This window comes from Prosopis cineraria, unplaced genomic scaffold (genome assembly GCF_029017545.1).
Source record: "Prosopis cineraria cultivar Desert tree isolate PC_DT_omini unplaced genomic scaffold, ASM2901754v1 PC10, whole genome shotgun sequence".
Taxonomy (NCBI): domain Eukaryota; kingdom Viridiplantae; phylum Streptophyta; class Magnoliopsida; order Fabales; family Fabaceae; genus Prosopis; species Prosopis cineraria.
In genome coordinates this window covers 1,354,389-1,419,802 of record NW_026555341.1, presented here as the reverse complement: position 1 = coordinate 1,419,802, position 65,414 = coordinate 1,354,389, and the positions used below count along the sequence as shown (strand labels likewise).

General features: G+C 32.7%; 4 protein-coding genes, 1 non-coding gene and 2 pseudogenes across 9 annotated transcripts in view; 5 read left to right on the top strand and 2 right to left on the bottom strand.

The window, feature by feature from the left end:
* Window positions 1-13,547: 13,547 nt before the first annotated feature.
* On the top strand, window positions 13,548-21,930 carry LOC129322775 (D-2-hydroxyglutarate dehydrogenase, mitochondrial). 3 transcript variants are annotated; one of them, XM_054969150.1, is made up of 16 exons: window positions 13,548-13,828; window positions 13,936-14,279; window positions 14,503-14,604; window positions 14,763-14,810; window positions 15,168-15,238; window positions 17,257-17,375; window positions 17,582-17,677; window positions 17,764-17,873; window positions 19,219-19,299; window positions 19,673-19,776; window positions 20,159-20,267; window positions 20,465-20,570; window positions 20,849-20,934; window positions 21,034-21,147; window positions 21,240-21,317; window positions 21,394-21,930. In XM_054969150.1, exons 1-16 carry the CDS (start codon window positions 13,732-13,734, stop codon window positions 21,496-21,498), a joined length of 1,770 nt encoding a protein of 589 aa, XP_054825125.1. In that variant the 5' UTR covers window positions 13,548-13,731; the 3' UTR covers window positions 21,499-21,930. The 3 variants fall into 3 exon arrangements, with proteins under 3 accessions (XP_054825125.1, XP_054825123.1, XP_054825124.1); XM_054969148.1 differs by having other exon boundaries at window positions 13,550-13,828; window positions 21,022-21,147; XM_054969149.1 differs by having other exon boundaries at window positions 13,552-13,828; window positions 19,676-19,776; window positions 21,022-21,147.
* A 5,288-nt stretch (window positions 21,931-27,218) lies between these two features.
* On the top strand, window positions 27,219-30,305 carry LOC129322397 (probable ubiquitin-conjugating enzyme E2 16; annotated as a pseudogene).
* A 391-nt stretch (window positions 30,306-30,696) lies between these two features.
* Window positions 30,697-34,423, bottom strand: LOC129322396 (aldehyde dehydrogenase family 3 member F1). The gene is made up of 10 exons (XM_054968728.1): window positions 34,097-34,423; window positions 33,829-33,897; window positions 32,770-32,866; window positions 32,423-32,629; window positions 32,186-32,310; window positions 31,991-32,095; window positions 31,735-31,907; window positions 31,559-31,649; window positions 31,322-31,471; window positions 30,697-31,228 (listed from the first exon to the last, which is right to left on the bottom strand). The coding sequence occupies exons 1-10, from the start codon at window positions 34,292-34,294 to the stop codon at window positions 30,986-30,988; spliced, it is 1,458 nt and encodes a 485-aa protein (XP_054824703.1). The 5' UTR covers window positions 34,295-34,423; the 3' UTR covers window positions 30,697-30,985.
* Window positions 34,424-44,119: 9,696 nt separating this feature from the next.
* On the top strand, window positions 44,120-46,081 carry LOC129284528 (agamous-like MADS-box protein TM6; annotated as a pseudogene).
* A 9,776-nt stretch (window positions 46,082-55,857) lies between these two features.
* Window positions 55,858-60,952, top strand: LOC129322972 (uncharacterized). 3 transcript variants are annotated; one of them, XM_054969453.1, is made up of 8 exons: window positions 55,865-56,298; window positions 56,544-58,064; window positions 58,181-58,354; window positions 58,445-58,499; window positions 59,008-59,156; window positions 59,728-59,814; window positions 60,265-60,393; window positions 60,493-60,952. In XM_054969453.1, exons 1-8 carry the CDS (start codon window positions 56,221-56,223, stop codon window positions 60,649-60,651), a joined length of 2,352 nt encoding a protein of 783 aa, XP_054825428.1. In that variant the 5' UTR covers window positions 55,865-56,220; the 3' UTR covers window positions 60,652-60,952. The 3 variants fall into 3 exon arrangements, with proteins under 3 accessions (XP_054825430.1, XP_054825429.1, XP_054825428.1); XM_054969455.1 differs by lacking the exons at window positions 60,265-60,393; window positions 60,493-60,952 and adding an exon at window positions 59,968-60,220 and having other exon boundaries at window positions 55,858-56,298; XM_054969454.1 differs by lacking the exons at window positions 60,265-60,393; window positions 60,493-60,952 and adding an exon at window positions 59,945-60,220 and having other exon boundaries at window positions 55,858-56,298.
* Window positions 60,953-61,409: 457 nt separating this feature from the next.
* Window positions 61,410-61,480, bottom strand: TRNAG-GCC (transfer RNA glycine (anticodon GCC)). Its single transcript has one exon. It is a non-coding gene; the product is annotated as a tRNA-Gly (tRNA).
* A 3,721-nt stretch (window positions 61,481-65,201) lies between these two features.
* Window positions 65,202-65,414, top strand: part of LOC129321457 (GATA transcription factor 5-like) — a 2,118-nt gene continuing 1,905 nt past the window's right edge. Inside the window, exon 1 of the mRNA XM_054967224.1 lies at window positions 65,202-65,379. Coding sequence (XP_054823199.1) covers window positions 65,263-65,379 — 117 coding nt within the window. The 5' untranslated portion in view covers window positions 65,202-65,262. The remainder of the gene's footprint in view (window positions 65,380-65,414) is intronic.

Genomic DNA, 65,414 nt, shown 5'->3' with positions numbered 1-65,414 from the left:
ACCCAAAGTATCTAAGTTTTCTTGTTAAAAAGAAATATTAATTATGGTGAGAGCCATAATCTCCAATGCACCTGATGTTCGCCGGGAATGGAACCTCTCCTCTTCTTTCCCATCCTCTTCTCTAATTATGGCCTTTAATTTCATCTGCAGCTGAAAGTAATCCCCACTTAATGAAGCAACACTGTTTGAGAAGATGATCAATGATAACCCAAGCCACCCCTTCTTTGGCATCCCCAATCCATCATCTCCTTACCCTTGCCCTCTTCATCAAGTTTGGGGCAATTGACGCCCTCATTGACTACTTACGAGGAGTACAATGGTGCCCAGAGTCCAACCCTTTCGACGCTCAAGCCCAAGTATGGTTTTTCTTATATGTTGTTCACGACTTCCAGACCAAGGCTAAGTTTCATGACTTCCAGTCTTCCACACTAAATGGTATTCTCTCTCTATTTTGCCTTTCTTTCTTTGAGATCATTTTAAGTTGCCAAAAAAACTAGCAAGAGCCAAAGTAATTAGGTGCTTTTTGTTTTCTAAGGACGTGTCTTTTTTTAGATTGTCATGAATTCATAGGCCTTTGTACCTTGAAATTGTTTTGATGACAGGGGAGGCCATATTTAGAAGGTTTTGGTCTTATAGATCTATGTAACTTTATCTAATATAAATTGCAGCTCTCTTTGTGAATGATCGTATTTTGCAATGGATGAGATTTTGATATAAAGTCATTCACAAAAGTCCTCTCCAATTAAAAAAAAATTGATATTCTAAAACAAGATTCCTTAATCTCCAGACATATTGTGATTTTATATTACAAAATAATTAAGAAATGGACAAATATGATGGTCCTATAAAGTCTATTAGGCTACAAATTTAGTTTCTGACAAATAATTATTAAGAGTAATCTAAGGTCCTTTATGTTCATAAATCCAAGTCTTTAGAAAGTTTCAAATGTTGGAGCCTTGCGTATGAGTTTTTTCAAAGAGGCAAATATGATAGATTTCTCATTTCATAGATTAAAGCATTTTATTGTCACTGTAATGTTATCCATATTAATAGCTAAATCACTCTCATCATCTAGTAGAACATAAAAATCATTAATAGCTTAAAGCTTTGAAATCATTTTACTATTTGTAAAATATATTTTGCCACCTAAGATGATGCCTTTTGCCACTAGATATTGATCTCAATCAAATATCTTTGTATTATATTATATCCACTAATTTAAAGTGACAATGTGTGATGTTGTAGCATTTTATGTTTAAATTCCTTCTGTGTATTCTATAAATAGGGAATTAAAGAAACACAAGCATCATGTGACAAATTTGAACATCAAAGCAATGAGCTAGTATGACAAAAAAGGACAACAATCCACAAATACACATGCATATGAACAAAGGGGAGAATAAAGCAAGAAGCTAGCTTGATCAAAAAAGAAGTATCTTATTGCTTGCTCTTGAAGGAAGAAGAATTGAAATATAGATGAAACAGAGACTTCACAACTCAGGATTTGTGTTGATATTTGAACATGTATCTATAACACATTGTAACATAGTTAATATGCAGACAATGTGATGCAATTATATTGTAATATAAGTTTATTTAAATAGAACTGTATAAATCTGGTTAATATATTTTTATGCGATGATATGATTTACCTTTTGTAAACACTTAACTAAATTCTAATACTTCAAGTGATTTCACATCATAGTCCAATGGAGCCTACAAGCACAAAAAATAATGTTACAGCTACATGAAATTTGCTTAGAATGAACTCTTCAAGAACTTGAAAACTAATATTCTCATCATCATCAATGTTGTGAATGGAATTTGACTTTGTTTAGATATATTTGAAATTTGTAGGCCATGTTGTAGTGGCACAAGTGTATTTAACATTAAGAGACCATGTTGTACTGGCACTAGAGTATTTGACATAGGGAGACCATATTACAGTGATGTTAGAGTATTTAGTATAAGGGGGCTACATTGTATGGTATCAATGTATTTGACACAGGGGGGTCATATTGTATTGGGAGGCCATATTGTATTGGCACTAATGTATTTGACGCAGGGGCACCATATTATACTAGTATTAGTGCATTTAACATATGGAAACTATGTTGCATCGATGTAGGTGTATTTGATATTGGAGTATTATCATGTTGCCCCTGAGTTGATGATCTAACTACCTTTTATTATATGTGTGGTTTCCTACAACAATATTCATAAAATCTCATAGAAATGATACCATATAAAAAAAATAAAAATAAACTAAAAAAATTATACCTTTGAACATCGTGAGGTCTTATTAGTAGATTTTTTTTTGAAGTTTTAACTTTTTTCTTTTCTAACAAGAGTTGTGAATCCAACTTTGACTGATCTTTTTACATTCTCTCTTCTTAAACCCAATGCCTTCACCTTTATTCTTACTATTATTATCATCAACACCACCTACACTGTCAACACTATTTGATGAGTGTTAATAACACATTCAAACACTTTCTTATTGAGTTCCAGCACAACTTGATGAACCATAAAGAATGTCTCAAGACATTTCAATACATTGCCAGCTAATTTTACAAGCATTGGGTGTAATTGTCTATGTCAATTTAAGCACTCTAGTTTAGGATCAACTTTGGTTTCCTTTCCCTTGTTATCATACACTATGCCACACTTTGCTTTTCTTGTCCACCTCTTTAAAATATATTTCTGTCGTAGTAGCTTAACATCTTAGTCGTACAATATCCTTAGTGTATGACAACATAATATTCCCCACCTTTCAAACTTCTTACAACTACATGCAATGGTAGCTTCTTTGTCTTCTCTTGATAGTCACTCTCCTTTTTATCAACCCTTATGATTATATAATCAAATACAATAGCATTTTCATATTCATCTTTATTTCTTTTTTTTCTCCTTTATACATATAGCATCACGTAATTCATACTCTTATTGGAACAAGTCAAAAATTGGAGTATAAACTTGAGAAAGCCATTGAAGCATAAATGAACTCTTCAAAATCAACCTTGGTAATTTTTAGCGTAAGTTAAAATCACTTTTCAATTCATTATATAGCTTATCCACAATAACCTACTAAAAGACTTTAAAAAATTTTTGATATCTAGTTTAGGATAATGTTACTTTTTATAAATGAATTGATACTTTCACTAAGTTGTGTATTTCTCATGCCAAGAGTCTTTGAATCCTTCATATAATATGAAGCCTATATTTCTTTCAACTTGTAAATGAATACTAACTATGGATTATCTACCACATTGTTTTTTGATAATAATGCTTTCCAAGATTCCTCAAAACACTGTTTCTTCCTTACAATGATACATGTGCTAATTAAACTTATTTAAAAAATATGAGTCATCTTTCATCAAGTTCCTAAGATGTTTCACCCAATTCCTATTAATATGGAATGTGCACAAGCCATGCTTTACACATGGCATTACCTCTTCTAAAGGTCATGCCATTGCAACATCTTGGTTAGTAAATACAATCAATGGCATTTCCTTATGTTCTTGCATAAAAGTTTCAAAAAGCCATTTAAAGGATTCAATTGTCTCATCATATAATAAAGCAACACCAAATATCACCACTTTTCTATAATGGTTGAAACTTGAAAAAATGGCAAGTAGTTTATTGTCACAATTTATTGAGTATGTTGTATCAAATGAAATGACACCCCTAAAACAAGCAAAATTTATCAACATACATGCATCAGCTTCAAATTATTGCTTGATCTCTGTCAAGTAGAATAATTATTTACAGAATAGTGTAACACCCTAAAATTTTACTTTGATTTTTTGTAATTATATAATTCGACAATGAAACTTCTTCATTAAATACATATAATGGTAAAAAAGAATTTACCTTAGTAATAAAGAATAAAACTTACTTTTCAAAAGACTTTAGATAGTATTTCAAAACACTACCCTAGTAGAAAAGAGTTATCATGATAATTAAGAATTAAAATTATTTTTATAAAGTTTACTATTATAGAAAGAGCTTTTCTTATAGTAAAATATTGCTCAAAATGGACTAATATGATAGAAAAGAATCTATCATCATAGAAAGGGTTTAAACGTAACAAAATAAGCCTACTATAATAATTTAAGAAAAATACAATATACATAAGAAGAAATAATTAATACATTAAGTTAATCAATTTATACCTAATGAGATCCCATTGAAAATTAATAGTTTAAAATTAATAAATTGATAAAAAAGTATTTAAAAGTGAAACATGGTCCCAAGAGGCTAATTTGTTTAAAAATAACTTAGAAATGGGTAAGAAGGGTTAAAGGGACCATTTTAAAAGTGAAAAACTTCACAAGGGTAATTTTAAAAAGAGATATGCACCGCATGCCACAGTGCACAATGCTATATCAGCAATTTGATGATATGAATAGTGGTAGCGAACTTCAAATGAGTATGACTTTCTTTACAAATATCCAAATTGAATTATTCAATTGTTTACACGAGACTTGTTAAAAGATCTAAATAATAGTTTTAGCTTAGTACAAAAATTCCTCCAAATGAGGGATTTTATCCACTAAATCTCCTTTAGGGCCAAAACATACTTTTATATTTTACAAACTCAAAAGCAAAGCTAATGACTAATGTGTAGAACATTTGATTAACTTAAACCCATTATAAACAACCATTAACATTAACAACTTAACACATTCACACATAACTTCTATAATTAGGTTACAACCACCCAACACTGTATTTATAGAATGTTATATATATTGTCACAAGTAAAATCTTTCTTTAAAACATGTTGTAAATCATTTAATCATCACAAAATATGGCCATATATGATACAAAACCACTTTATGACAATCAAATAGAAGGTTAATTAAAAGTATGAGAGTTACATGATTATTTACAAAAACAAATACCCTATGGGTTGGCAATTATACATAAACTAATCAAAAAAGCCGATTGGTATCTACTTATACTAAGCTACACTTCTTGTGCTTCTTTGGTTAAACTATTTTCTATAAAAATGTTAACTACAAGGAGTGAGACAAAAAGGTCTCAATAATTAAAACTAATATGCAACGATGCATGCGATGCAGCTGACTGTGCAATTGTTAAGTTAGGCATACAACAATAATTTCCAAACAACAATTATCTAAACAAAATCCAAACAGATTGTATTTATCATGACAACACCGTATATCCCTTATAACAATGTACTTAGAATCAAATCACCCGATCAAAGTTGGGTTGGTCCAAACTAATAGCTATTCATTGGGTCCAATAAAGGCTTACGGCTTGGTAGAATATAATTTTGAACAAGATCCCCAATAACATAATATTTTTCAAACAAATGCTGACATATCAGGCATATTTCCAAATAAACTTGGACAAAAACACAATTGAACAATATCATACTTTTAAACAAATTTATTTCAAATATAGCGCGCGCGCACAATTCATCCTACTTGACATCGAAGTTTCAAATAATAAAATATGCTTCCTCAACATGATTTATTTCCAAACGGACCTAACCATATAAAAACATACATAGCAAGTCACAATGCATACACAATCACATATTAGCAGTGGTTACCTTTATTTTTCACTATTGAAGCTCCTAGAACAAGTGCACTTTTACCATCAACGATATTTATACCACAATCTACATATATCATGATACTAATTATAGTTAAAAAATTGTCAATCAACATTAATCACACCCCAATCTTAGGGTTAAGTTCATTAACTTAATTAAACCATAGCTATGCTAACCATTTAAACCTTCAATGTAATGTTCTCCTTATTACCTTAGCACTTAGCCAAAATATCCATGATAAAACCGGATTAAGCCATACGATTACCAAATTATGGTTGTAGACTTTAATCAGTTATTAAAAGAATACTTACTTCACAATCAAACAATAACTTCATTTAAAAATATAAACCTTCAAAAGTTGGGATCCTAAGTTTAATAATGTGAACTTTAAAATCAAATATAAATAATTTAAAATAGAGTGGAAATATATATGAAAGTGTGGAAATTATATCAGATAAGGTGGCAAATCAATTTAAGGTCAAAAGAGCCAAAACAACATTTATGGCATATTATGTTGTAACATAATGCAAATACGCTGTGGCATAAAGCACAACAAAGTGCACTTCAGTGAAGTTTGGAATTTTGCCGCAACATAACATTTTATGTTGCAACGTAAAATGTAGAACTCATGGTAAATTTTTTGGCCAAACTTTTAAAGCTTTCCAAATCCCTGTCCGATATCCGATTGAGGTGATATAGATGTCCATAGAAAGGTCTTTCAAAACTCTAGTTAATGGTACTAGTTTTATTTTAAAACTTTGACCTAAGAACAAATTAGACACCTAAATATAAACTAGCATGTTTTCCCTTAAACCATAACCTAGGTATCCAAAATTCACTTTAAGTTCCAAAAGCACAACCCAACACCTAGACCACACTCAATAAACTTAGGACAACCTTTGTAATACCACAGCAACTAGATATCACATATTTTACAAATTCAACCCTTAACCTCTTGATTTCAAAAACAGCAGGGGAGGCATTTTAATTTTAAAACTCAATATAATCCAATACAAACATGCATATAGTCAAATTTATACTTACACTTATATTTTGACCTTGCTTAAATATCTCAAGTAAAAAGATACTCCATGCATTAGGGCTTGAAATCACATTTCAATACTCAATATTTAATGTTGCAAGTATAACAAAATATAGACATCCTAATTGGCAATGTCAATTAATTACACATATGCATATAAAATTATGAGAGGCTTATAATAGTAAACTGAGTTCTTAAGCCTTCGATGCTTTCTCTTTGTCCTACTCGGAGCTAGTGCCTGTAAAATGTTAAATAAAATGGTGAGTATAATCACTCAGTAACTAAGGTTAATCTAGCCTATACAGATGCATGTCAACCAATTATAAAGATGCAATGAAAATTACGCTACTTTCATGAGTTTAATTGCTTTTTAAAATGTTACCACTACCATAATACTAGCAACTATATTGCTAATCACAAATACATATCAAAATTTACATCATTTATAAGCATAAAAAACACATATGGGATCATAATACTACCAATCATGTGCCCTTATCAAATTATGTCAAACTATAATAACAACAATTATGTAGCTAGAATATTATATGCATGATCAATGCCCCCTTCTAATACCTTCAATATGAAACTGATGGCTATTTAGTGGTTTACGTCTATGAACTCAAACTACCCAAGCCTTCTACTCATAAGGAATTACCTGACTAAGACTATCACACTCACTTATGAGATATGATTTTTTTAAATACTAACAATCATGGGATGTCATACCTTTAAGATAGCTTCTTAATAAATCGATGGTGACTAATTAGATTTAAGTCCCTCAAAAAATAAGCAGAACAATCATTTAATAACCATGGGACAATGGTCACTTTTTGATTTCAACGGCTGGTAGCCAAGTTGACTTTCAATTCTAATGGTAAGCTGTTAAGATTACATGAATTTACAACATTTACTTCTCTTTTTACATGCGAATTCTCATCTCATATAATTATACTATGCACAAATATTCAACATGCAATATACATATTCATACTCACTAATAGCATGCAACTTTTATTGACATCAATCTCAACGTATCATGCTTATCAATATCACGAACACAATCATACTTAACATAAATCTCAATTTATAATTTTCCTTTTTTCACAAGTACCCTTATGCACTTTAATATCTACTTACAACAACAATTATATATAACATATATTTTTCACAAATGTTATTCACATCAATTTCATCATATCATATAGTTTTACAATATATCATGATTTTTTAAATAAGTCTTTTTGCATATAGTCAATTAATCAAGCAAATGTACAAGCTAAATTTTTCTCGATTATCTCAAACTATAATTGTGCAAAAGTCTTTTGATTCAATCTAACTTGGTCCAACCCAAAGCAAACCTAGTCCAGTTCAGTCCAGATAAAAATTAGTCTTTCAATACTAAAAAGATTAAAAAGACTAGACTTTATTTTGGGTTGGATTAGATAAGAGATTGAGCATTCGAACTACTTGATCTGATCTCGTCTCGTCTTTTAAATTTAATATAATTATAACTAATTTATTATTATAATAATAAGTTAAGTTTATAGAAAAAAATTATTTGTGTGTTGGTATATGAGAGTTAGAAAGATGGCCTTTAGGCTTGTGGGAATTATTAACTAAGAGTGTGGTTATTTTTTATATTTATATTGTGTTAATTTATTTGAGACTTGCCTATGTTTACTTGACAGTATCTTTTTTCTTTGTTAGTTACATGATCTTTCATTACTATTTTGTTTGGGTATTAGAATGTATGATCTTTCATTTGAATACTTGCCTTCAATGAAAATGAATTACTCAACTTCGATAGTATTTCATATGTCCCTAGAGTCCTTGTCCCAACAGTAAGGCTTTGACCCTCTTTCATGTAATTAAATTTCAATGCTAGGTATGATGGGCATATGTTTTATTTAAGCTTAAAGAAATTTTGCCAAAGACAATGTGTTGCTTCACCTTTTTCCTTAACTTTTGGAAACATTGCTTCTTTGATAGAATCAAGTAGGTGGAAATAGAATAGAAATGTAAGAAATTATTTAATCCCTTGCATGAATACACATATCAAAGGAAGGAGATATGAAGCATTTTCCTTAACCACCTCTTGGCTCTAAGAGCAGTTAGAAGGAAAATGAAAAACAAGATGATTTCAATTCTTTTATATTGATGAAAGATGACTTGTATTATTTTTAATAATCTAATCCCATTTCTTGATGACTACTTTGATCCTTTCTATTCTATTTTGCTTGATTAGTTATCTTGATATGTGTTCAAAATTCTCAATTACTTTATTAGAAGCCAATACCTTATCTGATTTTGATTGCAATTCTTTTTAAATGTGAAATATAAATCCTACACCTAGTTGAGACATTTCCATTCATCATGATGGTCATGTTTCATTTTCCTATTTGAATATTGTTATTGAAATGTTGATTGTATTGATTGTTTTGAAGTGGAATAGTGAACAATAAATTTATTCTTAATTTCATGGTTAATTTATTTTTTTTATCATTGTAAAGTCATGAATATTGAAAATGAGACACTAGACCAAACCAGGATCAGTCTCCCAATCCTACTGAATCAATCTGATCTTATTTAGTTTTGGGTTATGTAAGGACTAGACCAAACCAGACTACATGTTGCTTAAATAATCCTTTCTATGAAAATGACTAAACTTCGGGTTAGGCCAAAGTCTTATTTGATTCGTTCTTTATGTAGCCCCACCTCAAACTTTTAAGAGGTTAAATGTTTACCCCTTATTACCACTTACTTTCAAGCTAAATTCAAGTTCTCTAGTGCTTCATAAAGTTAGTCTACAATTGACATTAATACTCATCACTAATAATAATTAAAATCACCACTTCCAACATCTAATTTCATATTTTAATAATCAAATTTCTCAACTACAAAATTAACCTCACATTCAATGAGTTTCTTAACTCCTATTAACTTTATTTAGCTCTCAACAATTTAAATAATTACTAATATATCATCTAACAACCTAAAAATAATCATTAATGTCACAAATTACTCACTTTCAACTCTCAAATTTCAACACTTCATTCACCAAAACTCTCAACTCTTGAGTTTAATCATCATATTAGGTTTATTAACTCCTATTATCTCTAACTAACTTCATTAATCCCATCTACCACCAACAGTGCCTTCCAACAATTCCAACCGTTATCACTAATGACACTTTAATGCACAAATTCATCCATAATTAAAAATCCACTCTCATGAATACATAAAACCACTATTTCTAAGCTTAGATAACTTAAACAATTTCTATTAACTCCGTTTAAGTTAATGGATTCAAACTCAAAGCTTTTAAGGTCTGAAAATCATCCTTCAACTACAAACTTTAACTTAAAAATAGTGTAGAGAGGAAGAAGAATGGTAAAGGAGACTTACTTTAGTGATTAAAAGCTTTAGATCTCCCTAAAACACCAACAAAATCATGTCCTAATGGAGAGAATCACAAGCCCCTTTATTCTCCTCTTTTTCCTTTCTCTTTTCGCACATGTAAGTTTCCTCTTAAATTTGATTTTTGATATTACGCTGTAGCGTAAAGCATAATAGGCCAAATTCTAATTTTTTTCTCTTTAATTTAAGCCCAAATGGCTTAATTCATTTTTGACCCTCATCTATGGACTAAAATCAAACCTAATAGGCTTATTAGCCGTCTCTAAGTCCATCCCCAAATTCAATTATGCTTAAAGTTATATAATTACCTTTTATTAGCTTAATTAATTAATGAGATAATTTTTGAGATGTTACATTAGAAAACCCTTGAAATCATCATCATTATACTCTCTTAGCACTTATTTAACCGCAATGTGTCCTTATCATCCCTAAGGTTAGCCCATAACATCTAGGGTTTTAGATATAATTATCCTGCCACATTTATCAACATCAAAACAACCTAAATGATGATCATCTAACCTTAAAACACCCTTATAATTTAAATTTAAGGGCTATGCAAACTTAAAAATGAAATCCAATCACCAACCTCTTTATAAACTAGACTAAAGAGGAGAATAGAAGGTAGATAAGAGGTTAAATAAGCTCACCTTAGATATTTGAGGCTAAAAAAAAGTAAGAAATCAATGCTCTTACCAAACCCTAACAAAGAGCCTTAAAATTGTGCACCAAACCTTAACTCTCCCTCTTCTAATTCTGTTTTTTGTAGTAGACCAATATTATGACATAAAGGTGAACAATTCTACCTAAGCCCAATAATTTGGGCCCAAATTGATCTAGTAGCTATTTTAAACCCCAAATAACCCTAGTATATGATCTTAGGCCCAATTTAAACCATAATTAAGAGCCTAAGCAACAAATGAACATCTATAACCCTTAACCAACATACATCCTTATTTAAATCCTTAAGATACATGTTTCTTCACTTAAATCCTCAGCTACATGCATTTCTTCAATTAAATCCTTAACTACCCATATTTACTTCAAGCAAACCTCAAGATAATATCAACCCTAATTATATATCCTCAATCAAAATATCAATTTTCACAATAAATTCATAATTTAAATTAGAATGTTACAAATGACACTTAAATCATAATGGGATTATTTTATTCACTAAAACCTTAACAAATTTTAAAATGTAAAGTAAGTCATTTATGCCCTTGACTAGTATTTTCATATAATACAATTTGTTCTTAATTTTAAAATTGAGAAATCGAGGTGCAAATTTAATAAGACATAATGGAAGAAATAGTTGCAAATTAATAGAAGTATTTAAATAATAATATGTTACTTTTTAAATTTAATCAATACAATTTGTGTTTCTTATTAAAATCAAGAAATGAGTTAAAAATTCAAGGTAACAAAATTGCAACTAAGAAGACAAGGTTGCAAATTCTTGGAAGCGTTCAAATAATGACATGATTATTTTCAAATTAATCATTAAGATTTGTGTTCCCTATTAAAATGAGGAAAATAAATTACAAATTCAACAAGATAAAATTGTAAATTTAGAAGGCAAATTTGTAAAAACGTCAAATTTGGGAGATAAACTTGCAATTTTATGATCTTCAATTTGTAACTTGCTTTCTCAATTTTAACTTGGAACACAAATCTTGATGATTAAGTTTAAAAAATAACATATTATTATTTAAATACTTTTAGAAATTTATAACTTTGTATCCAAAATTTGCAATTTTATCTTGTTAAATTTACAACTCATTGTCCCAATTTTAAAATTGGGAATAGATTAGATTATATAAAAATATTAATTAAGGACTTAAAAGACTTACATTATATTTTAAAATTTATTGAGACTTTTCTCAAATAAAACGATACTTTTGGGAGTTAAATGTTATTCTCCCCAATCATTTTTGAACAATTTTGCAATTTAAGCCTATTTATTGTTCTTCCCTATTGAGTGCATATGTTAAGTGGGGTTTTTTCTATCAATGGAATAGTTTCCAATGCAAATAACTAAACTAGATATTTTAAAGAAGGATAAATGAGCAAAAATACTCACAAAGTGGTCAGCCATAAAAACTCAGTATCTTAAAGTGAGGAAAATGATAAAAATACTTATAATGTTACATGGATGGGTGCAAAAGTAACTAGACCGTTAACTTTGATCTAACACCATTAATTTTGACTGTTAAATGTTAATTGTGCATGTCATGTGTCAGTCATTGTTAACGTGGATTAATAAATGGGCAAAAATATCCATGAAGTCGTCAGCCAAGAGTAAAAATACTCATGAAGTCGTAGATCAGGAGCAAAAATACCCATAACATTATCAGAGTTAGTACAAAAGTATCAATCCATCTAACCCCTTAAATGTTTATTATTTAGCTAACATCTAAGCAGAAGTTGACTATTTTTTCATTAATGTAGACAAAAAATATTTTCAAATGAATTTTTAAGGATATTGATCGATTATCGTATGAATACTCATAATGTTACTTTAGTATATGCAATAATGACCAATCAGTTGAAATCAACGTCACATTGTTTCTTTCTATCGCCATATATCTCACCCCCTTTCTTTCTCCCTCTTTACTTATTTTTCTTATCTATAAATCCTGATATTCAACATAATGAGATAGGTTGTACAAAATTGAAAATCAAAACTGAGCACATCTAACTTAAAAACATTGTTACAATCTTAAGCAATTGCATTCATAATAGGTTTAAAATTTTCAAATGGTTTTCGCTATTGTTGCAAAGAAACAAGCGATTTAATTTGATATTTAGTTAAAATTACATTTTCTCACATGATATTCATACAATGACCAATTACCTCCAAAGAATTTCATCTAGGAATTTTTTTATCCATATCAGCAAAAAAATAATCAACTTTTAATTAGGTGTCAGTTAAACGGTCAACATTTAATAGATTGGATGGATTGTTATCTTTGCACCAACTCTGATAACGTTGTGATTATTTTTACTCCTGGCTGATGATTTCATGAATATTTTTACCTTTTTATTAGTCCATGTCAACAAAGACTAACACGTGACATGCACAGTTAGTATTTAACGGTTAAAATTAACGGTGTTAGGTTAAAGTTAATGGTTTGATCACTTTTGCACCCATTCATGTAACATTATGATTATTTTTATCTTTTTTTCTCACTTTAGAATACTGGGTGTCTATGGCTAATCACTTTGAGGGTATTTTTACCTATTTACCTTTTAAAGAAATCAACACATAAATAATTTTTATAAATAATTAGTTTAACTAATATTTTTAATTTCTATCAATTAGTAATTGTCTAGTTTCTAATTGCAGGACCGGATAGAGCACTTAGTACTGCATAGTCAAGAGTGAAGAAAGAAATTACACCTCTTGTTCGGAAATCCGAAAAAAGAAAAGAAGGGGGAAAAATGGAAACAGGTATATTGAATTATTAACGATAGTCATTCCAAAAAGAAAAAATTAACGATTGTCACAAACATAATGACAACGGTTGATAATGAAAACGATGATGATTGACGACGCTTAGTCGAGCATTGCGTGAAAATTGGCGCATCGTATGATTGTAACGTGCCTGGGGACTTCACCGCTGTATCTTCTTCCTTCACCCCTGACTCCGAGTGACAGACTCTGCTGTAGCCGAGCTTGAAAATGGTCAACTGGAATTGGAAAGCCACTTTCCGATTGATCAAGCACTCGCCTAAATTCTTCTTGGAACGCCGATGTATCACTCTGGCTTTAGTTTCCGGTACCATTCCTTTCTGGTCTCTGATTTTCCTTTTTCCCCCAAACCCCGGTACCAACCAATTATTGCATGGCATACACGCTTATTAGAATTCTTTATACTTGGCACAGGTTTCAGGGCTTTCTCCAGTGGAAGCAGCGCTAAGTTACAATGTAATATTTTTCGCGGAAAGCAGAGGCTTTTCCCTATTTTCGGTTACGTAGAAATAGAAGAAACTTGTATCGGAATGCCGGCTGGAGTTCAGCGTCAATGTTATGGTTCATTAGCTGGATCTGTTCATAGAAACCCACGGTTTTCAGCGTTAAATGATGATGATATTATATATTTTGAGAGCATACTAGGGAACAAAAATGTCATCCAGGACGAGGAGAGGCTTATTGCTGCCAATACTGATTGGATGCACAAATATAAAGGATCCAGTAAACTCCTGCTACTGCCACGGAGCACCGAGGAGGTACCTGTTTATTTAACATGTTGTTATCCTGATGGAATTCCTTTATTCATTTAACCTCCTGTTGTTGTTGTTGCCTTCTATTTGTCATTGCGGCTAACTGTTGCTGTTGTGGTTCTGGATATCGTTTTCATTAGTCTGTCATTCTAGAGTTTAAGTAATGTAAAAAAGCTTATAACCATATAAATGCTTCCCTTTGATCTTTTTCAAATTATGTCTTTTGCAGGTATCTCAGATACTAAAATACTGCAACTCTAGATGCCTGGCTGTTGTTCCTCAAGGTGGAAATACTGGTCTTGTGGGTGGAAGTGTACCTGTTTTTGATGAAGTAATGATCAACTACATGTCACTTAATTGTCTTGCTTTTTAAGTTTAGCCTGGCGAGAGTGCAACTCTGACATGGCAAGATTTACTCTTTGTCACGGTAGACTTAGCCTGCTTCATTCTCTGTTCTGCTGACAACACTCTTATAATGAAACACTGCAGGTGATTATCAATCTTAGTTTGATGAAAGAAATCATATCTTTTGACAAGGTAGGCCATTCCCTTCTTTAAAATGCATCTTTGTTAAGAACTCCTTCACTTCAATGTTTATATGAATGTCTCTATCTCTTTGGTTTTGAATGGATTTTCAGTCAACTGGTTGATGAGCATGCTATCATTTTCGCTGTGTGGTGTTTGTGCCATAACATATTAAGATGGTTCTATCTTTCTGGTTTAGAGCTATTCATTGATGAATTCATGCTTTCTCTTCTATAATTTTGCTTTTATTTTCATTTTCATAGTGATTTTGGTCCAAGATTTGGTAATCATGGAGATGGTGTCGATGTTAAACATGAGGATGATTGGATATTACTTAATTGTCAAGTGTTTGTCCAATGTGTTTTTTAGGTAAGTGGTATATTGGTGTGTGAAGCAGGATGCATATTGGAAAATATAATAACATTCCTGGACAATGAAGGGTAATTTCTTCTTCCTCTCCCTTTTGTTTTGTTTCATTTGTTTTTCTTTTGGTTTGGATTGTCTCTCCATTATTGGAAACCTTGGAAAAGAAAGGAGTCTGAGTTGTCTTTATAGAGCTATACAATATACATATGAAGGGGCAAATAATGTTTGACAGTGAAAGAAAGAGCTTTCCTATAGGATTGGACTACACTAGAAATCATCTTTAAGTCCTTTCTTGTTTGACATGATCATAGATGTTTTGATTGAGCATATGCAAGAGATAATTCCCAAATGCATGTTTTTTGTGGATGATATAATTCTTTTTGTGGAGATAAGGGAAGAGATTAACTGCAAACTTGAGTTATGGAGAAGAACATTGGAATTGAAAGGTTTTTGCCTGAGTAGGAGTAAGATGGAATATTTGTATTATAATTTTGATAAGAGATCAGTCAGTATTAATTTGGAAATGCAATTGGAAGATCATGTTATACCTCAAGTGAAAAAATTTAGATATTTGAGAAGCTATTATTCAACATGATGGAGATGTTGCACATAGAATACAAACTGGGTTGTTTAATTGGAGAAAGGCTAAAGGAGTTATTTGTAGTCAAAAGGTACTTAATTAACTTAAATGGAATTTTTATTGAATTGCAATAAAACTGGCTATGTTATATGATAGTAAATGTTGAGCTTTAAAGGGACAGTAGGGGCATAAAGTTGGAGTAGCGGAAATGAGAATATTGAGATAAATGTGCAGGTGTACACCTAAAGATAAATCCAAAATAAACATATATGAGAAAAAGTGGGCATAGCATCTATTGAAGTGAAAATGGTAAAATATCGTTTGATGTAGTTTTGACATGTATAAAGGTGACCGCAAGAGGCACCGATAAGGAGAGTGGAACGGATTATTTTGAGCTCTGTAAAGAGGGATAAAGGAAGGCCAAAGAGAACACTTATGGAAATTGTTAACCAAAACTTCTTAGTTAATAATATTCCTAAAAACTTGGTAAATGATAGAGCACAATGACATCGTGTAATCCATGTAGCCAACTCTACCTAGTGGGATAAGGCTTGTTATTATTGCTGTTTGCTGTCTCTCTATTATAGGAAACCATATCTTATGGAAGCTTCTAGTACTATTATATTTGCAAGATTAGATGACAAATCAACTTTTAGGTTCTTTTTTTTTTTTTGTAATTTTTTGTCTTTATTTTCTTTGTGGAACATTAAGTTGCAGGCTCAGTGTCTAGAAACACTTGAACTCCTCTCATTTTTCGTGATGCCCACTCAATTTATCTTATCATATAGAAGAGAAGTGCCCCCCCTATATATTTGTGTCTAATTGATGTTTTTGTACTATTAAAAGAGGAAATCTTGTTATAGTTTGCTTTCTAGTATTTTATTTTCTTTTTCCAGTCAAGATTAGCTGCTCATGATTAGTAATGAAATATCTTGTGACATTTCTAGATGTCAACATCATAAATCAGAATTACATAGCAAGACAGCTTAGAACAAATTTCATTTTCTTTGAAATAGTGAATTTGGATGGGCTTGAGATTTCAAATTTGCAGAATCAGCTTCAGCATAATGTCCTAGAGATTTGCTGTTGCAATTCCTCACTCAATGACAGCTACTTGATTAGTTAGATTCTTCTAAACAAAAGCGAAGGAATGACTAAATTTATTGCAGTTCTGTAGTTTTCTATATGGATTTGATTCTCGAAAAAACTTTAGAGCAATGATTTTATTTTGGAAGAATGTACAATACTACCATATTTTGGTGACTTTTTCCCTCAGTTTTGAATAGGAATTCTGAAACAAATTGTTATGGTCTTTTGCTTGACAGAATTATATTTAAAGTTAAAAAATGTGTTCCCTTTCTTTTTTTTCTTTTTTTAACATTTGAGGTGCAATCCCACAACTTAGGTTTTGAAAGTTTCTAGATGATTCATTCCGCACTCTTTGCCTGTTGAAATTAGACCATATAGAGACTTGGTGTACTGGTATTTAAATGGCTTGCACTCTTCATTCAGATTTATTATGCCACTAGACTTAGGTGCCAAAGGCAGCTGCCAGGTTGGTGGAAATGTCTCAACTAATGCTGGTGGTTTGCGCCTTGTTCGCTATGGATCCCTTCATGGAAATGTACTTGGTAAGGGAGCATTTCTAAACCATAAAATAATCCTAGATGAATGTACTGATTTTGTCATTTCTAGAAATTCAGCTGAGGTGCTGAACCATCTTCATGTTTGAGCATCAAAGAGCTGTTGCTCAATATATTGCAAATGTAGAGTCATTGTTGGTCCATTTTCTGTTGTGCTGACTTTATTCTAAAGCAAGTTTTTCACTGCAACGCAGGTCTTGAAGCTGTTCTGGCAAATGGTACTGTAATTGACATGCTTAAGACGCTACGCAAAGATAACACCGGCTATGACTTGAAACATCTATTTATAGGTATGCTGTCACAAATTTATGTTCAATTCAAGTCTTGAAACTGTTAATTGGCCTGTTTGCATTAACTCTACACATGGTTGGTGTAGGAAGTGAAGGTTCCCTAGGAATTGTTACCAAGGTTTCCATACTCACACCACCAAAATTATCTTCCGTCAATGTGGCTTTTCTTGCTTGTAAAGATTATATCAGCATCCAGGCATGATAAATGTTCTCACCTTGAAACTTGTTATTTTTTTGGGGTGCAACACTTAGTTTTGGTAATTTCTAAGATTAGTTGATGAGAAAGGTTATGGGACTTTTTTAACTGAAGTATGCCTCATTATGCGGTAGTTTATTCATTTTAGCTATTCAACTGTCAAAAATCAAAATGTCAAGGTAGACTGCATCAGTCAAGTACTGTATTTCTGTTATTGAAGGTGATTTTGTTGTTTGATTTGTGTGTCTAATCTCAAGTGATTGCTGGGTAGTATAGTATTTTGTAATTCTCTTCACTGCCATTGTGAGTGTTTCGTACTGTAGTTCTTATCTTCAATGTCAGTGTTATCCGTGTCATCTATGTTTTGTGTAGTTTAGTGTTTTTGTAGCCAGAGTGACTCCCTAGTCAATATCACTGCACGTATATGAATTAGAGTGTTGCACTTGTAACTGGAAGTCAATTATTTCCACACTCTCAATGGCACTGAATAGAATTACAAATACTTTACTACCCAACAATCACTTGAGACAAGACACACAAATCAAACAACAAAATGACCCTCAATAACAGAAATACGGTGCTTGACGATACAGTCTACCTTGACATTTTGATTTTTGACAATTGAATAGCTAAAATGAATAAACTACAGCATAATGAGTCATAGTTTAGTTAAAAAGGTTCCATAACTTTTCTCATCTTTTGCGAAGTGTTCTAGAAACAATTGTTATGGTCCTAACAGATGCTTGCTACTTTACTCATGTCATTATCTTTATAAACTTGATTAAAAAAGACAAAACATGAAGGACCCTTAACCTCAATTAGAAAGCAAATCGTACTATACTCACAAGATTTGAAAGCCACCGCAAATTCACATAGGCAGAGAATATCATAATTATATGTAGCGCTGAAGGAAAAAAATGATTTAATTAGGGTGAACTTATTGGTCATAAGATTATTTTGTTGTCAACATGGCCGCTCTCAGTACATTTGAATTAGATAGAGCGAAATATGTTTCTGATGAGGGCTGATGCGGTATCAAATACCAAGCTGGTTTTGAAATTTACACTGTCAATTCTGTGTTTAGTTTTTACTCTTGTACCTGTTGTAGTAATGATATATTTGCAAGCTCTTCATGATTTACATAGCTAATTATTATCTGAAACTTGTATGATTATGATTATATGTTGTGTAAGTTGCTCTCTTACTCTTATCAAAAAAGGGAAAAAAAAAAAACTTGGTCTTTTCCAAATTAATCATAATCACTTATTTGTTATTTACTTGCCCCCTATGTTTCGAAGAATGAAACATTTCATCTTATAACATTTATTTCTATATTGTTTATCAGAAATTGCTACAGGAAGCAAAGAGAAGACTCGGGGAGATATTATCTGCATTTGAATTTTTAGATGGCCCATCTATGAATTTGGTAAGCTTTCCTTGATTTCCTGAGACTCTTTTTTCTTTTTCTTTTTTTTTTGGGGGGGGGGTGTCAATACCAGGCTTGCATTGTGGCACATGTTCATTTTATGTTATATTACTGACACTGATGATTGAGATATTTTGAATAAGTTGCCCCCATCAATGCATTGGAGTTGTATTATTGTTGCTGATGCATGTTATCAATTTGACTCCAATGCTACCGTGATTTTTAGGCATATCATTTAAATGTTTAATTGAAACAGCACAGTTTAGTTACCATTTTACATTAGCTGAACTTGTGTTCACCATCTATGGCAACTTATGCTACCGTGATCTTTTGACATTTTCTTTTCCTTGATTGCTGATTTTCCCGAATCTAGCAGGTTTTAAATCATTTGGAAGGTGCACGGAATCCATTACCTGCGTCAATGCATAACTTTTATGTTCTGATTGAGACTACAGGAAGTGATGAATCCTTTGACAAGTAAAGTCCTTGCCGCTCCTTTTGTTTTCTACAGAGATTGGGGAAATATTTGCAGGGTCTGATTGACCTCATGATAATATGACAGTTATTTAAATTCTTATCCTCAAAGAATTCAGTTTACAGTGGTATGCATTTATTGAAATGAAGAACTCTATTTATTGGAGATGAAAGATGATAGAACTTAATGGCATCGTGCAATTCATATAACTAATGCCATCTAGCGGGATAAGACTTGTTATTATTGTTTTGAGATTAAACATGTTTTTAAATATATATATATATATTTTGCCATGGTTCTTAATTTTTTTTTTTATTTGTAACTTATGAGTGAATTTTTGAAGTCCTTCACATTTGACGCCACATTTTTTTTAAATATCTCCAGACAAAAGCTTGAAGCATTTTTACTTCACTCTATGGAAAATGAATTGGTATCTGATGGTGTTCTTGCCCAAGACATAAACCAAGCTTCATCGTTTTGGCATTTACGGGAGGTGATGATTTTTTATTTTCTGCTTCTTCTGATAGGAGTACTTTATACTCTTCATGATTAAGGATATATCCCTTCTGTGGTTTGCTATGGATAAAAGTAATCCAGTAATCTCATTATGACTTGAGAAGTTTTGCTGTCTAGCTTTCTAAATATACTATTATAAAATTGGATTATATTTACGAGGTTTAATGGTGTCAGGGTGTGCCAGAGGCACTAATGAGAGCGGGAGCTGTTTACAAATATGATTTATCGATACCTGTTGAAAAGTTGTACAATCTTCCTGAAGAATTGCGCGCTAGACTTGGTAAGATGCAGGCCTGAGTAAATCTGGTGGACTAGCGATCAATCAACGTTTGCTTTCTTATTTTAACTGCTTAGCTTTTTTGTGGGATTTTCCTAGAAATCACATTATTACAGGCTTCTTAATGATCTATTTCACATCCCCGTCATAATGTTTGGAATTCAGAATGTAGGAGACATTGCTTTTGTATATGTTCTCAGGGATCAGCAGTAACACTGTCTTGCATGTTGGAACCTTAATAAACTTTCAAAAAAATTATTCTTTGCCATTTGGAATTGCAGGCAATATCGCTAATGTAGTAGCATATGGTCACCTGGGAGATGGTAATTTGCACTTAAACATCTCAGCTCCCCAGTGTGATGATAAGGTAACTTGATCGTGGGTTTGCCAGATAACTGTTTGGTTTTGAGATGGTTATCTTTTTATAACAGATCATCTGTATTAAAACTTGCAGATTTTATCACAGATCGAACCTTATGTGTATGAATGGACATCGAAGCACAATGGCAGTATAAGTGCAGAGCATGGCCTTGGATTAATGAAAGCTAATGAGATTTTCTATAGTCAGTCACGTGAAACTGTATGTGATTATCGACTCGCCCTATATTTCTCTATTTGAAAATGTAGACTGATGTGTAGAATATTTAAGCTAGCTACTATCAAATTGGACAGGTGCAATTAATGGCTTCAATCAAGAATCTGCTGGATCCGAACAAAATACTCAATCCATATAAAGTTCTACCACACACTGTCAGTTCATAGCCTAAACTTGGCCTGAGAAACTTATCCTGCGTCTTGAATGAAAGTTAAAATGTTTGCTTCGCAGACCCAAGCTGCGTACAAGAATCGGCTCCCTTTTGCAGCTGAAGTGGGATTTTGGTCAGCCTGCACTGTTACACATGTGCTAAACTCGATCGACCATTATTCATGATCTTTATTTAGCCAGGCCTCCTGTGTGTATTTCCAGTTTTTCTGTATGAATGTAAGCTGACATTCTCAGTCTTTCTTGATGTTGATGATGATGATGAAATGGACAGTTTCTCTAGTTGGGAAAAAAGAAGACAGTCCTTTTTTTTTTTGGTTTGTGACAGTGACCATTTCTTTCAAGTTTCAATGTCGTCATCAGAAGTACACTCTGGTTCTGTTGTGCGACTTTCACAGTGGACGTTGACTATGCCTTCTTTTTACCCACGCCTACCCCGTAGCACCGTCTTATGTATTATTTGTATTCTAAATACATTTTTTCCGATGTAGTGAGAATAGCACTTTTCTTTTCCTCAACATTTTTAATTTAGCAAATGCTACGGTGCCAAAACAAGTGATTAGCCTGCTTTATAAAAGTTTACATTGAAAGGTTCATGTACTTTTCGGTGTTGGATATTAAATTCTATTTTTCTTTCCTTTTTTTTTTTTTGCTTTTGCATCCGGTATTTTAATAGTGTTTGGATATGCTGAATTCATTACTCGTCCAATTTACTCCAGACTAATCTGGATTTGGATCCCTATTTAAGTAGGGCTCTCTTTCAGAGGGTTTTGCAATCGCAGATATCACTAGCAAGACATGCCTTGCATGCTTAGCTACGCTATTGTATATCTTGGGACTTGAACTCAACCTCAAATTAAACTATTGTTAATTGTTATGAATAGTCACTAGTGAGAAAGCAACTTTTTTGTTTGTCCTTGATAGCCCACTGTGTTTATGCCCAATTTGTTTGGTAAACAGCATTTTTTTAGCGTATGTATCTATTAATTTTTTGCCTACCAAAAAAGGCTCTAGTTGGCCGTAATGGACTATTGATTTGTTCTACTGTATTACGATGGGTCAAATATGTTTATTAAACATAAATGATCAATTTATCTAGTTAAAGTTAATTACATCAAATAATTAAAACAAAGTAAATATTATTATTCAATTAAATATCATCTTAGTTTTTAAAATTATGAAGATGAGTAAACAAAGGGAATAAAGAGGCTTGACTCACAGAACCTGTAGATAGATAGCATAATTCAGATGACTATAACCTCAAATTAAATAAATAAATAGAACAGAGAACCTTAAATACAACTGAGGCAGCCAAATACAAAGTCAAGCAAAGTGGTTGGGCAGCAGAGTGTAGGGGGAGGAAAACCCCGAGAGAGTAAAAGCAGTTATTAAAATAAAAGCTTGTCGGTGTTGCAAATTTCTTGGACGTTGATGGCAGGAAATCACGCTTGGAATATGCTTGCTTATCTTCAATGCTATCTTAACCATGGTCCTACTTTTGGAATAACCTCAATTTACAGGTTCCGGCTAGGGTTACAGAGTCCATGGCAGCCAAAGAGAATCCAGTCCCCAACAATGGAAGATGCACAAATCTGTAAAAGCACGCTCTCATCCTTTTGACTGTGTGTGTGTGTGTGTAGAGAGAGAGAGAGAGAGAGAGAGAGAGAGACTCATACACAGCAGATCGAAGAGGAGAAAAACTGTAAAAAGGGACAGTGGTTCCAGCGATGTGAAGAAGATGAAAAGAATCTATCATGCAACGTAACCACAGGTTAAAGAGAGAATAACATTCTTCCACTCTTTTGAAATACTTGGCGTCAACAAAGTTATTATTCCAAGAAACAATTGACGGAATATTGGGTCAGCAGCACAGAGCAAATGTGAATTTTGATCATTAAGTATATGATAATGCTTTAACATGATCTGAATCTTCCAGGGTTTTAAAAGGGTACTGTTCCTTATGTAGAGATTTTTTTTAACAAATATAACTTTATATCTCTACATTTTACTCACATTTTATAACTGCTCTTTGCATTTTTTTTAATGTTTTAAATTTTATACTTTTATTTTTTAGTGTTTTAAATCTCTTCATAACAAAATATATGACTTTAAAGGAATTTAAAATATAAAAAATAAAAATATAAAAACTTAAAATATTAAAAAAATTTAAAAATTAATAATAAAATGTGAACGAAGCTAAGCCTAAAAATTTAAAGTTATATTTTTTTGACATTTTTAACTAAAAAAAAAGGGACCTTTAGATTAGAAGTACAGATAAAGGTGAAACTGATGGAGGAGCAAAGTTGAAAGAAGATAATGCTTAAAAAAACAAAGGGTATGGCGTTGTTGAGTTGTAATCCCGAATGGTTACGGAGGGAGGGACCATCGGTCGCTTTATGCCAATAAACACTGACTCCTTGGTTGCGCCGCGATATTTTGTTGGACAGCCTGTCTTCCTTCCTTTTATCCATCTCATGATCTCATCTCGCTCTCCACCACAACACGTCACTCTTTTGGGTCTCTGCTTTTTAATCCATAGTTAATTTAAAAGGGTCAACCTTAATCAATGATATTGCAATAATTTTTTTTATCGTATTTATATATTACTTTCAATACATTTTATTAAAATAAAAAAGTCTTAAAATTTATTAATTATATTTAAAAATAATAAATTCTCAATTATATATATATATATTTTTTTAATAATACATTTTTTTCAAAATTTAATGGAGCATAAAAAGAATAATTTATGATGAAAATTTATTGATATGATTTATAAATAGAATCACAAAAATTTCTTTCTCCACTCTATAAATAGAGAATAATATTGTTTGGATAATTAACTAATTTAAGTCAGCAGGTGCTCCTTTTAAGATAATTTATCATAAAAATAAAAATATTGTTTAAACATGATAAGTACATGAGAGTTCATATTCATGTTTCATTCAATAATTACTTGATAATATCATCACTTTCCATTCAATTATCTCTTTTACCTAGAAAATGGAAATGGAAATCTTCATTATTTACTAGTGCATATTTATTGTTTGAGTATTCCCACCACACCCAACATGATTGGACGCTAATCAAGATGGACGTCCTTAGTTGTGCACACTGACTTGCAACTTTTTGTGAATAAAGTTCTACTTTCACATATCACCTTTTATCATTAATTTTTTCTGAAGATGGTGAACGCTACCAAGAATTCACTAATTTAGGTTGATGTGAGTGGTTATTTTTTTAGCAACTCATTGAGAGTTCAATTCCTAATATTGATGGATGAAACAAACTTAGATAGTGATTGATGAGGCATTTCAATTTTAGGAAGTGTGGTTTAACTAAAAAAAAAGTAAAAATTTAACGGACATTTAATATATTAAGAACAAATATGGACCCTTTCATAGGATTAGGGACTCACAGGCATACATATTAGCAAGTTCACTTCATTGGTTGCGATTCTTTCCCGTTTTATTTTTTTAATTGAAAACGAAAGAAGCCTTGCCCGCTCACCCACTCCCATGCTAGATAATTAATACTGACTTAATTTAAAAATATAAGATATTTTTAAAAAATTAAATGTTTAAAAATGTAAAGTATTTTTAATCTTTTAAAATGTAATCATTATCTTTTTTTTTTAAGTATTTCGATTGATAATAAATTTATATTTATTATAGGTTATTTAATGGAGATAAATATGGAAAGATAGGATTAGTTGAAAAGTAGATAGCTACTTTATTGAGAGGTGATATTCGATTAAAAATATCTTATATTTTTAAAAAGATGGAGTAATTACTATAATTATTCTATTTATTTAAATTTAAATTTAAAAAATGATTAATTTGCTTTTATAGTGTGTAATGGAGCATTGAACATTGGTTGCCAGACTAGCAAAAGTTGTTTGATTGACCCTCATCGACTTCCAACTACGATCTTAAATCGAACACCGACGAGTCACGGAAATAAGTCAGTAACATCTCATCCACGCGCTCCTCCAACTTGATTAATTAAATAATAACATTAATAATAATAATAATAATAATAATAATAATAATAATAATAATAATAATATACTTATTTAATTAAACTTGTAAATTTAAACGAATATCCTAATATATTAACAATTAGATGTGTATGATACGAAGGATATACAATAGGTATAATAAAACTTTTAACTCCTTAAATTTCTTTCGATTATCAATTCAGTATTTTAAATTTAATTTTAATCAATGTAGTGTTTATTATTTAAAAAAGAGATAATACTATTAAAATCTATTGATATAAATACCCAAATATTGAATTAGCGATCGTGTCTATTAATAAAAAAGAAATGTAATTATTTTTAAGAATGGATTAAAAATTTAAAAAACAAGAACAAAACGTATAAGAGAAAAAAGAAAATAGTAAAACAAGGAAATATAGAATAGAAAAAAAAAAGGAGGAAATTTGGCTTTATTTGACCACGTATACATATTATAATGAGAGTCTGAGATTTACTTTGTATATATCATAATTTGATAACTGATTTATATTTCAAAACTTTTCTATAAAAAATATATAGGAAGAATTTTAATTAAAGATTAAGGAAGAGAAATATTTATCAATGAGTTTCAAAAAAAATCTAAAAATTCTCTGCAAGTTTTTTAATTAAATTGAAATAAAATTGGTAATTGAAAATATTGAAATACACTTCTACAAAATTAACAAGTAAAAACTTTGTTTTGTGAAGCCTGTAAATGGTATATGTTAATAATATTACATCACTTGTTATTTCCTTTATGTTATCTGTAAAAACTTTAAAATGATATTGCAATAGCAGACGTGGCAAGTTCATTTTGGAGCTCCTTAAGTCAACTACATTACTTGATTACTATTTAACTTTATTTGTTAATTGCTTATCTGTACTTTTTAATTCCCTAACAATGCTTGTTAAAAATACAATTAATTAGTTAACTATCTAAATTTATTTATTAATTGCTTGCTTGTACTTTTTAATTCTTTAACAGTACTTGTTAAGTAGTTAATCTTGTGATTTCATAATCTTAAAAATATTACTTATTAATTTCATAACTTTACTTATTAATTTGTTAACATGATTTATTAATTACTTAACTTGACTTGTAAATTTTTTACAAGGTCTGTTCACTCTATTTAATAGAAAAGCACCATCACTATTTGTTAATTTTCTTAGGTTATTTATTAATTAACCAACATTATTTGTAAATTATCTAACTTTAGATGTCAATAATTATACTAGTTCAATCATTTTCTTTGAAATATAAAATTATTAATTGTTAATTGTCTAATTTTTACTTATTAATTTATCAATATTATTTTTAAATTACATGACTTAACTTGCCAATAATTATAATAGTTTAATCATTTTATCCGATATATAAAATCATTAGTTAGTAATTCTCCGCCTTTACTTATTAATTTATTAATATTAATTGTTAATTACTTTTTTTTTCTAAAAAAAGACATTTTAATCTTTTTAACCATCAACTTTATTTAAGTTCAGTCAAAAAAACTCATTAAATTTTTTGGGATCTATTGATAAATAGTTTTCTTCTCTAATCGTTAATTAAAATTTTTTCAAATATACAATGGCCACCCTGATAACTTAAAAAAATGATTATATTGATAAAAAAAATTAAATTTTAAAAATCAAATCGACAGGTAAAACGACCAGAGACTAACAGTTTTATTATTACTAAATAATAACTTCAAATATATTTTTCTAAAATATATAGAAAAAATTGGAAATATATATGCTTATATATATTTATATATTTATATATTATATAGTCAAATGAAATATATCAAATAATGTAATATATTATCGATTTTATATCAATACATTGATTTTTTTTGGCGTGATAAGAAACATACTTGAGGTAAACGGGGACTTTTTAATAAAAAGCAACAGAAATAAAAAGGTCGGGGGAAGCATAACTTCGTCAAATCTCTTCTCTCTCGTCTTCCCGAGCAAAAATCATGACCAGCTCTTCCGCTACCTCTCGCAAGGTTAGCCCTAACTTCTCCCATCTCAATCCCGCTTTCTGGATGGTTTTTTCTTTATCTAATCGATTTATCTTTTTCTTTACGCTTTGTATTTGGATCCGGATGTTCAGGCTCTGAGTAAGATTGCCTGCAATAGGCTTCAGAAGGAACTTGTGGAGTGGCAGGTCAACCCCCCTGCCGGTTTCAAGCACAAAGTCACCGATAATATTCAAAGGTACCTATTTCTTCTTATTCACTTCTGCCCTGATTCGTTTCTGGTTCTTTTTCCTATCAGTCTTTAGGTCCTGCAAAATCGATTGAGAAATTTAGGATTTTTGGCCCTTGATTAACTGTCCTAGAATTCGTACACACTAACTGACACTTATTGCTTTCTAGTCTAATTGGCGGACTGGGGTTTTATGCTAACTATTTGCTTGTGATGCCCGCTGTGGCCTAAATCGTTTGCCTTTAAAGTTTCTACTTGTCCTTTTTGATTTGGCTTATTGATCCTTTGGTTACTCACGTCATTTTTCTGTTACGTTGTCTTTGTGATTTTTACTCAAAGGTGGGTTATTGAAGTGACTGGAGCTCCGGGTACACTTTACGCCAATGAAACCTACCAACTTCAGGTCGACTTTCCGGAGCACTACCCAATGGAAGCTCCACAGGTACCACATAAGCTGTGGAAGTATTTTAGCTGTAAAATATGTGAATTCTACCTTTTAGCTCTAAGTTCTGCCTTTCGGTGATGCTGTTCTTTTCTGACCTGAATTATGGACGCTTTAACAGGTCATATTTTTGCACCCTGCTCCACTGCATCCCCATATCTATAGCAACGGGCACATTTGTTTAGGTATGCATGTGGTTGTATATAGTATTGTTTTTTTAAAATAAATTTTTGTGTTTATGGTGTCTAATTTTGTAATATGCTCTTTGCTAATGGTGTTACATCTAATTTTTTATTATTGCATAAACTTTGTTTGGAGGTTTTTGGTATTTGCTGGACTTGCATCTAGTTTTCTGTTATCCGTTCTTTCAGATGCTTTAAATGCTTCCAAATTGACTTCCAAGTTATGACATGCAAAACTCTTATAACTGCTAAGAAGTCACGGTAAAGAGGCTGGGGTCAAATGGGTAGTTTAGGCATCAGCGATTCTTGGGATAAGGAGTTTGCCCAGGCAATTGAAAGTATTTCTAAAGAGTTGGCAAACTTAAGAAGAAAGGAAGGACAATAAGAGAAGATAATTCTTTGGCTGATGATCATCCTAGTAAGGCCTTATTGTGAGATGTAAATTCTAAATATTGGGATTAACAGCTGGAAGGTAACTGGCAAAGAGGTAGGAAAACTGCAGTATGCCTGGGAAGCAGAAGGAATAAGTTTGGGTCTGTCACTCTTGCTTCTATTTTTTATTTTTAGTTTTCAAATTTCATTTGTGTTTGGATACCTGCACATTTTGTTCTTTGTTTTTGAAATTATGTTCCAATCGTTGTATTATTATTATTATTATTATTATTTGAAATATTCCCCATTTGAAGGGTCTAGTTCTGGGTTGGATCTGCATCTATTGTTTAGTCTCTTCTCACTTTTCAAGGGGGAACTCTTGGAATTCTCGCAAAAAGATTTCAACTTTCTATATGATTGATATAAAAATTTGACTAAAAGATTCCTGCATATTTAATCAGTCAGATTCTCTCAAGTGTTTTTGGCTGTTTAGTCAATGATTATTGATAAGGTTCATGATTTGCTGCTTGGGATCTTTTTTAAAAATAAATTTCAAGTAAAATGACATTAGTATGAGAAGGCTAACAATTGAGAGTGGCAAAGGAGTTAAGATGCAGTGTTAACTCCTTACTCTATTCAAGCATCTCCACATTTGGATCCGCTGGTCTATATTTGTTGTTGATAGCATCCATCATGCGCGTAGCGTCTTTCTCTAATAAAAAATCCCCTCTCTCACTCTCATGGGTTTTGAGGTGGAAGGAAGTGATAAATCATTAACTTTCGTCTTGAACTTCCTCATCTTTCCAGAATGCAGTGTGAGCATGTTACATTAAACCTTGACAGCATATTTGCTTTTGTGCGCGTGTGCGTGTGCGTGTGTGATAAATGGGAATGCACAAGAAGGCTGAAAATACATTGTCACATGTATTTTACACTATAGAAGTTTGATTGAATGACAGTTATACCTCATTGCTGTGAGCTGACGTTTAATATCTCCGTTTATAAAACTCTGCAGATATACTGTATGACTCATGGTCCCCGGCCATGACAGTTAGTTCTATCTGCATCAGCATTCTCTCAATGCTTTCAAGCTCAACTGTAAAGGTGTGAACCGATTTGCATCGTTTTAAAGTTAAGAAATCATATATGTTTATACATAAATAAAAATTGGGCGCATACTGCCTTGGTTCTTTTTCAACTGGTTTAAAGCAGGTTTTGACTTTGAACTAATTTAATTTGAGCCTCTTGGTTGGTTATTATTCTTATTATCATTAATCATTGGTTATTGTTTACATTGTTACTTGTTACTTGTTTTACTTGTGTTAATGTTGTCTCATCCTTTGGTTTCATATTGACTCTATTGATTTGTCTTGCAGCAACGTCCTGAAGATAATGATCGCTATGTAAAGAACTGCAGAAATGGTAGATCTCCTAAGGAGACAAGGTGGTGGTTCCATGATGATAAAGTATAATTTCTAGTTATCTTTCTTAACAAAATTAGAGTAGAGGATTATCCTTTTGAAAGAAAAATCCTCATGGGAGAGAGGCATTCTGAGAACGCAGGATGCCTTGAAACGCGTAATAACTTTGATGTAAATTGTCATTTGCCCAATTACGTGGTATTGTAAAGGAAGAGGAAACAATGTGACTCTAGCAACTTTAAGGAGTAAACAAACTCGAAATATTGTGATTATGGGGTAAAGGTGCTTGGATTTAAATATAGTCGGTCTATGCACCCCTTTCATTTGGGAAATGATCTGGTCTAATGCATTACTCGTGTTTTTATAGATTTGTGAATTTACTATTTATTCCCAATTTTAGCGAGAGAGAGAAAGTGTCACAAGCTCTTGGCAGAGATCAAGAGAGTTGTCTTCCAATCTTAGCCATACTTAACGATTGCTGCAAAAAGGAAAGATGTAATTTGCTTCTCCTTGTTTTGTGTAATTTTTAACGTGGATGGCTTTGTAATTCTTTTCCTGCCCCAAGAAAAGACCGAGGATTGCCAATATTGGTTAATATTCTGAATCTGAAATGGAGGATATTTATCAGTGTCTGGAGTGTGTGTTAATGGTTATTGCAGTGTCTCTGAAACAAATGGTGCGCCTAGCTGTGGCCTTGCTCTTCTCTTACGAGTTGGAAAGAAATTTCGGAATGATGATAAGAAATTTGATAATTCATGGTAGATGTTTGCTATTTATTGAGAATTAGCAACCGTCTCAATACAATGATCAATAATGCACTATCAATCGCGTTTGAAGCTCATGGAAATATAAATACGTTGAAGGGAAGGATTTTTCGGATTTAAGAAGGAAAGAAGAAATTGTTTGCAAGTTCTGCACCCATTTTGCAATGCGTCCGATGGAAACAGCTAGTAGTAACATTATAAGAAAAGCAAGTGCTTCTAGGACATAGTTGATGAGAAGTCGATTTTGTCTAGCTGTGTTTTTTCACTCCCAGCATGTGCAGTAATAGACCAACGTAGTTCAGTTTGTATGCCAGTCTTATGAACTGCAGCTTGAACTTATTCCAAGGAGGGTACCTTGGCTCTATTTCAAGGCATAGGTTTCTATACATCACAGCTTTTTCATGGCTGAAGGTCTCAAAAGAGTACTTCCCATGGTACCTTCCAATCCCACTTGGCCCGACCCCTCCAAATGGCAGTGCATCGCATACAAACTGGAAACACAATGATCCGTTTATACGTAGAATAAATAATATTCTTCACTCCAAAATTTAACTTCTAAGAATGAGGGATGTCACCAGCAGTACCTGGACCAGTGTGTCATTAAATGTAACACTTCCAGACGACGTTTCTGATAGAATCGCTCTCTTGAAAGCTTCATCCTTGGTGAATGCATAAATGGCCAGAGGTTTTGGCCTTGAATTTATGAATCCTGTGCTTTCTTGAATGTTATTCATCTGCAGAAACAGCAAGTCAACAGCTCAGTAGTATAATATTTGTGACAACTCCGAACAGCAAAGGGGATTGCTATTGTTGATTCTCACAGTGATTATTGGAAGCAAAGGACCAAATATCTCTTCCGCCATTATCTGAGCATTTAGTGGAGGATCTAATAAGATGGTGGGCTCAATGAACCTGAAAAAGTTTTCAGAAATGGATGAAAAACCCTTTTCTTATTTGTTGGGTTAAGGAGATGGATGGATAGGGTTAGAGAAAATACAGATTCTCTTCATCAACTGAACCGCCATGAACAATGGAAGCCCGAACCTGAGGCTCTTCAAGAAGACTGCATAACCTCTTAAAATGGTGCTTGTTTACAATTCTGGCAGTGACCTTTGACTCTATTGGATCGTCACCATAGAATTTCCTGATTATCTTCTTCAATGAATCTACCTGAAAGAACAAAAGCAACTTACAATTACCAAAATAAATAAATCTTCAAAATTAGAATCAGTTGTTGATGCTGTCAAGATTACCAAAACAGATGCGAACTTCTCTTCAACCAGCACATAGTCTATTCCTATACATGCTTGTCCGCTGCATGTTCCCCACTTCCCTCCTACAATTCTTTTGACTGCCATCTTCAATGCCATCAAATTTGCGGAAGCAAAGTTTTCATTAGATTATGAACTTTAACAAGAAAAGTTTCAGAATCAATAAGCGTGCCCTACCCGAAAATCTGAAGGGTTAGGGAGGGAATCAAGTATGGCAGGGCATTTTCCACCCAGCTCCAGAGTGACAGGAGTTAAATTCTTTGCAGCAGCAGACATGACAATGCTTGCCACCCGTGGACTCCCTGAAAAAATTCTACCTTCGTTAAAGTTGATAGACAATCAGATGCAGGAAAACATGATGAGCTTATTCTCCAAGTTCAATGAAATGAAGTAGCTAATCATAATAAAAAATACCAGTGAAGAATATTTTATCCCATTTCTGCAGTAGTAGTTGTTCACAGACATCTGATCCACCTTCGATAACCTTAATGGCTTTAGAGTCCAGGTATTGAGGAAGGGCACCAGCCAGGAAGGAAGAGCATGCTGGAGCATGCTCTGAAGGTTTAAGGACTACCACATTTCCTGCAGATATTGCTCCAATTAATGGATCCAGTGATAGAGCTGCACGCAAATGGATCCGCTTTAGAGATCAAAACGCAGAGGACAGATGACTTTATCTCTATAAAGAATGCATGAAATTTGATCAATGAATAATTCACTGCCTAGTCTGTAAATATGAACAAAGTAATTTTCAGACTCACCGATAGGGATGTTCCAAGCAGAAAATATGAGAACCACACCAAGTGGTTCTGATAACACCTCTCCACTTCCGGGAAAGAAAAGGAAAGGAATGTGACTCTGCCACAATCGCCCCCAACACAAAAATCCTTGTTAATTGTGACTGAGACAAAGCTCAGCCGTAAACATTGGGAGAAGCAGCTGTACTATAGCTAAGAACAAACACAATCATCACCATCTTGGTTCAACAGAATCCAAACGAAATGGTAGTTGTTTGACATGAAAAATTCTCAGTCAGATTAAATCGACCATGGATGGATAAATTTAAGTCAAACATAAACAGACATGCAAGTATACAATGCACATTTTCAAGTAGAATATACCTTGCGTTGATCAATTTGATCAGCGTACTTTTTGCAGGCCAAATTTACTCGAATACTTCTGTTCATGAGAATTTTGACTGAAGACAAATCTAAGTTTGATGTTGATATCAGTATTCGAAACTTAGGTTCTAATGCTGCATGGCTGAATTTTCTAATTGGGATTTTCCCCCTTTTTCGTGAGTAGCTTTTACTTATTATACCCGCTAGATGTTCAGCAAATTCCTCGGAAGCTTCTTCCAAAGCCTATATCTGCATATCAAGTGAAGCTTCTAGAGCATGGATGAGGAAACTCTTGAATGCCATTTGGACCTAAGAGATTCCTTTGTTACTTTTTTTTTTTTTGGATTACTCACATGTACCCTTCTACTGAGGTACCAGGCACTAAATGTGGGCACTTCTTTCAGTAAGGATTTAAACCTTAGTTCACCATGTTGTGATAGACTAGCTTCTTTTACTAAACCCAAATTCCTTTGTTACTTTACTGTGTACCATTCATATTTCTATTTTTAGCATTGGAAGTGACATAGTACTATTTCAATATTTAACAAACAATCAAAAGAAACAGTAACAATAGAATGATAGCTTCCACTGAAATAATAGAATGATAGCGTCCAATCAAGCTAAACAGAAACAGAATCAGTTACGGGTTGTGGAAAGGAGAAATTATCTTCATCAGGAAATGAATGAAAACAAATTAACCTTCTTAGGAGCCATCCATTTCTCAACGCAGCTCAAAGTATTTTCGGCTGATTTTTCTACAACTCCAACCTACACCAAAAGAACAAATCAGTCACTAACATAAACCCAACATCAAACTTTAAGATATTTGAAGTTGATTATATCCCGAAAGTTGGTCTCTTCACAGATTTTCCCACATTTTAGATGTTCTGAAGGAAGTTAGGGCCTCCTCTTTCTTTCTTTCTCTCTTTTATTACAGTTTGTAAAGATTTAGGAGCCAAAAAGAAACCTCATCGCGGTAAGATTCAACAGGGTGCTTGCCAAGATCTTGATGGAGAGCTCTAAAGATGGCCTCTTCTTGGTCACGAAGAAGCTGAAGAAGCGCAGTGATCTGGGTTTTCCTCCATTTCACACTTCTGGTACGTCCACTCTTGAAGCTCTCCCTCAACTCTCTCAAGCTCTCTTCCACCTCAACCACAACGTCCATTCTCTCTCTTGCTCTTTCCCTAATTACTTCCTCTCCAATTCAAGGGTGGTCCAGGATGGCACCACCACTTATATAAACAGTTTTTCCTCAGAGACTCATCGGAAGGCGCCTTCATTTAATGCTGCCACCGGCATAATGTTGGGGTGGCCATGATAGTTATGGTCACCTACCAACTGTAGCCCAACAGAACACATGCTCCTTCCGTTTTTATATTTATATAAAAAAAATAACAGTATTACATAATTTAAAAATATTAATTAATCATGATAATTATATTTAAAAAAATTAAACTAAAATGTTTTATATTAATTGACATAAACATGTATTAATTTTTTTATTAATGTAAATTATGAAGAATGATTTAAAAAATGTGTAATAAATACTCATTAAAATATGTGATTTTTTTTATATAAAAAGATAAGTAAAAAGTGATAATTTTTTTTATAAATAAAAACGAAGTAATACGAGGTTTAAAACATTAAAAAGGGATTTAATCATTTAACCCTCAACTTGTTTGTATGAGTAGAATTTTAAAGGATTAGACATGAGATTATGAATGGAAATAACTTTTAAAATCACGTTTGATATGGGATGAGATCAAAAAAAAAAAATAACAGTCACGTGATCCAAAAAATAGGATAAAAGACAAAAAACTCCTCATCTTTTCCCTCGTGGTACTCCCCACTCTTCACAAAAAAAAAAAGATCTGGCTCGTCCTCCTCTACTCAATTTAGATCTGGCATTGATAGTGACCAGGAATGGGAAAGACAAGCTCAGCAACTTGAAGATTGAAGCAACCAAAACGATCTTTAGAGAACTGCTATGACCTTAGGAAAGGTATGATGATAGGAGGCGCAAATTAGTTAGCCCTGGTGTTTTAGAGAAGTTTTCTTCTATATTAAACATCAAAAGTAGGGAATGTTTATAAGTTGGGAGCTGTAGCATGAGAAGAAAAGGAAACAAAGTGCCTGAAAGCCGATACGCTGCTTGAACACATAAAAAAAAGAACTAAGATATGAGTTTTTTTTTCAGTTCACCACTATTTTTTAGAAATTATTTTTCTCAAGTTATTACCGTTGTAATTTATGGATGTGAAGAGTTATCTTATTATATATAGACACAGGTGGAGGAAAGGCCAGTAGCTGGAGTCAACGTCAATGTTGTCAATGTCGTTAGGGTCGTTTATGATGAAGCTCAATTGACAATGAGACTAGAGGATGGGATAGAGCTGATAATTCGGGTCGAGCTTGACGGACCAACCTGAATAAGCCTGAAAAAAGTTTAGGCCAAGCTTAACATTTTGTAAAAAAAAAATTGATACTCCGAGCCAATTCAGGTAACTTGAATAAGGCTGAAAAAATTCAGGCCAAGCTCGAACAGGCTTGACTCGAATACCCATTTGTATATTTTTTAATTTTAAAAAAAGATGGCTGCCTCTGCCCTACATCTGCATGGCTGCATCTTGTCTTGTGTTTATCTTGTGCGGTTAAGTCATTCTCATTCATCAACTAATCAGCATTCAAAAAAGTGAAACCCTAAAGCCTTTGACTCATTCAGCCAACGTCATCGTCATTACATCAGCCATCTCCAGAACCAGAAGTCCATTCTTCTCACTCTAAACTGATCCATGCTTCAGACTTCATTTTTGTTGGCTTTTAGTCTTTACTTTCTCAATTTCTCTTGCACTTTTGCAATCTCCCTCGCTGATAAACAAGCAACTCTCTCTTGCACTTCACAATCTCAGACTCGTTATCCTCAAAACCAAAACCCACTACTAGAATGAGCTCCATCGAGAACGCAGAACAAGCTCCGTCTATAACCTACTGCCAAAACAAGGTTTGTCCAAAAAACTAGAACCCATGCTACGACATCGGCTTGAACGAGCTCAGGCTTTCTTCTTCTTCTTTCTTTTTCTCTCATACGCACTGTCTGAAGGTTTGAAAGGTTGAATCAAACTTATGGAGTCTGAATTTAATTTGTGAAATGTCTACTTTTAGTGCTTTGTTTCAATCTCTGTCTCTATCTTTGATTGATGTTCCGATCTCTGCTCTGTTTAGATAGTTGAATCTAATTGATTTTTCTGATAGCTGGTTCTTAGTGAACAGATTTTAACCTTTAAATTCTCTTATAAGTATATTCAAGTCTCTTTAACTCTGCCTCTCTTGTATTTTGATGTAGTTGTGTTGTCATATGGAATTAAAGTGCTTTAGCCTTAGCTATAACTTGTAATTAAGGCATAGTATATTCAAATTGATCTTTAATTTTCAATTCTATGTAGCGAAATATGTCTTCTAGTCAAAGGAAAAAACCTAATGAAAATGTGGTGGTAGTTCTAGTAGTAAGGTAGATGACAATGTACGTGGCAAGGGTAAGGTAACTGATATGCCTCCCTCTCAAAAGAATAATGAAAACAAATTACTTGCCTCTGTGATTAAATTAGTTGCCTCTGCAAGTAAGAAATCTGTTAGTTTTGGTAATTCTAGTAAAAGTAACAAGTTCTGAGAAAGAAAGGAAGCCACCTGTTTCTAAAAAAATAAAAAACTTGTACGTCTGTTGTTTGAAAGTCTTTTTCTAGAATTGTAGTTGATGGAAAAATAAAAGCAAGATGTAATGATTGTAAAAAAGACTTAGCAGGATCTAGGATTGATGGCACATCTCATTTAACACGACATGCTAAAAATTGTCCATAACTTGCTAAGTATCATGGTATTGGGATGATGATGATGGACAAAGAAGAAAAATTGAGGTCTAGAAAACTTAATGATATAAGTATGAGAAACATTATATCTATGATGATAATTGAACATGATATGCCTTATTTCATGGTTGAATATAAATGGTTCAAGTATTATTCTTTCATGTTGAATCCTAGTGTAAAGCGTTACTCAAAAAACAGCTGTGTCTGATGTTACAAAAGTCTATCAAAGGAATAAAGAAGTGTTGAAGCAAAAATTGTTGAAAAGTATTGGAAGAATTTGTTTAACATCTGATTATTGGACTGCTATAATCTTTGAATGTTATTTGTACTTAACTACTTATTTTGTTGATGAAAATTAAAAATTAAATAGTAAAATACTTTCATTTTGTAAGATGGAGCCTCCACATTCTGGAAAAGAACTAGCTAGGAAAGTGTATGATTGTTTGATTGATTGGGGGATTATTAAGAAAGTATTTTATATCACTTTAGATAATGCCTTTGCAAATGATAAAGTGCAAGAAATTTTGAAACAAAGGTTAGCTTTGCAAAATAATGGCTTGATTGTAATGGAGAATTTTTTCATCAAAGATTTTGTGCCCATATCTTAAATTTAATAGTTCAAGAGGGCTTAAAAGTGACATGTGATGCTTTAAACAAAATTAGAGATAGCATTAAATATGTCAAACAATCAGAGGCAAGGACAATTGCTTTCAAAAAATGTGTTGAATAGGTTGGTGGCATTGATAGTTCAATTGGCTTGAGGATGGATATGCCTATTACATGAAATTTTACTTTTGCAATGCTTGAAAGTGGATTACAATACCATTGAGCTTTTACTAGCTTTGCATGTGTTGAAAATAATTTCATTCATTGCTCAACATATGAAAAGTGGAGGAGAGGAGAAGAGACGTATAATTTCTTGAGGCCATTTGATGTTATAACAAGGTTAATGTTTAGGACATCTTATCTGACATTGAACTTGTATTTTGCTTAAGTATCAAAAATTCAGATCTTGTTAGATGATAATATGGTAAATGATGATTCTATGATACAAGAAATGGCTCAAAGAATGAAAGATAAGTTTGACAAATATTGGAATGATTATAGTATTATCCTTGCGATTGCAGCTATGCTTGATCCACGAATGAAAATTCAAATAATACAGTACATGTATGCAAGGTTGATCTTATAAATTGCCCTGCCAAGATTAGAAGTATTCAAAGCAAGCTAAAATATATTTTTAATCAATATAAAGAGATGAATGCTTTTTCCTCTGATCTTGGATCAAGTTCAACAATTCTAATATAAGCAAATCAAGTTCAATCCTCCACTACTTCTAGTGTTCAGCTTCAAGCATGACTAGCAATGTTCCTAGGGTTTTAGATGTAAGTTTAATTTTATGTTACCATTAATCTTATTGTTTTAATTTAATTTATTAGTTGGTATTTTATTAATTTTTTACATGTTGTAAGATTGGATTAATTATACAAGCATGGATGTTATGTCTGTTAGAAAGTTTGAGTTAAAATTTTATTTGGATGAGGCAATACTTCAACCCCAAGTGTATTGAGATTTAGACGTGCTCAATTGGTGGAACATTAATAAGGGTAGATTTCCTATCTTTTCAAAGATGGCAGCTAATATATTTAACATTCCTATCACTACAGTAGCAAGTGAATCAGCTTTTAGCATTGGTTCATGTGTTCTTACTAAATATCAAAGCAGTATTCTTCCTTTTAATTTTCAAACTCTTACTTGCACTTGTAATTGGTTAAGTGGTTTTCAATATGATGGTAATATAAATTTTAAATATATAATTATTTTGTTGGATAATTATTAAGTAAAATTTGATTTCATTCAATTATAATTTAAAAATCTTTTCTTTATTGACATGTTGCAGATAGTGAAGAAAAAGGGAAGATTGAGGGAGAAGAGGTAGTGTAAGAGGAAGAAGGAGGGAGATAGAAAGAGGATGAATCACTTGAACCTAATCTACATATGGATTTGTCTACTATTGAAAGTACAAGTATAGTTTTAAATAGTGATGATTAATAAGAAGAGCCACAGGATTAGGATTTGGTTTAACTTTGATTTGGATTGTTGATTATTATTATGTTTTAACTTTAATGCCATGTTGAATGTGTTGTTATTTTGTTGGATTATTTATTTTAGATGTCAAACTAGTATGGAGAACTTGTTTTATTAGCTTGGATGGTTAAAAAAAATAGTATCAATGCATGTTGAATTATTACTTTGATGTAATTAGATAAAAAAAATCATCAAAATCGCAACCAAAAAAAAGAGATACAATGCGGGTATTCGGGCCGGGCTTGTTAATTCGGGCTTATAAAGATAGCGGGCCTGTTCGGGTTTGGGCCTATTCGTGCTTGGCCCGAATAAACATCTGTCTGAATTCTCAACTCTAGGATAGGGTGGATGGCGACAAAGAGAGACAAGAGAGTGGGAGGGCATTTTGATCAAAAAGTAACCAATTCCAAGAATGATTTTTCAATACCATGGGGGTGATAATATTGGATAATATCATATAGGTGCAATTGATATTGAGATTAAATTTTTCATTATTTCATACCAAACATAAAAAGCTGGTACTAATCAATCTCAATCTCAGTCTCATCTTTTCAACATTACATACCAAGCAAGGCGACAACCTCAGTTTAGATGAATTAAAGCATGCACTTTCTCGTTTCTATATATATGTGTGTGTGAATTGTTTCACATAATTTAAAAAAAAATAAGTAATTATAATAATTATAATTGAAAATAAAAAAAAATTAAACTGAAATAATAAGTATACATTAGTTGTTTTTTGTTCATGTAAATTGTGAGAGTAATTTAAAAAAATTATAATAAATATTTATTGAGGTATATAAATTTGTTGATTAAAAAATAAATAAATAATGACAGTTTCTGATAAAAAAATGGAGAGAATATTAGTCTATCAAGAAAATTATAAAGTGCATTTTGCATTTATTTGGAGTAGGAGGAAGGCATGCCATGGGACTAGTAATGGGCTTGGACACTAGTTTTCCAAACGGAATCAGATGGGCTTCCCCCACAGACCATGTAGAAGACACGAGGTAACTCTCTGGTGAATGGCGACAGGTAATAAGTTGGAAGGGAGGCATGCTTGTGTTTCTCACTGTTGTGCAGCAATTTTATTTTTTATTTTTTTATTTTTTGGTGGGGTTCAAGAACAGGGAAGCATTATTAGAATCAATGTTTTGAAACCCGGACTGAACATCGAACCGGAAAGAGCAACGGGTCGCGGTTTTTATGGTCCAACCGGTTAGACCGGCGGTCGAACCGGTGACATAAAATTAAATAAAAAATAAAATTTATATGCGCAGTTATATAAATAAAATATTAATTTGTCAATGGTGTTTGTGATTTCGACCTCAAAAGCTAGATGCTTGAATTGTTAGAGCTAGAGGTAGAGGCATGTTAGTACAAGCTTGTGATCTCAAAGGAAAATGTTGGAGCTAGAGGCATGCCGTCATATCATGACGAACAAGCTTTTGATCTCGATGCTAAAGGTTGAATCTTTAGAGTTGAAGGCAGATGTTGGAGGAGAAGTTAGAGATTGAATTTGGGTCATGAAGGAGAGATTAGAGATTAGAGAAGAGAAGAAAAGAGAGAATTAGTGATTAGAGAAGAGAAATTGTGAATCTAAGCAACTCAACCTAAATTTCTTTTTTTTTTTAAATTTTTTGGCTTTGAACCGGATTGACCCGGGTTGACCCGGGTTCGGTTTCCGGTTCAACGCCGGTTCTCTCAAAACTGGCCGGTTCAATCTGGGTCAACTCGGGTCAAAGGTCAGATTGGTTCAATTGGTTGAACCAGACCGTTTTATTCAGCGGGTGACGGTCGGACCGTCCGGTCCGGTCCGGTTTTTACATCATTGATTAGAATTTATAAATTTCATAAATGCTTTGGCTCCCAATTTTGTGGATGGTTTGGACTTGTCAGACCGAAGTTAGGCCTCCATGATTTAATTTAGACCAGCTCCACTACACTATGCAATTGCGTTTCAGGCTAGCAACCGATATTTAGTAAGAAGATTTTCCAAATTAAAATGTAATTGACTCGGGAGCTATTTGAATTTTAATTAGATATAACTGATTATAAAAAAATAATTAATATAATTAATTTTGTTTACAATTAATTATATTATAATGTGATTACGCTTGAATAATGTTTTTTTGAAATTGAATTTGATAGAATTGAATATATTTAGATTATTTAATCAAAATTAATTTTAACTGTGTAAATTGTCATAAAGAATATTGGTTTTAAAAATTAAAATACTGATAAATTTATATATAATATTATTAAATTTGTTTAACTTTATCTAACAAGTAAAATATATTATTTAACTTATACTCATTCCGTTAAAAAATATAAGATATTTTTCACCAAATTTTAACCTTCAATAAAGTAATTACTTATCTTTAAATTAATTTTATTTTTTTATATTTACCTCTATTTAATAGGATATTTTACTTTAAAATAAACATAAAGTGATTTATTCAATAGGATACACTTTTGGAAAAAAAGATAGTGATTACACTTTAACATATTAAAAATACTTTACATTTTTGAACATTCAACCCCTTAAAAAATAACTTACATTTTTGAGTGAAGGGAGTATACCTTATTAATTATAGAAATTTAAATTATATTAATATTAACTTATGATGCTTGATTTATGTAAAGCAAATGCAAATTTTCTTTCGTGGCAATGAATTAACAAACACGTTATTTTAATTTATTTTAATTGAAGAGTTATATCAGAGTTTCTTCTAAAGTAAGAATAATACTTTAGAAATATAAAAAATACTTGCATGTTTAATTCATAAACCAATGGATCCAAAAATGTAACTGTAAACAGGAGGGAAGAATATAAGATTTAAGAAATTTAACAAAGAGAAGCGAGACTGAAAATACACACAGGGTAATGTTGGGGTTGCTGATATTTTTGACAGATAATAAGTGAAGGTAACTTGAAATTGATAAGCTGCATAAAGTAGCTTAAAAGGATCAGATTTATCAGCTTTTCTTCTTGGTTATACTTTGTTGTGATAATGTAGTTTTTGCCAATAACTTTATAGCTCGGTGACATGCAAGCTTTCTTATTATGAGTTCGACATCACCTGTAATATCAAGTTGTTAATACCTACTCTTCTAATTCAAACAAAAAATGTAATTTTTGGCCTCAGTTATAATATTGTAGTTGAAAGAAACAAAGAAATCAATCCATCCACACAGGGCACCAAGAATTTCAAGTGAACAGGGAGAAGCCGAGCCTACTTGTCAACTTAGAGTGTGTTTGATTTTCAATTTATATATTGTAAAAGTATATTTGGGAGATTTAACTATGTGTTGGATTTATCAAAAGCACATTTCATATGTAGTTTGAATGTGCTTTTAAGAGTTACCTAATCAAATCCTTAGTTCCTATAGCACATAGAGAGGGGGATAATCAATGAGTACATTCCTGTTATAAATATGTGTGTATATGAAATATCAAATATCAATAGGAAGAATCACACGGCACGCCCTAAAAAAAATAAAAAATTGTACTACAAGTATAAGAAATTTTAATAATACATTGCAGGCTCAGGAGCCCTTATTCAATTTTTCTTAAAGGTGAAAGTATAATTTTGCTCTTAATTAAAATGAAAGAAATGAACTAAAAGTGATAGAATGATCAAATTTATAGGCATGGACATTTAGAATTCTGTGTGACTTGTATATTTTAATTAACTTACAGATTAATGGGATACGCATAGACATTATGTTGAGAATTCATGAATATTGTGTTGTGTTTTATGGACGAGAGTTTCAAGTAGGTTATGAGTTTTCAAATCATACAAGAAAAAAATTATACTTTCGCTTCCAAAAAAAAATTGGAATAAGAGCCCTTAGACCTGCAATGCATTTCTAAAATGAGATTCTCCTATAGTAACATTGGTAGAAAGAGTTATGACCACTTGAACACAAGATTTTAATGTAGAAAATATTTTTGATAGATAAATTACTTTCAATTAACCTCACAACAGACATATCTTTGAAAAATTAATTATTAAATGTTATATATGGTTTTGGAAAGTAAAAGCATGTAGAAAATTATCTTGAGATGATATTAGAGCTTTTAGTTACATAAAGCTTACGCTGTCAATTTGTCATCTTTATATTCAGTGTTTCTACGAGATTGAAACCGTCCAAATGGTAACATAGATTGGCTCGTTGTAACTTGTTTACACGCGGATATTGTTGATGTCACTTTGAAAAAATAAAACAGAATAAGTGATTTTCAAAATTGCTTAAAAAGTTTATGAAGATTAATAATTCTAGCCTGACTTGATGATTTGGACAAGTTAAAGTTCAACATAATTTTGATACCATGTGGCTTTTGCTCAGGGAAAAAAGACAGAAAGAAATTAAACTGACTCAAATAAATAGATTTTACGAATTTTTATACAAGGTATTTTACCCGTCCAAAATATATATGCAATTGGATAAAATAAATGATTTAGTGTTTCACGCGCGTTTGCAAGTCATGGTTTGGACGCAAAGAACAAGAGTCAAATATCTTAAAACCACAGACAACAATATCAGCTCCTCAATATAATTTATTAAGCAGATTTACTAATTAAGTTGGTTCATTCATGGCCTGGTTAAGCTACGAAGATTATGGATCAAATAAGCAGCAGAGAGGAAAACATTTTAACCATTCATAGACTTTAAATGCCTTTTCGCCAAAGGTCGATCTGCCAACATCATCCTTGGTTGGATTTTGGAAAAAGGCATATGATAACAAGTCAGTTGATAATAAAACATCTCTCAGCATGGGCTCATATTATCGGATCGATCCTTCTCAGCGGAAACGACAATATTAATCAGTAATTAGGCGCTGATCTAAGATTCAAGACTAAAGAAGATTGGTGTTCTAAGGGAAAAGATAAGGGTTGAATGTGATTTCACATCTTGTATCGGTGGGGATCGATGGACGTCGCTATTATAGCGCTGCCACTTGCAAGTCAGAATGCTGCCAACCGACTCTTTCACCGTTTTAGCATTTAAGTGCAGTTGTATATACTCCAACCAGCTTTCGCTCTGGTTTTCCTCTTTTGAAAATCCACTTCATCTCCTTCTGCTCCTTTTTCTCTTTCGTGTTCGTCTTCATACCTTTTAACATCCATTCATGGGAATTTCAACTGCGCGCAGTTCGCGTGTGTTTGGGAAGGCATCGAGGTCGAGACTCGAGAGTGCGTACTGTGTTGAAAAATGGGAAGAGGAAAGATCGAGAATCCCACCAACAGGCAGGTCACCGACTCCAAGCGACGTAGTGGCATCTTCAAGAAAGCTCATGAACTCAGTGTTCTCTGTGATGCTAAGGTCTCCCTCATTATGTTCTCCGAAAATAACAAGATGCACGAATACACTGCCCCTGGCCCCATGTACGTCTCTCTATACTCCCTACATCTCCTTTTTCCAATCTACATATAATAATAAAGAGGTTATAGTGATTAATTAGTTTATTGCTATTTCTGACGTTCTGAGTTTTTTTGGGAATTCCTGCAGAACGAAGAAGATGATCGATCAGTATCAGAAGGCGTTGGGAAATGTTGATTTGTGGCGTGGCCACAACGAGGTTAAGCCATCTGTTTCTTTCTCTCGTATGATTGTTGACTTTGGTGGTGTTCCAATTTCTAAGGGTCCTGCCTTCAGTATTGCTCGAATATATCTGATGATGTTACGGGTATTCCTATTTGTTTACAGAGAATGCTGGAAAACTTGAGAAAATTGAAAAAGATAAACAATAAGCTCAAAGGAGAGAGATAAGGTAAAAGCAGTTTTAGAGTTTAATTAGAGGATTGAAACCAATAATATTTACACACGCGCTTTGTTGTGACCTTTTTCGAAGCTCATGCTGGTGAAGTTATACAGTTTTGAAATTAAGGAATATGTTGGGCGCAGATTTGGACGATTTGAACTTTCAGCAACTGCGCTGTCTTGAGGAGGACATAATTTCTTCCTCAGCAATGATACGTGAAAGGAAGGTTTTTGGTTCATTCAATCTTTGATTTCAAGTTCTGTGTTTTTTTTTTTTGCGCCCTTTTATCGTAAGCTTCACACACACTTCATTCGCTCATGCTTTTCCAGCTTAGCAGATCTCTAACAATTTTAGGTTGACTTTTTCTTCAGTATAAATACGTACAGAACCTAATCTGACATAACTTGTGTTATTTTGCCTGCTGAAATATAACTTGTTTTTGCGTTGTTGTTTCACAGCTTCATGCGAAAACTCGGATCGATACCTGCAAGAAAAAGGTCGACCAATGGAATATATGCTTTGCAATTAAACTAATCAAGTCAAATTATATATTCTTTCGCTTTATTTCTTTTTTCCAGACAAAATGTTCAATCGTTTCATATCAGGTTGGAATTGAAACATTGCGTTCGTGAACTGACAAGATTTTATATGTGGTGATTAATGTTCCAGGTTAAAAACTTGGAGCAGGTGAACAAGAGTCTAGTGCTTCGAATGGTAAGATTTACTTTCTTGGGGGGATTCAAGTTTATTAATTTTAATTGAGATGCCAAAATTTCAGCTCCCTGAATTCTGCACAGCAAGTGATTATTATAAGGAAATAATATGATTTTGGGATGTGTCTTTGTGTGATGGAATTGAAGAAGGACGAATATATATGGTGCATCCACAATATCTGACGAATAAGGAGATCGATGAAGTGGAATAAGCAGCAGCAGCAAATTAAAACCATCCCAATTTTCATCATCACCCCGACTATCTTCGACTTCTTATTCCCCACATGTAAATTAATTAATTAATTAATCGGTTATATGTATATCCCTTTGGTGCTGGAGCTTGTTATTTATTATTGTTTAGCCTCGATCACTTATATATATATAGAAAGTAAGCATTAGTGCTGGAGCCTTAAAACACAATGGGCGCAATATGTGTGTATGTTCGTATATATAGATCATTTTGTTATGATCAGGCATGCATGCATGTGTGTGTGTGTGCGCGCGCGCCAATTAATTTGTGTTCTATGTCTATCTATTCTATCTATATATAATTAAAATGTCACTCTCATTTTGAACCTTTTCTTTTCACTTTCCCACGTAATTAATCTTAGTTATCATTTTCATGCATATCAGACCCAAAGTTTATAAACACTTCATTGCATTTCACATGCTCCTCTTGGCTTACACCTCACTCGAGACGACGAGGTGTGCCTTGGTGCTGTAAGAAACACAAAAATACATTAAAAAGAAAAAAGAAAGAAGAAGAAGACGAAGGAAAGAAAAATGTAACGCTGATTCATTAAAACATTTTAAATGACAGAAAAATAATGTATTAAATTAATAGTCGTAATATATCTGAATGATAATTGGCCAACAAGAGAAGACATTATCTATATCATCCTATTGTCAAGAGAAGTGCAAAATGCGACACTTTCAATTATTCTTTTCAAATATACAAGGGGGTTTTGCATCACGGTTTCTACCAATGAATGAAAAATTGGATTGGATCGCCGGCCAATTGGCTGGATTGGTTTACTAGGTAAACTGGAGAAGTATTAACTAGGTCAACCTGGGAATAACCTCGATGGGTTGGATGAGCTAGTTGAGTTATATTTTTTGTCTGCCAAAGCTCCAAAACGTCATCATTTTTAGGATTATAAAAAAAATAAAAAAAGAATGAAATGAACGTTTGAAGTTCTAAGCCCAAAAAGATGAGAGAAGAATTAATCCCTACCCCAAATCGATCCTCCCGCTCACCCTCTCCCATCTTTCATTCGCTGTAGCTGCTACCATCTCTCTCCGTGTCTCTGTCTGAAAAGTCGTCGTCAGGTTGCTGCTATAATTGAAACTTTGGTCTCTGTCTCTCGCTACTGCTCGTCTACTCATCTCTGTCTGTGTTGCTAGCTGGTGTTCTCTATTTCTGTTTTGCATTTCTCTTCCCTTCTTTGCTGCTATTGCCATCTGAGCTTTTATGAACAGGTAGAATCGTGGAAGTGTGAAGGTCATGTAGGATTGTGTTAGCCGTGTCGCACTTGAAAACATGCGACGCGGACGGCGTGCGAGCAAAGGTCCCAGTCTTCATGGCGAAACCGAATCGAATGAGGAGTCGCAATTAAAATTTTGAAGTAAATCTCAAGAAATCAATTAATGGAGGATAAGGGTGGTCTGTGAAATTAAAGAATAGGTTCGGGAGTTGGTTGAGTGTGGGAAAGATGTTAAGCACCCCACAACACCCGTTCATTAGAACGGTTGCCTGAAATTTGTTATGTTATATTAATATGGTTTTAAAATTATTTTAATTATCCCTCTTATATTCATATGTTTTAAAAATGATAAGAATTAAGTGAGAAATGTTTATTTATTTATGAGGGAGGACTTAACTCAAAATCTGACTCTGAAGCCTACGTACCCTGTGATGGGGATCAAAATCTATGTAGTTTGGGCTTGAACGTTGTTGGTGAAAATATTTTTAAAAATAAATTAATTAAAAATAATTCACCATTTTATAAATAAAATAATTTTTAAAATTTTAATATGTGTGTTTTAAATTACAAAAAGTAATTTAATTTTAATTATTTTTTTAATTTTTGAATTTTGAAATAAAGAAAAGAAAAGGGTTTAAAATTATTTTATTATTTTTTGTGTTTTATAATTGAGAATTTTAACTACTATACCTGCAGAGCCTCATTAGTTCATACGGTAATGCAATTGTTCTAAATATTTGTGAAGATTCTGAAATTTAACACGATAAAAAAATTTAGCAATTTAATTTATTTATTTTTAAATGCTAGTAATAATTTATTTAAGCATGTATGTACATGTTTTTAAAGAATTTTAATCATCATACCTGCAAAGCCTTATTAACTTATATGGTAATGTAATTATCCTAAATATCTGTGAAGATTCTAAAATTTCACACGATGAAAGAATTAAATTTATTTAAATATATCTTTAATTTAATATATAATTTATATATATATATTTTAAAAAACTTAATCGTTATATCTGCAGAGTCTTATTGGCTCATACAATAATACGATTATCTTAGAAGTCTACGTAGATTCAAAAATCTTACATGACTAAGAGATACAATTGGTAAATATGATTATAATTTAAATACATTAATTTGGTTAATTAATTTTTCTAAATTGTGTATTATATCATTATTTATAAAAATTATTTATTTATCATAAAAATTGAGAATCACTATATCTGTGAGGATTTATTATCTCACGCGATGAGATGATTAATTTAGGTCTCTACAAAGATTCTTAAAATCTCATATGAGACTTAAATAAATTATTAATTTAAATTATAAAAAGAGAGTTAATTTTAATATATTAGTTTTACTTTCATATCTGTGAAATCTTATTGATTTACACGATATGGGATTATCTTAAATATCTGCAGAGATTCAAAGTCTCACACGATAAACGGATTAAATAATATTCACTTTGAATATATTTTAATGCGTAATTATATAATGCATATTTTTAAATATAAAAATCTTAATCGTTATATTTGCAAAGTCTTATTGATTCACACGGTAGTACGATTATCTTAAAGGTCTACGAAATTTCAAAAATCTCACGTGATCGCAAGATCTAATTAGATAATATAATTATTAACTTAATTAATTAATATTATAAAAAATGTTTATTATTTTATTTACAAAAATTTGTTTATGTAATATATACAAATTGTGAATCACGATATTGCAAGGATTTATTATTATACACGATAAGGCAATTAATTTAATTTTGTCTAAAGATTCTTAAAATCTCACATGAAACTTAAATATTTTATTATAAGATTGATTCTCATACCTGTGAAATCTTATTAATTTACACAGTATGAAATCATTTTAAGTGCCTATGGAGATTCTTAAAATCTCACATGACAAATAGATAGCCAAAATATTTGTATTTGCAGTCAATGTATAATATTGTGGGTCGCTAAACAATTCATGCAATAAAGGCCATGGAAAGAATAGAGAAATAAACTATTTTGACAATTCACTATTCTTTTGATTTGAGGATATATTCTAAAAAAATTATAGATTTGACATAAACTTTTAGCAAGATCATAACCATGATAGAAGTGACTTCAAACCACAATCACCTCACAAAATTATCAACAATATTCTCACAAGCTCTCCTTTTTTTTATTTTGTCAAACACCTCTCAAATATGTTCTAAATTCTACATGGAAAAATATTTAAATTTTAATTTTTTTTATGCCTAAACATACATCTGGATCAGTCCACACTCATAATATCTATCAATATACATATATGTTCATCAATGAATCCAAATTAAGGGAGATGATATGATTTAAATATTACCTGAGTAACTTGTAATTCTAGGTTTGCATTCTTCTTCCTCTCAAGACAACGCTTTCATCGCCTCAACCTCAAGTTTTGAACATGTTTTTAATTCTTTATTGCTTGTAAAACATCTAGCACTCGTGTGACATCAATTTAGATTGCAACCTTTAGAGAACAGGCTGAAAATCAATGCTCTTTGCTGCATGAAGAGGCGACATAGAGGGAGTTATGTTGCCTTGAACAGTTTTAGTTTGACCATTGAGAGTAGCCATGACGATAATTACAATCCTCAATTGAAAACCTTTATTCGATAAAGATGAAGAACAAAGAGCAAATCAAAGAGAACGCAGATAGAGCATATTATGCAGGAGGAAGAGATAGAGAACAAAAAAAAGAGTGTGTATGTGTTTCTCTCCCTGACGGCGTGAAGGTCAGTATTGCAGTTTCCTCTACACTCGATAGATGCTACTACTCTTTCCTTCTCATTCGTTTATCTCTCTCTTTTTTTTTCTAGAGTTTCGACCATCTCTCTCAATCTCAGATTCGGCCTTCTCACATGGTGCCACCTTCCATTTGATCTGTCCTTCGCGCATGGTGTCATAGACCTCTCCTTCAAATCTCTCTCGTTCTTAGTCTCTCTCCCCCACTTCACCGTCCCCTTCTCATTCTCCATCCTCTCTTGGACTCATTCTCGTCTCTTCTCCGTGCTGTCTCTGTGTTTTCTCTCAGTCTCTGTTTCTCCTTCTTAGTCTCTCTCTCTCAATCTCTGTTATTCTTTCTCTCTCGTTCGTGGCTCTATTTTTTTTCTTCCAATTTTCTTCCTCTGGTTTTCTCTCTTCTCTTCCAGTTTTTCTCTCCTTCCTCCTTCTTGGTCTCCTGCCCTCACTCCGTCTCTCTCTTGTGTCTTGGATCCATCTCTTATGCTCTCTTTTTTTCTCTTTTTCTTTTTTCTCCCCTCTGTCTTCTCCTCTTTTATGCTCTGCTTTTTTTGTTTTTGTATGGCTGTATGTTTTGCCTTTTTTTCATTTTTCTGTGCTCATTTTCAACTGGCGTGTGGGTGCTACATTTCTGCTCTATGGTCACAGCTTGCTTTCAGGGTCTTCTCTACATTCTCCTTTCTTACCTTCTGCTGTGCGTGTGTCTCTTCTATGCTGTGGCTGTGTATTTTGCTTCCTTTTGCCTCTGTGATTGTGTGTGCTTGCAGCTCGTGTTTCTGTTTTCTTTTTTGCATGTTTTTGGTTGGTGGCAGAGTCTGGTTTTGCTTTTCTCTTCTGCGCCAAAGATCTGTTCTCCTCTTTCTCTCTTTTTTTTTCTTTTCTGTGGGTGAAACGTATACCCAGCCTTTAGTTAGGCTTCTTTTTGTTTTTTTGAATTAATGTTTATCTTTTTTGAAATTTATATATATATATTCAATGAAAAACAACAAAATTTAATGAGAGAAATTTAAGAATAGTTGGGTTTTAAAAATTGATTCCCAATATCTTTGAATGGTTAGGATAAATTGGGAGAGATTTTAAAAGATTTAAACAAGATTTTTTTTTGATTTTGTTAAAATTATTTTTTAAAATATAGTTCTAAAAAAAGGATTAAATTTTATTTTTATATTTTTTGTATTTTTTGATTATTTATTATTAAATTTAAAAAATATTCAGACAAAATACGGTGTTCACAAGCTGAAATCAAAAACAAATGCTTCTGCTTTTTTCGATGATAGAGAACCCATTAAAAGTAACTATTCCCTCTAGTCCATTTTATTGATCACTTTATAAGTTATTAGATTAATAATGATATTTTAAATAAAATGTTTAAATTATTTTTAAAAAGAGTGAGAGAGAAAAATAATATTATATAATTTATTTATTTTTTGAGGATTATGTTTGTAATTTTATTGAATTTTATTTTTTATTTTTTTTTGTATTGATATTGATGAGATAAAAATAATTTATAAATAAGATTTAAGAAAGTATTTTTTTTTTTATAGTAAAAAAGGCAGCCAATAGACCTTAGCTACACAAACCAAGAAAAGAAATGACATGAACACGTCTAAAATCACATGCAATATCTCTTATACATGGTCATCAAACAGCCCCTCTGTGCTTCAAACATTGCGCTTATTTCCCTCAAAAAAACTCAAGAAAGCTAAAATATTTTCATAAAATGTGATATAAGATGGGAAACTTTGTATGATAAAATATTTAAATATCATATATGATATTATTCAAGATTAAAATTCAAGTAGGAAACTTGTACCGGTAAATATTTGGAATGTTAGTAATTTATTATTGTCATAAGTATTATTATATTTATGTCTTATATGAGACATTAATCTTAGATATTAATAAATATTTTGATAATTAATTTTTTCATTTATATTTTTTTATTTTAATAATGACCTGTTTGTTGTAGGTTTGACCCTCAATTTAACCTTTATTGGACCACTAATTCGTAAACTAGTGCCTCAACTAGTTTGATAACTTATCTAATTTTCAATACATTGTTCTCTACCCATATCACCCTTTATCTGCACCATTTGAGCTAAGTTTCAAATGGCTCTTTCCCATTATTTTCTCTTTTATAAAATGACATCTTACTGCTATTTCTACATAAAAATATATGTTGCTAATTTTATTATAAATCCTCACACTTTTTTTAATATTTTATGTCTTTACACTTTTGTTTTTCAACATTATAAGTTTTTAAACTTTTATTTTTTAGTGTTTTAGATCTATATAATACCACTTGTGGAGGGACCTAAAACACTAAAAAATAAAATTGTAGAAATTTAGAACATTAAAAAAAGTAGAAAGATCTATAACAAATTCGAGCCAAATGTAAGGACTCAAAATTATATTTTTTTAAAAAGATATATTATTGGATTATAGATTCAACTTCTGAGAGTTATGGTCATATTTTTGGTTTTTTGATTTTTTTCCTCCTCTGTCTCTTCCTCAAATTCTAATGAAGTAATAAAAGGATAAAAAATTTTACTCCTTTGTTTATAGTTATATTTAGAATTAAGAGTTAATTTTGTCTCTCAACTATATGCAAAAGATCATTGACGATCCTAAATTTCACTTTGAATCAATTTTATTCCTTAACTTTAAAAATTTAATTGTCCATGCCCTTGACGCATTAAAAAAAATTGATAATAACATTATGTAGCTATTAAAAGTCACCACCAAAAGTAGAGTTGCGGTGACTTTTAAATACTACAAGTATTTTCCTAAAAAATAAATTTATATAATTACTTTTAGTGGCAATAGTTTCTCATTGTCAAAAATATTTTCATAAAAAATAATTAAAAAATTAAAAATAATTTATGTAATACTTTTAAAGGTGACAAACTATTGTCGCCAAAAATATTTTTATAAAAAATAATTAAAAAATTAAAATAATTTATGTAATTTCTTATCAAAAGTATTTTTATAAAAAAATAATTGAAAAATTAAAAATAATTTATGTAATTATTTGTAGCAGCGATAAACTATCGCTGCCAAAAGTATTTTGATAAAAAATAATTAAAAAATTAACAAAATTTTTATAAAAAATAATTTACATAATTACTTTTAGTGGCAAAATTTGTTGCCACTAAAGGTATTTATATATAGAATAAAAATAAATTATATATAAGATCGATAATGATTACTTTTTAAAATAATAATATTGTTAAGTTAGTATTTTAATAATTACATTTAAAAAAATTTCTTATGGATTAATTTTTAATAATGATCTTATTAAGCTAGCATACATAATCAAGCTAAGTTATATATAAATATAAATGAATTATTTTTTATAATTTTTTATGAATTATTTCAAAAAAATAAATTATAATCAAGCTTAGTTATACATAAAAACCTACTTACTTACTTATATATATATATATATATATATATAAATAGCACTGAAATGTTAAAGTTGTATGGATGTTATAAGATGTAAATGACATTATAGACTACTTAATACATGACACACTTGATACTTAGCTTGATATTCACATGGTGTCTATTTGGGAGAAGAAAAACGTTTAATAATTTATTTATTAATTTTTGAGAAAATTATGAAAAAAATAAAAGATATTTAATGTAAACTAATGTAATACATAATTATAAATAAAGTATATACTCAATCATTTTCCTTTAGAAAATAAACACGTAATTTAAAAATTGGTTAAGACGTTTATAAGAAAATTATTTAATATTTAAAAATTATTTCATTTTAATTTCATTCTCCTAAAAAATATTTGCTACAATAATATTTTATTAAGAATATATAATATATATACACTCACATAAATTATTTTATCATATTAATAAATGAAAATAAAATATATATGTATATATTTCTAATAATATATTATTTGATATACGTGTATGTAATTAAATAATATATATTTAATTTTACATATAATAACTGCAAGTACATTTCAGTTTAACTGACAAAAAAATAGATTTACGGCCTGAGAGGTAGAGATTAAGGATTCAAATTTTAACTTAGACAAATTTCATAATGAATATATGACACCGCATGACGTGGCGCATACATGACGGGGTGACCTGGCACGTGCCGTGGCAAGTGATATGGCACATGTCAGTCTAACATGGCATGAGGAGATGCTGATATGATATGAGATGACACTTTTATATTTTTTAAAAAAATGATTGTCATAATTAAAAGTATAAACTTATAATAGTAAAAAACTTTTGACAATGATTATGTTTGTAACTGTTATATTTTTTGTGGTAACATTATTTATCTATTAAGTAGGTTCCACGTTTAATTTTTTAATATTTTTTATTATAAAATATTAAATAGTGGGTCTTATAATTCATTTTAATATTTTTATAATATGCAAATATTACTCTCTCTCCTCCCTCTCCCCTCTTCATTCCCTCTCTCCTTGCGAATCGCATCTCTGCTTTGCACTAGCACTACCAGAGACAATTAAGATGCATGAGATGTTTATTGAATCTAGGCATTACGATCGTGTTAATCATTGGAGGACCTCTGAGTCAAGAGAAAGTCACTGCTTTGAACCTTAAGAACATTGGCTATCACACTTAGTTCAAGCTAATCCTCAAGTAAGTAATACATAAGTATATGTACTGTGTGGCTTTCAATATTGTTATGTGTGTGTGATTGTTGATCAGAGTTTAGGGTTATATTGTATATATGTATATAGAAATACGATGGAGTACTCGAGAATGATGGCGGCAATGTACAAATTGGCGGAGAGGAAGAAGCTGGATACTTATATTGGTAAAGTGGATACAGAATCATCGAAAACAAGAGAGATCAATGGAGTGACCTTCTGGGTACTTATACATGTCGGAGATTTATAGGGTCTCATCATTTTGACAACAACAAATCTTCAGTGTTGATTTGCAACATTGTTTTAAGCATCTCCGATGACGCATTTGAGGAGGTCGGCAAGGGAGGGACTATGGGAGACATGGGCTCTAACTAAACTTTGATATGGGACTTGGACATGCACTATGGATTGATTGAAAAAGGTGCATCTTTCATCAGCAAGGGTGCTGATGGGCATTGTAGATTTTAGAGTTTGCAGCGAGTGGTCTAGACATTGGCGAACTAGTAATATCTCTGACGAGCCAAGTCCTCTCTCTCCTCCACTTTCTCTCTCCTTCCTCTCATCTTTTCTGTCCTCTCTCTCTCTCTTCCTCTCTCTCCTCATATTTCTTCATGGTGACAAGCCTTTTCATGGCAACATCATGGCATTTTCTTGCTTCAACAGAATCCATGATCTGCTATCATGGTGTCATGCATGCATGGAAATAAAGAATGCAGAGAAGGAACGGAGGAAAATGTAGAGAGGACGCTGAAGCTGTGGCTAAGATGGAGCAGAGAGAGACTATAAGGAAGGGAGAAAGAGAGTGGGATTACCCATTGTTTTAGCTTGATATGCCATTCTCCTTTGGCCTTGTTTAACCTTTTTTTTTTTTTTCCCCTGCGTGGTGCTAAGGATCAATTACTAGATCCTTCATTTAATCTTAGAGTAATTGATAGAAAATGAACGACTTGCTCCCACAACAGCCAACTTATCCGATCTCGAGAGAGAGCAGAGGAAGAGACGAACAAGGAGGGAGAGAATATTTTATAATAAAAAATATTAAAAAATACACAAATGGGACCCACTAACGAAAACAAACGGGTAAGTAAAAGGAATATCACTATATGAAGGAATCTTTAACGTTGGAAAATAAAATTAATTTATAATTAAATATAGAGTTTTTAATAATTTTTTGAGTATCGTTGAAGGATAAAAATAATTTTTAATTCTTTTATTTATAATCTGGATAGTTTTTAAAACTTTCTCTTTTAAGCAACTAATTTTACTTATTTTGGCATTTTAAATTATGAAAATCAGTCATTTCTATTTTTAAGCAAATAATAGTAGCAGTTTTTTGCCAAAAGGCGTGTCTATTTGTGCCTGTGTTTGTGTGTCATGAAAAGGGGAAAACTGAATGCTGAAATAGTAGCAGTTTTAAATGGATTATTAATTCCAATGAACGTTGGCTCCTATTGGTCGCAACTCTCGAGAGAAAGCGAGTCATGAGTGTGAAATGGTTTTGGAGGATTCTCAGGAGTTCGGAAATTGAGAAACCCGACCCCCGCTCGTCACAATTTGCATTTTGCACTTGTTAGGCATGTTTGATTTCCTACTTTCCATCGACCATGAATTAAATTGAATTGAAGTGAAGTGAAGTAGTTGGTCCTCCAGCTTCTTCATCGCAAATTCCTGAAATCAGAATCGGGAACGCCGATCGATTGCTCCCCCCCCCCCCAAACAATTGAATTATAATCAGCAGATTCATGGAGCTCATGGTTGACATTGTTTCGGCAGCTCCATGGGTTCCTGAAGATGACCTGCGCTTGAAGAACGCTGTCGAGGTACCCCTTTTTCTTTTTCGAAATCACTTTGTTCCATCCGATGCATGAAATTAAAACCCTAATCTCTCCCCGTCGCTTGGTGCTTCGTTTCTGCAATTGCAGTTGCCTCTGAGTTGTCAATTTAGTGGAATTCGCCTATCGTTATTAATTTTATGCAGACTGTAATGGTTGAAAGTACCCGCTAATCTTGCTTGTTGCTTCAGTTCTCCTTCGATTGATGCATTTTATTTGTTTGTTATGTATAGGCGGGCGCTTCTTTGGAATCACTTGCCAAAGGAGCGGTTCAGTTCTCGCGGAAATATACGCTTAGGGAGTTGCGGGATCGATGGCAGTCTCTCCTTTATGATCCTGATATTTCAGCTAAATCTTCTGCTTCTATGGTTAATTTAGAGCATCCTCCGCTGACTATGCCTTTCAAATCCAGCGGGAATGGAACTAAAGAAAGCTTGGCTGATAGTTCCGCCAAAAGAAAAGCTCAAAGCATTCGCAAGCAGTATTATGCCATTCGCAAAAGAGTCTGCATGGAGATGATGGACTCTTTTGATAAGGCTTTGCGTCATGAAGTGAATGTTGTTGAGAACACTGGAGATGGTGTTTGTGAAAAGGATATAATGGTGTATGATGAGTCTCTTGCAGGGTACTGTAGGAAGGGCGATAAGGTTGAAAAGGATATTGGATTTCAGGAACCAGGTACTATGTCAGGTAAAAAAGACAATGGAGCCTCTTTGCTACAGGAAAATGTAAAGAAGGACATGAATAACTTACTTGTGGATAATTTAGTTGATTATAGGAATTGCTCAGGGCTAGAGGAAGTAGGTTCCGCTCATTCACTGCCTGAGCCACTTTGGAAAACAATGGAGGATATCACAGCACCTACTATGCCTGTCCATGTGAGCGTAGAAAATAAAGATCAACGTGTGGAAGAGCAGTCAGCGCTTCCTAATCAGTTGAAAGGGAAACATGTCAGTGATGTGTCAGATGTTGCCAATGCTATCTCCAAAGAAGAAATAGCAAACCTTTCGGATTCTCTCTTAAACTTCACTAATGACGATGAGCTGTTATTTATGGATATAGATGGGAAAGACGCACCTGAAAAGTCTTGTTATGACAACCTTGATTCGCTTCTGTTGACTTCTCCTAGTGAAATCCAGAGCAGCGATGCACCTGATTTCCATGAATCTCATAAGTCAAATAAAGAAACGCAACTTATTCCTCGTGATTCATCTACTAACACGTTAGAGGTTGTAGCCAACCCATCAGACTGCGGTCATGGTGATCGGGACTCTACTTCTAATCCTGGTAATGATATGCAATCATTTGTTGCACAGCAAAGTCTTCATTGTGCTGGCCTTGGTGATGAATTTATTCATTGTGTGTTGAACACGGAGGACTCTGAAATTCCATCCAATGATGATTTTGGCTCACCTCTCGTAGTTCCTTCTAAAACTCAACCAACTCATAAGGAGGGTGGTTTTCCAGTTCCCTCTTCTAGTAATCAACGAAATATAGAAGCAGAGATAAAGTTGAAGAAAGAAGGCAATCCTTCACACTCGTTCACAACTTCACAGATAGTTAGACCTGCTTTGGTGGCTAACATAAAGCCAAACCAACAGCCTGTTGGTGTTGCTATGAAGACAGAGTATCTTGGCAGAAACCAATTTTCTGCAGTCTCAAGACAGGGTCAAACGGCCAGCGTCAATCCAAGTCCAAGCAGATTAGTTAATGTAGCCATCAAGTCTGCTGCAGATGGGCGTCTGAAAGAAGAGGTTAAATACTTCAATTTCAGGATACTTTATAACTAGATGCGAACTTTTTGGTGAACTAATTTTATGGTTGTTCTTTTTGTGAACAAAAATTCATTGAAGGTGCTTGTCATAAACAGGAAATTGATGCTCCAGCTTCAACTAATGTTGCTGCTCATTCAAAAGCTGATAAACATAATGGTTTTCCTAAAACAGAAGGAAACCTTTTAGGTTTAGCTCAGGAAGAAGTAGAGGAAGACAATGACAACGATAACAATAATGACATTCCTTACTTCTCTGATATTGAGACGATGGTAAGTATTAATTGTTACATTGAATAGTGTGTTCCCTCATGATCCAATTTATCAGGTAATCTTTCATAATTATTGGTGTTGCTTTCTCAGATTCTGGAAATGGATTTATGTCCAACTGATCAAGATTCAAGCGCAAGTAGAGAAGGTAATTCATTTGATACCAGATAAAAATAAGATGATCACAGTTTTGATATGGCTTTAAGTTGTGGCAAAAATAAAAAGGTTTAAAATGGACATTGTTAGTTTGGCTTGAATATTTTAGAATTTATTCTTGTGAATGAAGTTGCTGGTTGCTTCTGATGAATTGTTATGTTTCATGTCCACATAGAATGAAATAATGGGGTACAGGATTGAAATCCAGCCTAAAATTGCAATTCCATGACTCCCTAGTCAGGCGTTGTTGTGAGTGCTCAGGGTTTACCTATTGAGGATCGCCACATACTTTAGGTTTTCAATTGATGTTTTGAAATTTAAACTGTTACTCTGCTAGTCTTCTTACTTCTCTTTTCTCCTTCTGAAACAATATATACTAGAAGTCTAGAACTAGAATATTTTGCCCAACAAAACATTATTGATGTGGTTCCACGTTGAATTTTTTGATCTCTGTATTTCAATGATGGCTGTTTGTCATCTAGTATGCACTTTCATTCCAGCTTCTAGGTATCAAATCGAATATTCCAAGAGGACCATCATGAGACTGGAACAATGTGCTCAATCCCATGTGCATAGAGCTATTGCCTCACGGGGTGCACTTGCTATGTTATATGGGCGCAACCTGAAGCAATATATTAAGAAAAGCCAGGTGCATGCATTGAGCCTTTTCATTTTAGATATGGAAGCTGAGTCTTCCCTTAATATTATCTTTCCTCCTGTACAACTTGTTTGCTGTATTTGTTTAAAGTCAATGAATATGTTAGATCCTATTAGGGAATGCTTGTGTGTGTGTGTGTGTGGGGACAGATGCATGCACTATTGCCAGTTAGCCCTTGTGGTTTTTCTTGTCAAGCTATTGCCACTGTGTTAGTCATGAAGTAATTATGATCATAGTTGTTGATACTGTCTCTGGAAATTGGGCTATACAAAGAAGAAGAAGAAGAAGTAGTTATTCCCCTGGTCTTTGAGGATGTTATTTCATGTACTTTTGGTTGCTCATTCTGAGTTTGAATTATGTTTAATGTTTAAACTCATTGAATTCAGTGTAGTGTCAACCATCTGCAGCCTGGACAAAAGATTTCCCATTATCAGGCTCTCTTTCTTGAGTACCCATTGTTAGGCTAAACTTGCCGCTATATACTGCTGCGCGTGTCTTTCTAGGGCTTATTCTTTAGTATGAGATGCTGAATTTTGCACTTCCTCACTTGGCATCGTCACAGGTTATACTTGGCAGAGCAACAGATGATATAAAAGTTGATATTGACTTGGGAAGAGAAGGGCGGGCTAACAAAATATCTAGACGACAAGTAAGATTTCTCTCGGTGTAACTTGTGATTTTTTTTGAACTCCAGATGCATGAGATGTACTTGTCATTTCCTAAAAAAAGAATCTTTTCTGAGAGATTAATAAATCGCTGGACGGCCAATATCTTACTAGGTCGCATTCATTCCTTGGAATAGGATAATGATCTTACAGATCTTTCTGGAACAAGTTTTATTCTTTCCCGTGTCTGGACTCTGGATCATATTCCATTTGCATGGGCGCTATATACAGCAAGAACCAGAAGAATATTTGTACTCATTTTTTAGAAACTTGAGTAGGTCTCATGCATTTGCATGAAATTCATAGTGAGTTGTACATCTGTTTGTGACTCGTAAACAGTGTGGCTTCCTATAACTTTTATAAATATCTTGATTGATTTTTAATTTTCTACACTGAAATCGTAATGGCAAGAATTACTTCATGTTAATTGCTAGGCTCTAATAAGTATGGAAGCAAACGGTTCTTTTATTATAAAAAATCTTGGCAAGAGTTCAATCTTCGTGAATGGCAAGGAAATTGTCACTGGGCAGATGCGGGGTCTTAGTTCTGGTAGTCTGATTGAGGTAAATGCGATTGCTTTCCATTTTTAGTTGACTTGATATAAATGCCCACTTTTGTTCCTCGAGAAGCAGAATAATTTGTGGCAACTGGCTCGCATGCAGATTAGAGATATGTCATTCATCTTCGAGATCTACAACAAATCCGTGAGACGGTTTTTGGACAATGTGGATAAGAAAAGCGACGATACAAGCAACAAATTTAGTTTGTTACCTGAGGGAGGTCAGGAGAAAGAGAAATGGCATCGGAAGGACCGCTCTTAAGTCTTACGGGTAGCATCCTCGTGCCAGCCAAAGAGAGACGAGGCGACACATTGTTAGTATTTTATAAAATGATCTGCCCGTTGCATTTCAGAACGCTGTATATATAGATAGAAGACATAAGCTACATGGATATGCATCCCTCTGTCGTAGAATGACCATAGCTTGTCTTACTTGCTTTCCAATTTTTTTTTTTTTTTTGCCCGGGTGATAGACGTGGTTTTCGTGGGCACATCATCCTTAACTAGAGTAGAATAATCACGGGGGAAATTACATAACTAAATAAACGATGATTATTATGGTCTCCATTACCGCCCCCCTTCATTTAGTTTCTGTGACCCTATTCGTGATCGATCCAAACGGATTAAACTGAACCTATCAATAACAACTTCAAATAAGGCTTGGTTTGGTTTTCAATTTTGACAAATCGATTGATGATTGGGTTTAGGTTTTGGTTTTTACCTTCAACCAAAATGAATTAAACTTGATTGGTTTTAGTTAGATTTTTTTAAAATTTTAAATATCATTTCAAGCCCTATTTTAAATGCCAAATAAGCCAATAGTTTTTGGTCTCTCCCCCTTTAAGATCAATAACATATTAAAATAGTAAAAATTAATTTATTAAATATGTGAATAGATTGGCTCCGCTGAATTTGGTCAAAACTCAAACTTAGCCGTTTTTGTTCCTTCGGGCTTGGGGTATTGGCGTGCTGCACTTCTCACTTCTCGCTCCCATCAAGCGAATAAAAAATGATGAGCAGTGCACCAGCCGGGAATCGAACCCGGGTCTGTACCGTGGCAGGGTACTATTCTACCACTAGACCACTAGTGCTCCTTTCTTGCTGGCCATTGTATTAGAAACTTTTGTATGATTTCACGTCTCGCACCAAAATATGTCGGTTTTCACTCTTGCGGTAACAAGTAAATACGTCTTGTTCTCTGGTTTGCTACAGAGAATTGGTGAGTTGGGTTGCATTTATGTGTTCCTTGAAAGCGGTGGGGGTTGTAACCATAGAGGAGTGGCTCAATGGGTGTTTGTGTATTATGTTATTGTAGGGAATTTATTGAAACTCCTACCCTGGGAATTATATACATACGATCCTTTGATGGGTGTTACGTTGTAATGACCCTATTTGCCATATCGCTATCAATTACTTTGTAGAGATACTTGGTTTAGTATATCACACTTAAATGTTACTTCATATAAATATGAGAAAAGTAACACGGCAAGAAAGCAACACAGAAATCACGAAAGATTACCAAATATAAATTCGGTTACGGGGTTGCTTGTATTTCCCGAAAAAATATCGTTTTCATTTGGCCATGTTTATTTGAATTTGAGATGAAGGCGAGATCAACCTATGTATATACTATATAGTTTACAGTGAGAAACTCCAACAACGAATGGGTCATACCAAAAAAAAAAAAAAACCATGCATAAAGTTAATTGGCCATAAAGGTCAGTAGAGTGAACATGGCAAGAGGCGGTTGGTGTGAATTTATGGGAGCCACCAAACCTGCTATTACCTACTTCTTCCATCTTTATATATAAAATATTTTTTAAAAATTTATTTTATTCTTAAATATAAATAATGTTAATAATATTTTTAAAAAATTAAATAATTTTATCCTTATATTAAAAAATAAAATAGACAATTACTTCCTTCGTCGCTATATATAAAGTATTTTTAATTAAATCCTGTATACTAATAAACATTTGTTATTTAGTTAAACTCACATGAAAACATAATTTTTTTTAAATTTTATTCCTAATAATATCATAATTAATATCATGATGGCGGTAGGAAAAACATACAATTACTTCCTCCATCCCTATATATAAAGTGTTTTTTAAAAATTTATTTTGTCCCTAAATATAAAGGGTGACAATGACATTTTTAAGTAATTAGACAATTTTACTCTTGTCTTGAAAAACATAATAAATCATTAATTGTATATTTTTTCTATCACTATCGTGATATTAATTATAATATTATTAGGAGTAAAACTGAAAAATCATTATATTTTTATCTAAATTCAACTAAATAATAAACCTTTATCAATATATGAGATTTAAATAAAAATATCTTATATATGAAAAGGATAGGAACGGAAGGAGTAGTTGTTTAGTGAACTTGGGAAGTAATGAATGGCTTCTTGATTGCCTCAACTTCATCATTGATTCTGGATTTCTTTAATTAGTTTAATGGTTAGAGTAAGAAGCTGGAATAGCAGCTTTCTCAGCAGGTAAGGGGTGAATAACATAGTATCGAATGCTATGAAGTACCAATATTAAAAAGAAGAAGAAGAAGAAGGGAAAAGTAAACACACTTATATCCAATACAATAGATGTACAATACTATATCATATGTATCATATATTTTAATATTTGTATTATAATTTTTTTCAATAATATTTTCCTATATCACTTCAAAACTTAAAAAATTTAATGCTTTGATTGATTATTACAAATATCTTCATCTCACTTTGGAGATACTTGTTTAAAAATGAAGTTACCTGTACTTGTATCTGTATTCTAAAACTTTGAAAGCTGTTGTATCAATTATATCATGTTGTATCGAATCCAATATATGTACTCAAATAGGTGCTTCTTAGATTGAATATGAGGGGTGCTGCGAGTCCAATGCACAAATTCATCATGAAGGTCAAGCAATGAAGTAACCGCTTAATGTTTGTAATTGGAGGGAGCGAGGGCACATTTTCCGCAGATATCAGATACCCTATTGCCTATTGGCATTATAAGGGTCACCACTCTTTATTTAATATTGCCCGTACGTGGGTTTGATTTTGTGCTGAAATTGCTTGCATATCCGAGTGTGGCAGTCTCGTGTCCCTCCCTCTCTTCCGTTCAAATTCGAAGCCCTTTGAAGTTTGAATCATTCCCTTTGCATTTTGAATCCTCATTTTCATCCCATCTCTTCATTTCCTTTCAACCCACAACAAACCTCACCCGAAGTTTCTTGACCCTCCGTACTTGCTCTTCATTTCTTTCTCACCTGCTCCTCCGATCCCTTTCAGTTTACTTCCTTCTTTCCCATTATTTTATCTTTCATTGCGAGGTTAAAGCGTAACGTACCCAAACAAAACAACGGACGGCCACGCCTAGAGCCTCTTACCTCTTACCGAGTCTCTGATTTCTTTCAATCCAAGGGTTAGCAGGGATGGGGAGAGAGTTTTGCATTTGAATTCTCTGCATATACTTAACTTACTAAATATGAATCTACATTTTAGGAATAAGAAAAGGGTTAAAAATGAATATGGAAAGGAAAAAAAAAAAAGAGTGTCGGTGCACTCACAATGTTGTTGTATTTTATTGCGCATTCATGAAAAGTATTTTCTCTATCAAACATTTTGTAATTTTAAGACATAATTTTTAAATTTGACTCCTGCGCTAGTTACTGTGTGTTGAGTAATTATACATGTTAAAAATTATGCATGAGAGTTGTAGAAAGTGACAAAACCGAGAAAGGAAGTCAAATTTGCGTGAGATTTTCAAAAAGATTGAACTTGTTTAATACAGGAATACACATCAGAAGTGTTATGTATTAAGAAGAAGCGGAGGAGTACACTAAAATAGTGGAGGTGCAAGAATGAAGAGGAGGGGCGGCTGAAGCTGAACGTCAACCTTTGGATTAAGGTTGTTAAATGGTAAATGAGTGTTAAACATATTATCGAGACTTTCCATCATAACGCAACAAGCAGAATGGAAACATGCATGCCTTTTGAATGTTGCACTTTGCTTGCAAGCCATGCCCTGTCCTCATCATTTCTTGTTCTCCTTTCTCCTCTCTCTATTTTCTTTCCTTCTTACCCAACACACACATCTCCCATATCCATTAAAAAGAGGACTCGGATCGGGAACTGTCCATACAGGCTGCGAGTAGTTAAGGAAATCTTTGAAATCAAGTACAAGGTTTTGGGACATGTACATGTGTTCATTGTTTGTTAAGGAAATCTCCCAAAGCCATGCCCTGGCTTGGCTGGGGTAACTATATGTTAACTAGCTAAAGCGTGAATCCTGAAAATGTAATGTTTTTATACATCTTACATTCGATGCATACAGAGATATGGAGGAAAGTAGCCACCAGAATGAGCGGTTAGGCGTATCGGGTAATTTAGTCAAAAGGCACGGGATGGGCCATTTCCTCGGTCTTGTCTAACACTAAAGTGATGAAAAAGAACAAAGCCGGACTTGAATTCTAAAAACAAAAACTGCGGTTTCCTAGATGGTCACGATTTTTGTTCTCATACAAAAGAGAGAGCCAACCCTCGTAAGGTTTAACTGATTCTTCTTTCTGTACGTATTTTATGCCTTAATATGTTAATGTCATTTATCAGTAAAAAAATTGAGAGAGTAGATGACTGGACCTGCCCTTCCTAATTTGCGCCAAAAAGAAGCAGAGTGTCGTGGATATATCATATCGAGTATGGCTGCTTTTGTAATGAAGCGTATCCGTTACGTGTAAAAAAACGTATATGATCGTATAAAATAATAAATAAATACACGTTATGTATGAAGAGAGAGAGAGAGTAGAATGAGAAGAGAAGCAAATGAGAAAGAAACGGGCAGTTTGAGTTTGTAGTAATTGGAGCATGGACGCTTTCAGCCCAGATTCAATGCTTTACCAAACTCACCCACCTCTTCTCTTCTCTCCTTCCATTTCTCAGCCCCCAACCTCCTCTCCCTTTTCTCGTCTCTCTCTTCTTCAGGTACTCTCTCCCTCCCTCTCTCTGTTTCCTGGGTT

Bases quoted from the DNA above. Each gene is read 5' to 3' on its own strand.
- LOC129322775 (XM_054969148.1), top strand. From the start codon at position 13,732: ATGGTCAACTGGAATTGGAAAGCCACTTTCCGATTGATCAAGCACTCG. The intron at 17,678-17,763 runs GTATGCTGTCAC...TGGTTGGTGTAG, and splicing joins CTTGAAACATCTATTTATAG to GAAGTGAAGGTTCCCTAGGA. The intron at 20,268-20,464 runs GTGATGATTTTT...TAATGGTGTCAG, and splicing joins CGTTTTGGCATTTACGGGAG to GGTGTGCCAGAGGCACTAAT.
- LOC129322396 (XM_054968728.1), bottom strand. From the start codon at position 34,294: ATGGACGTTGTGGTTGAGGTGGAAGAGAGCTTGAGAGAGTTGAGGGAG. The intron at 32,630-32,769 runs GTGAGTCTGAAA...ATTTGCGTGCAG, and splicing joins TGCTTGGAACATCCCTATCG to CTCTATCACTGGATCCATTA. The intron at 31,908-31,990 runs GTAATCTTGACA...TTGTTCTTTCAG, and splicing joins AGAAGTTCGCATCTGTTTTG to GTAGATTCATTGAAGAAGAT.
- LOC129322972 (XM_054969453.1), top strand. From the start codon at position 56,221: ATGGAGCTCATGGTTGACATTGTTTCGGCAGCTCCATGGGTTCCTGAA. The intron at 56,299-56,543 runs GTACCCCTTTTT...TGTTATGTATAG, and splicing joins GCTTGAAGAACGCTGTCGAG to GCGGGCGCTTCTTTGGAATC. The intron at 58,065-58,180 runs GTTAAATACTTC...TGTCATAAACAG, and splicing joins ATGGGCGTCTGAAAGAAGAG to GAAATTGATGCTCCAGCTTC.